We start from the raw sequence: 60,948 nt of genomic DNA, 5'->3' as shown, positions 1-60,948 counted from the left end.
TACTAATAATATAATGGAAGAGTTTCTAATGTACCTAAAATATTGGTATTTCTGTTATTTTAACCGTTGATCTAAATTATAAAAAATATATATAATATATATTAATTAAAATTAACAGTTAAAACAATTAGAATACCAATATTCTAGATACACTTGACATTTTTCCAATATAATATATGTATTGAAAGACGTATTAGTAGGTGAGTGAATGAGCGAGCATGTTCCTTGTAATTATAAAAAGGCATGGATTGGTTACCATATCATATCCCTTCCATAACACTCTCAAATCTCAACCAAACATTTTACTTCTTCTTCTTTCTTAACAAGTTACACATTCAAATCTCATCTTCATATTAATATTATTATTATTAAAAGATGCCTGCCATTGCCATTGCCGCTGTCGACGCCGCCTCACCGGTTTCCGGCCAAACGGTGTGTGTCACCGGAGCCGGCGGGTTCATAGCCTCTTGGCTTGTTAAGCTTCTCTTGGAGAAAGGCTACACTGTCAAAGGAACACTCAGAAACCCAGGCATGCATGCATAATAATAATAATATTCGTTATAGGTGGAAATTCAGATGCAATCGACTTCACGTGAGGTTGATTCTTGAGAATTGTTAGTTGAAAATTTAGTCAAATCAGTCAAATCATCTAACGGCTCTTAGATATTAACTTCACGTGAAGTCAACTCCACCTGAGTTTTCACCTTATAATTAATTAATAATCATTATATATGTGTATGGTCTAGAGTTTTCATATTTTCATTACTACTTATAGAAGATTTATTAACTTTTGATAAAATTAATGTATTTATAAAAAGAGTGCTACATTATTATTACTATATTGTTATTCAATAATAATAACATGTTATTGCATATGAATGAAAACTTAATTAAGTAGTAATAATATATGATTTGTTTAGATGATCCAAAGAATGAGCATCTGAGAGAGTTGGAAGGAGCAAAGGAAAGGTTAACTCTGCACAAAGTTGATCTGCTTGATTTTGAATCTGTTAAGTCTGTTTTTCATGGCTGCCATGGAATCTTCCACACAGCTTCTCCAGTCACTGACAACCCTGTAAGCTTTCTTTAATTTCTTACAACCTTCAACAAAAATTTCCAAAATCAATCTCACTTTCATCACCAATTATTTTGTTAGCATTATTAACCTAATTAACCTGGCCTAATCTCTTGTTAATGTTTTTTGTTAATATTTTTTTGTTATAGAATAAAATATATTATTAAATTATTAGACTAAAAAAATTGAACTGATAACTAAATAGCGACTAAAAATAATAAATTTTTATAACTTCTAACATTTTTATTGTTAAATATATAATTATTCATAATTTTTTTAATTTTTAATTATTTAAAAATTTAAACCGAAAGATATATCTAACTATCGAGTTTAAAGTTTAAAATTTATATAAACATAATTAAAAATTAAAATAAAAATTAAATAATAATATTTATTTTTAATTGGGTAAAAATTCGAATACACGCCGTTATAGTTAATTTTATGCGAAAATAATAATTAAAAATTATTAAATAATAATTTAAACAAACATATTAAATTATTTAACCATTTTTACCTATTAAATTCGGATGACATTAACTACACTCCTGAGTTTCTAGATTTGAAAAGAATATTTTTTAATTAAAAAAATACAATTAATTAATTGGTGGGAAAAGTGCATGCATGATGAATAATTTGGATGCTACTTAACACAATGGTGGGTACTCCCATGAAGATATTATAATTGTCTTCATGTGATGATTTTTCTTTTTGACCCTTAGATGATGGAGTGTAGGGTTAGATTTTGATATGTTATAAAAGTGTTGTTTTTATTTGAAGTGTGGCCAAATCAATAAATCACACTTTTATACAAAGCATCTTCATAAAAAGATGTTTTTTGCATCTTCATTTGAGTAGCTCCCTAACACAATTCCCTTTGTTTTCTTCTTCTCTTTTATCATGCAATTGCCACGTCCCACGTTCTTTCTTATATTTAATAAACCACATTTTGATAAAGGAAAAGTACAGGGAGCTAATGGTCTAAGCGTACAATGTATATAATGGAGGTTTATGAAGTATTAGAGATATGAGTATTAGTGTTACATTGTCCTGTCAGGTTATGCTTTTGGGATGAATGGGTTCATGACATGGTATTAGAGTTTTAGATCCGAAAGGTCAAGAGTTCGATCCTTGGTATTCTGAATAGTGTGGGTGATGTTCATTTTATTCATGGACCAAAGGTTTAGCTCATTGTACACATTGTACACTTAGGCCATTGACTCCCTAACACTACTCTTTCATAAATCATTAACACCATTACTTTAATTATACCAATGTTTATACGTATGGTCCATTATTTCATATATATGTGCATATCGGAAACTTATCCTTTCATTATTATAAAACTGAACTTGACCCGAATCATCATACTTTAAGTAAAAAAGTATAATTTATTCTTAAAAAAAAAATCTCATCACTACTTGAATATATATTTGAGGTAATTATATGTGAATGTGAATAAGAAGATATGAAATAAATAATAATTATATTCCACAATATATAATTTAATACAGGAAGAGATGGTGGAACCAGCAGTGAATGGAACAAGGAATGTGATAATGGCAGCTGCAGAAGCAAAAGTGAGGCGCGTGATTTTCACTTCCTCCATTGGAACAGTTTATATGGACCCCAAAACCAGCAGGGATCAAATTGTTGATGAATCATCTTGGAGTGATTTGGAGTATTGCAAGAACACTAAGGTTTAATTCATTTTCTTTCATTATTTTATTTTAATTACTAAATTAGTAATTACTATATATATATACTACTTATCACTACCTCTATTATCTAATATTATTCAATTATTTTATTAATAATTAAAACATTCAAAATAAAATAAACAATAATTAAGAATATAAAATAATATAATTTTAAACTAATTTTTTTATTATTTTTTAAACATTTTTTTATTCTCTGATTCTCGATAAAATAATCAATAGTTTAGTGGTTAATTTACTAGTCTATTTAATTAAATAAGTATTAAGAGTTTGAATTCCGTCTTATGTATGCAGCAACTTATTCACCAACGAATCAATGACAAACTCTTAAATGAAACTTCGATACTCGACAAATTAACATCACATAGGGCTTGTTTGGATGAGTTTTTAAAAAAATATATTTTTTCGAGTTATCTTTTTTAAAAGATCTTATTTAAAAGTAAAAGTGATTTTATGTTTGAATATCTCATGTAAAAAGATCTTTTTATCTATCAATTATGTTTGGGTATAACAATATAAAAGTACTTTTTTGTTCATTTATTACATGAAAAACATCTTTTTTTAAAAAAAATATATAAATTACAGCTTCTCAAAAAATATATATTTTTTTTAATTTTTCTAGTACTTTTACTTTTACTATTAGAAATTTATCAAACACTCTAAAAAATAAAAAAGATCTTTTTTTATCAAGATAATGACGTCCAAACAAGCACATAGTGTGATTGAAATAATGAAATTATTATTAATAACAATCATTGATGAGAATGTAATTAATAAATGAAATTGCACATTCAAAAAGACAATTGACACATGGTTTTTATTATCAATGATTCTTAGTAATAACTAATGATGAATTAATAATAATTATTGTAGAATTGGTATTGCTATGGGAAGACAGTGGCTGAACAAACAGCATGGGAAATATCAAAAGAGAAAGGAGTTGAACTAATTGTGGTGAACCCAGTTTTGGTGCTAGGTCCATTGCTACAATCAACCATAAATGCAAGCACAATTCACATCCTAAAATACCTAACAGGATCAGCAAAGACATTTGTCAATGCTGCTCAAGCTTATGTCCATGTTAAGGATGTTGCATTGGCACACCTTCTTGTGTATGAGACACCTACTGCCAATGGTAGATACATTTGTGCTGAGAGTTCCTTACACCGTGGAGAAGTTGTTGCAATTTTAGCCAAGTATTTTCCTGAGTACCCTATTCCTACCAAGTAAGTCTAATCCTCATCATAATTTTTTTTTTTGTTTTTTATTATGATAAATTATGCACAAATCCTAATTAGGTAGTAGTGGTTGATAATTTAATTTCCCCTGAAAATAAATGTTGTTTGAGATTTTGTTTGACAAATGCAATTTGTTTCCCATTTTTAAGGGACATCATGACCAAATTAGGTGCGAGTTTCTTCCCATTTTTAATTACAGAAATATTTGGTAAAAAAAATTAATTTATTTTATTTAATATTTATTAATTATTATTAAAATTAATAAATATTAAATAAGATAAATTTAGACTAATTTTTTTCTAGCATTAACGAGTTGCTAGTAATGTAAAGGGTGAAAATTCAGGTGAAGTCGACTTCACGTGAAGTTGATATCTCAAGAGAGCCGTTAGATGAAAATTTAGTCAAATCAGTTAAATCATTTAACGGCTCTCAGAAAATCGACTGCACCTGAATTTCCACCAATATAAAGTACAGTTATTAATAATGAATCTATGTCATTATTCACCGGCTTTATTATTAAAGGCATTACTAGTTACTACTAGTATTTTGAATGTAAAATCTTTTTATTTTAAAAAAAAATAATTTTTTAAAATAATTAGTAGGATTTAATTTAATTTATTATTACCTCTCTTAATATTTATATTATTTTTAAAATGGAAGAGAGAGTGCTTTTTTTGTAACTGTTAAAGCTGAATTAGTTGTAGAAATAATATTAGAGCGCAGTTTTGTTTGAATGTTTCCTAATTAGAAGTAATTCGGTGGTTAAGGATTTTGAGCATTTAATTCACACTGTAAATATAGCAATGGTTTTCTCAAGTTGTAGGTGTAACAACTTTGACTTTGCATTGTGAAGAGTCAAGTCAAATTGAAATCCAAACATATGAACCATACATGGAGCTTACTTGTCTTTACCAAATCTAATGTCCTTGTCACTTGCTTGTTACATTTTGACATTGATAGTGTCTCCTGCCATTGACCTACCACTTTTATTTTATTTTATTTTATTATTTAAAAAAAAAAGAAAAAAGAAGTTAACCTACCTTTTTCTCATATATATATATATATATATATATATATATAAAAGCCTATACATGGTTAATTTTTTTGGATATTGAATAAAAATGGGTGTAATTTTTTAATATTAGAAGTTATGGTGTTTTACAAAATTTTGGGGCTATAGAATTTGTAGAGTGCGAATTATCAGATCAATTTTTTTTAATTTATAAAGACAATACACAGACTACATATTGTATTATTTTAATATTTAATTACAATACACAGTCTGTGTATTGTAAATATACAGTGTCTACGTATTGTATTGTCAGTACAATACGTATTTTGCGTATTGTGCTTGCACAGAATAGCACTTCTAAAATACGGTAAAACTCTATTTTTTGTAATATTGATGTAAAACTCTCTTCACTCTTCCATATTAAAATAAAAAATCCCCTATATATACCTAATCGTCTATAATAATTTTTTTTATATTTATGATTCCTTGAGTAAAACATGGTTTTAAGTTACTTGCATTGAATTTCTTATTAATGAATATTTATTTATTTATTATCATATATTGATAGATAAGTAATAAGGATACAAATCTTCTGACTTTTTTATATTTTTTTTTCCATTCCCTCAATTATTGCATCATTCTTGCTTGTTCTAAAAGACTTTTATTTTAAAAAAATCATAGAATATTGGAATAAAATGGAAGAGGTAATTTCAATCTCAAAGACAATTTTAAAATTACAAAAGCAACCACGGGACTTAATTAATATTTATAATAAAGTATTGTGTAGTTACATGCTTATCTTACTTAAAAAAATAATAAAATAAATTTTATATAGTTGATAGTGTAATTTTGTGGAATAAAAAATTAACAAAATAGTTTTAATTATATGTGCAGATGTTCAGATGAGAAGAACCCAAGAGTAAAACCCTACATATTTTCAAATCAAAGGCTCAAAGATTTGGGAATGAAATTCACCCCAGTGAACTTGTGTCTCTATGAAACTGTCAAGAATCTTCAGGACAATGGCCACCTTCCTCTTCCTCCAAATCACTTTTAATTAAGGTCTATATATATATATGATCCATGTCAAATATAATCAAGTATATTATATAGCTTTAAGCTATAATTATATCTAATTTCATGTAAGATTATATAATTAAGCTAAGGTAAATAATATATAGTTCATAATGTTACTTAATTTGAGTCTATATATAGACCCATGTATTTTTTTTTTCTATTGTTATTCTTTACCATTAAGATATGTATGTCATTCTTTCTCATTTTTATTATTTTAATTTCTTGCAAAGTAAAAGTATTATTGATTAATATAATCCCTATATTATTATAATATTGTTGATAAATATTTGTTTTTATAATTTTAATTTAATAGTTATTAATTAGCTACTCCTCTTGATGAGGCATCAAAATATAAAGTAGTAAACTATTATAAGAATTAAAGTTTCATAAAACTAAGAAAAAAAAAAGCTTATAAAAAATGAAGCATAAATTCAGAATTGTAAGAGACGTTACTTCATAGTAATTATTGTTGCCTTGTCTAAAAGACTATAATAATATTAATGGATTTTAGTTGGTAGAACTGAAAATGACAGGAATAATATGGGAAAAATAAAAATAAAATTTATTTTAGTAGTATTTATATAACAAGAGGGCAAGTACTTTCTGATTTCCTTGAACGTGTATAAAGTATAAAGTGCTCTCAGGTCAATCCAACATTCCCCCTTTAATAAAATTAAATAATAAATTATTAAATAAAAAAGAAAACTATTTTTTTGAAACAAAGATTTAACATCCATTCTCCTTGAATCTTTTGTTTTCACATTACATAACTTGAAGCTTTAAAACTCTTTAATAGTAAAATTGGATACATACATATACAGCTCCACATGCTATACACCTTTTTATTTAATCAAAATTATGATTTAATACACTACTACTCGCTGGTACGGCACATGGGACAAATTAAGAAGTGTCGTGTAATTAAGAAGAGGACATGCATTAACCTCCTCGCTCGTTTTATTAATTGAAAATTAAAATTTTTATTTTTTTAAAAAAATATATCAAACTTTTTAATAGATTTTAATTCAAATCAAATTCAATAACAAATCAAGTTTGATATTTGAAAAAAAAGAATTTATAGTAGATTTGAAGTCAGCCAACTAACTACATTATTATAGACTTGACTTATTAAAAATCAGATAAAATTTGGTCTGACTTAATCTGTTTTTATTTTTTTATAGAATAATTATATTAAATATATACTAAAATTAATTATTAAAATTAGTTATTAGTATATGATACATATTCAAATGCAAAATAAATTAAATTATATACAAATATATAATCATTAATTTTATAGCTAATTTTTTTATATGCACTTAATATTGTTACTCATAAATCTTTTTCCATTCTATGTTAATCACTATATTAAATACTAGCTACACTAACCTACTTTAATTATTATACGAACCTAACATATATTAACATAAACTAATTAAAAGAGGAAGGAAGAGAAAGTTATTTGAAATGGATGGAGAATGAAGGAAGTGAAAAAAAAAAAGAGTAAAATGTGTTTTTTTTATGGTATCTTTTAATTCGATAGATTAATAATTAATTTATCGTGGATTTAAACTCCATTTAAAAATTTATCGCACGTACTAATAAGCTAATTATTAGATCAGTCTAAATTGATTAAAAAAATGAAATGTATTTTCTTTTTTTTTTTTAGATGGATTATCACACATGTTGCAGCAATAATTAAGAGATTTTTTTGATCGGTTGTAATCCTTAGAACTCAAATATGAGACTTTTAGGTGGAAAAAGAAAAACTATGCCATTTAAGATATTAAAAGTATGGATTATGTTACATGTATACCAAAATTAGCCATTAGTATAAAATACATACGAGAATATAAATATATATTGAAAATAAATTAAACCATACATGTATTTATATAAATACATTAGTAGGTGATTTTAGTAGCTGATTTTAATGTACAAATAACATTTTTTTAGAATTGTCAGGTGGCCGTGATTTTGTCCAGGCCCAGTGTACCTTCTCCAAGAAAAACATACATGTATATGTGCATCTATATGCATAAAAAGTCTTAATTCAGTGGTGTATGTTTTGCAACAAGTATATCTGGACCTAGGTTCCTAATAATGTTGGCTTTATTTTTTAGAAAAATAAAGATTTTCTTAATTTTTTTTTTCAGATTCGTCCAAGTGTCCAACCACCCAATGTTTGCATGCATGTTACAACATCAGCTACTCATGCAGCTGAAGTTTCGCTCAGCTCGTAAATCATGTGCCTCTTAATACGCTGCATCCGGATTCGAATCTTGGTTGAAAAGAAAGAAGCATAATATCTGTAAAATCTTTATTAAAATAGATGTTTACCCTTGTAGACAAATTCAAATATCTGCTGGACTGACAATTCTCTCAGGCAATTGCATGCTTACTATGTCTTCTCTTGGAAGATGAGAAAGTGACTCATTGCAATCCTCTGCTGCTGCTGCTGATGTTAGTGCCAAAAACGGTGTGGCCTTTCTGTTCTTCCGCACCACCAGATATGCAATTCCGGCTAAGTACACTGCCACGCCCGAGAATCCTAGTATTCCCACAAACACTTTTCCAACCATTTTCATCTTTGCATGAAGAAGCAGCTTGATGAAGCTAGATATTAAGTAGTATATGTTTATGGTCATGATCAACGACCCGATCATCCAAGTAACAGACGCGATCTACCATAAAAAAGGTAAAAAATCAGGTAAAGTCGACTTCACGTGAAGTTGATATCTGAGAACCGTCAGATGAAAATTTAGTCAAATCATCTAACAGCTCTTAAAAAGTAAACATTCAATTTAATCTCTGAGCTTTTAAACATGTTATAGTTCAAAGAATTTACCATCAAAGAGTTAACATGTTCTCCCATCTTGGTTTTGCTGCTAGTGAACTTGAGAAGTGGAATCAAAGCGAATGGAAGCGCAAATGATAATATCATCTGAATAGCAGAGAATCAAGAACACATTTTGTTCAATTATCATAATTTTTCTAAGCAAAAGCATTAAGATGGCCTTACAGATGCAATAATTATGAGCTCTCCGGCACCGGAAGAGCCACCAATCAGTGCTACAACCAAACTTGGAGTAATGGCTAAGCAACGAGTTAACATGTTCCTAATCCATGGCTTCAGTCTCAAATCTAGAAAACCCTGAAATAAGAATATGATATTATATATGTCATGGTGAAAACTCAGGTGCAGTTAGCTTCACGTGAAGTTCATAGCTGAGAGTCGTTAAATGATTTGACATATTTGACTAAATTATCATCTAACAGCTTTCAGCTATTAACTTCACATGAAAGTAACATGTTCCTAATCCATGGCTTCAGTCTCAAATCTAGAAAACCCTGAAATAATATATAGAATCTGATATTATATATGTCATGGTGAAAACTCAGCTGCAGTTAACTTTACGCGAAGTTAATAGCTGAGAGTAGTTAAATGATTTGATCAATTTGACTAAATTATCATCTAACAGCCCTCGACTAAATGTATATATACCTGCATGACATATTGCCCTGCATATGTTCCTGTAATGGTAGAACTTTGACCAGATGCTAGCAAAGCAATTGCAAAGAGTTTTGAACTCCATTTCCCCAACACATTCTGAATATATATAAATCATCCTCAAACCTTAATAGTTTCAGAAAATAAGAGTTCTTATAAAGGGAAAGTGTTATGGTGTTACATACTCTAAGTAGAAATGAGGCTTTGTTCAAATCCAAATCCTCACAGCTCTTCTGATCATCTGCACTCAAATTTGAAGAATTGCAAACTGCACCACTTACAGAAATAACAGAGATATTTATGAGGAAGGCCACCATAAGAGCAAATCCGCTTTCTATCATGTAAAATCTGCAAGCTTCCTATCAAACAATGAAATGGAAAAATCATAACCATGAAGATTTCTTGTGACAAAAGCAGAATCCATTCTAGAATGCTAAATGCTTACCTTGATTCCACGAACGGATCGAGGTATTTTCCTCGAAAGTACTAATGCAGAGTGGAGGAAGAGATTGTGTCTGAAGAAGCAAATGCATAAGGGAACATATCATCAACAGAAGCTTCTAGAAGACACAAGAAAAGAACTCACGGCATAACCAAGGCGCCGAGGAGCGAAATTGCAAGGCCGGTAGCACCATTTCCTTTAAGCTGTGGAACAAACATACCCTTCACAACTTCTTTTGCATCAGGCTTTGCATATCCAAGCTCAGCCATAAAGCAAGCACAGATGGTAAATACCAGAAAAGCAATTAAGAATTCGAGTTTTCTAATCTGTTAAAGCAACATAACATAGAAAAATCAATCAATTTGTTTATATATAAATAGTAACCATATGAAACAAAAGAAAATGTGTAGTGCATAACAAAAACTACCCCATATTGTTGTAATGCTAAGAGAATCAATGTACTTAGCCCTGTAAGAAGAACACCAATCCAAACAGGTATACTGAAGAGCATGTTCAATGCAAAAGCTGTCCCAATTACTGCATAGAAAATCATACAAAACTCTTTCATGTTTTTGTTTAACAAGGTTGATTAGTTTTTCATCATGGCAATTTTCACCTTCTGGAATATCACAGGCCACAACAGAAATTTCGGCAATAATCCAAAGGATCGTGTTGGGTACTCGCGGATATTCAGTTCTACAATGCTCTGCTAAGTGCTTTCCTAGAAGCACCAAAGAAAACAGATATGAAATTCAGCACCCATGTATCTGTTAAATCAAAATTATTCAGTTAAGAAAAAGGAAAATTGTTAATCAAATTGAGTACCAGTTACAACTCCAAGATTTGCTGCCATTGATTGAATCACAAGAGCAGCACATGATGCCAACAATACAATCCAAAGTAACTGAAAACAAAAGATGTGACCAAAAAGAATTGTAATATATAATATGAGCATAGGTATATGCTAAAACATGTTTTAATATAAAAAGTCCTTAAGATATTGCTTGGTTTTTGTCTTTCTAAAGGTACAAAAAATTGAACAAAAAATCATCACTAAAATATGTCTATTGTAGAAATTCAGAAATTATCTTAAATTTTGTTCTAAAATTATAAAACAAGTAACTGGTTAACATTTTATAGCAGTTTACTTGCATCTTGGAAAATGATATATTATTTTTTTTTTCCCTAACTAAAGTACTGCATTTAAATACAAAAATGCATACCTCATATTTATATTGTGCTCCAGATTGAAGATCCGTCTCAACTGCAAGTTATTGTGAACATTGAAAGAAAAATCATTATATAAATCATAAGCATATAAATAACTTTGCACATAGCTCCTTTATTTTTTATTTCAATAACTGATCTTACAGTTTCCTGGGTCTATGTATGCAATAGAAACAAGAAATCCAGGCCCCATATATGCAAATAAATTCTTCCAACTCCTCCTCTGCAAAACAACAACAACAACAATAATAATTAATAATATTATTAATGATAATAACAATAATAATATGAAGAAGAAGAAGAAAAGCTAAGGGAAACTCACATCAGGAACTTCAATTTGGTGAACATCAATGGAGTCTATTAAGGGTGCATTTGTGAAGCTGTGGTTACCAGTGCTTGACATAAACTGTGGATGCTCTGGAGCCATGTCCTTCTCTTTCTAAGAATCTATATATTCCCTGAAATGAGAAGAAGAAAAAGAAGATTGAGAGGGACATACAGAAGGAAGAGTGTGAAGTGAAGTTGCAGATATGTACCAATGAGAAGAGACGCTTAGAACTTAGAAGAGGTGAAGGAACTTAGCTTGCTCTCACTCTCTCTTATTATGTATTATATAAGCTTTGACTTGATGTGAAACTAGAACAAAATAAAACTTTTTTTTATATTCTTTTTATATATTTTTTATATTTAAATATAAAAATATTAGGAGATTATCCTAATTTATTATTTTTTATTACTATTTAGTCTTATAATCCTTTAGTATTTTTTAAGTATATATCTCATATGATAATTAATTTAATAGTTATTTTTTATGCATACATAACATAATTATTTTTTTAAGAGATAAGATTTTTTAGTAATAAGAATTTTTTTTTAACCACTATAATATTTTACCCCTCGATTTAAGGCGGGATTCAAACTTTCGACATTTATTTAAGTAGATGAGTGAAGTGACTCGAATAATCTAAGTTTAACAATTATAATATTTGATATACAAATTTAGGTAAAGTATATTTTTTTATTCTTGAAATTTGTTAAAAGTTTTAAAAATATTCTTAAATTTTATTTTGTTTCAATTTTGTTCTAAAAGTTTTCGATTTATATCAAATATATCTTTGATGGCTGATGTTTTAAAAAATTAGGATCAATTTAGCAATAATTTCACAAGAACAGCTTTCAATATAAATAAATCATATATAGTTATCATGGATTATTATTGAATTGGTTCTAAATTTTTTAAAAATTTAATTATCAGTGATATATTTAATACAAATAAAAAATTTAGAGACAAAACTAAAAAAAATTAAAATTATTTTTTTAATTTTTAACAAATTTTACGAACAAAAAATTATACTTTAACCTATAAATTTTTTATTTTATTTTTTAAATGGAGTCGGATCTCATTCTTAAAGAATTTTTCGGTATTTAAAGCCCTAGGTCCATAAACTTGCAAGTAAAAAATTGTCTAAAATTAATTTTCTTTAAATAAACAAGACGTCATTTAAAATTTTAAATCTTCTTTCATATTAAAAAAATTTGACAACTACATTTTTTTTGTGCTAGCTTAGTAATAGGATTAATATTGAACTAACTTAATTAGAGAATTATACTATAAATAAAAATATGATGTAATAATATGAGATACATATGATATAATTAAAAATTCTATTTTCTTTTTTTTACTCTAATTCTAAAATTTTTTTTAATTTTTTTTAATTCTCTTTAATTCTTAATATAAATTCGTATCACTTAGTGACTTCGAATTTAATTCATTTTGGATAAAAGTCTATGTAATTACTAATTACTATAGAAATGAATCCGAAGTCAGAACTTATTTATTCTTTTTACTCAATCCATATAAAACAAGTCGATTGAATTATTGATTAAAATTCTTGCAATATGTTGCAAATCTGTATACAAATTCAATGATATCTAGATTTAATACCAAAATCACCCCAATTAGGCAATTACAATTTCCAAGGTTGACATATTCACACATTTACTCGTTTTCTTGCTATGTTGCACCCCTTAGAGAATCAATAAGATGAAGTGTTTAGTTCTGATTGGATATTTTACTGCAAAATGATGCAATTTACAATTTTTTTTTCTTGAAATCAAAGGCACACGTGGCTATGGGACCTCTTCAGATTTTCAGATTTTTATTTATTTTTATTTTACTTTTCTCTAGAAAAAGCGTGAGCTTTATTCTATTGAGTAATAAGTACATATATATGAACAATTTTTATATCAAACAACTATTTTATTATATTAGCCAATGAATTATAACTTAAATGATATAATATTCTTATATTTACTTAAAAAATTACAAAGTTGAGTCTTTTTATTTTTTATAAAAAAAATAAACATTCCATTATATTATGCTCTAAAATCACATAAAGAGTAATTTATATAAGTCATATTTTAGATGTATCTATTACACTTTTTAATTTTATTATAGAGGTTAGAATGAGATAAGATCCCGTTATAGAGATTAAGTGTGCTTTACCTACATGTAGTGTCAGCAGAAGAGAAATCGGACGATGCAAGTGAAAGGGGCTTTATTGGAGGGTCTGATTTGCTGCCTACAACACGGACCATCAGAGTTGTTCACCGCAGCCACGTGTCGCAGGCGCCTTGCTTCCCAGGATGATGCCCCCTTAACCAACATACCCTCTTTACTCCATCCACATCTACTTCCGAGTCCCTCTCAAAGCTTCATTTTCATCTCCACTCAGCAGCAGCCATTCTCCCCTCTTTTTCATCCTTCAACAAATTTTGCTACTTCTGCTTCATCCAAAACAAATTAAAATGCCAAAGAAAAAAATATAGAGATGTTGATCGCCTTAAATTTCATATTGTAAATTATCTCAGTTATGATAATTATGTAAGTGTATTTATTAATTACTTTTTATATTTCAAAATCATTATTATTGTTGTTAGAAATTTAATTATAATTATTGTTGGAGATAGTTCACCTTAAGAACATATATAGCAGCCACAATAATAATAATAATAATAATAATAATAATAATAATAATATTATTATTATTATTATTATTAAAAATTTAATTATAATTGTTGCCAGTAGTTTTAACTTAGGAATATACATCATCATCATCATCATCATCATCATCATCATCATCATCATCATCATCATCATCATCATATATTTTAGAAATATAAATATTATTACGAGTAATATGATAGATTAATAAAAAATATATGTTTAGAATTTTTTGTAATAATTTTAGAAATTATAATTAATTATTTAACTTTTATAATTATTTTTAGAAATTATAACTTTATAAATTATAGTAATTTTTTGTAACAGTAAATAAAGTAAATGGGTGCCAAATTTTCTGAAATAATGTTGATGATTTTAATTAATAATTAGGTTTTGTAAAATACAATACAATGCGTTTGTTTATTGTTCATAGTTAGCTTTCAGATAATTAATTAAATTTAGAAGTTAAAATATTATTACTTAATAAATTGAATTTAGTAAAATTGTTTGTTTTAATTAGATTTAGTAAAATTATGTATGATAGTTGTGTGATTTGAATTAATATTTGTTGTTGAGTTAATGGTGTAAAATGATTAATAATGATAGTTAATTAATTAGTAGGTTAAGATGGTAATGACTAAATTTGGTAATTAACAAAAAATTTAGCATGATTTTAATAAATTAGTTGCTCTAGTTAGAAAATTATGATGTTTTAGTAGTAAATTAGTAATTGTTAATAATTTGACTAGTATTTTATGTTTTTGTAGAGTTTACGGATGTTGACGTGGGATCACCATGTCCCCTCGGATCGGTATGATGATAGGGTGGAGGAGCATTTACGATTTACTGGTTTTTATCATGCGTCCCAAATTGGAATAGTCTAATGTCAGAAAGCACTGGTAAATGTTTTAGTCGAAAGGTGGCATCCAAACACACATACCTTTCACATTCCGGTTGGTGAATGTGCTGTGATGCTGGAAGATATGGCCTTAATTCTTGGTCTTCCGACGGACGGTCTTCTGGTCACAGAGATGACTATAAGTAGTTTTGAAGCCTTAGAGGCAGAGTGTCTGCACCAATTTGGGGTTGCACCGAGAAAGTCAGACTGTAGAGGAAGCTGCATAAAACTGACATGGCTTCGTGATCTGAAAGAACGTTTACAGTTGACTGATGAAAATATTATACAAAGGTATGTGAAGTGCCACGTTATGTTGTTGATCGGTACGATCTTGTTTGGAGACAAGTCTGGGGCATTTGTGCACTGAAAGTTTCTGCCTTTGCTTCGTGATTTTGGCAGTATTGGACAGTACAGTTGGGGATCGGCATGCCTAGCACATCTGTACATGGCATTATGCAGGGCATTTCGTTTTGACTATAAGGAGATCGATGGTCCACTAACACTCCTGCTCGTTTGGGCTTGGATCCGCCTGCCATATCTAGCACCGGTTTCGAGGGAACCCCGCAATTTTCTGGTTGCAAACAGGTAACATTATCTTATATTGACTCTGTATCTTCATATTTAGAATCCAATTGTATTAAGGAAATAAGTCATATTAGGTGGCGTAACTGGGAGCGTGGAGACCGACGCTTTAGGTATCTTACACTTGCTCACTTTAGGAAGGCATTCGATGATCTTCAGGAAGGCCAGGTATATTTTCATTACAGAAGTATTTGGTTCGGGTTTAATGTTATTGTTATTTGGATTGTAATCATCAGGCTCGTTAATTTTCACCAGTTTGTGTGGGTTGCTTATGCCGTAGATCGCGTGGATCTAGACATAATTCCTGCAGACATCTACATGCACTCGATTGTGTGGAGTGCTACGGTGCCATTGGTGGCTTTTGAATGCATTGAGTGGCATGCAACCGATCGATATATGCGACAGTTCGGTTTTGTTCAGGGAGTTCCTCATCAGGAACAAAATCTTGATAAGGCACACGGTGAAGTCCTGACTGGTTCTAAGAATCTTAACTGGGCCACAGCCATGAGTCATTCATTTTGGGTGATGCAATGGACAAATAGGTATAATCACGCTCTTACTGAGCTTCTCATGCCTCCACAGCATCCCTTAGATATTTACATGCACTGGTACCGTACAAAATATGGCAACCACTTGAACTTGTCGGATCTTGTGAATCAAGGGAATGATGAGGGTGATCAGGTTATAGATGATGTGGTTCAAGAGAATGAAAAGAATGAAGACCAGGATCCACATTCACCGCCACCTCCACCTCTACCTCCACCTCCACAAGAACAACCTCAGTCCTCAAGTCAATATGTACCTCAAATGCAGTTTACCTCATCATACCCAATACATCAGCAGTATTGGAGTGTGCCACAGTATGACTCAAGAGATGGAGGTTCTTTTAGCCAGTTGCTTAGGTTCATGGCTGCAGATGCAGGCCAATCATAATATGGCCATCAGCCTGATATCATGGCGGGTAGGTATTCTTTGGACGTGAAGCACCCGTGCCGCACTTCCTCGGGTGCTTCGGGAGGGTTGGTTTCTGGCGACTATAGTAGGAGTGACGGTGATCGAGGAGTTCTTAATAGTCAAAATCCTCACTGTGTTTCAATGAGTCTAATTGAGGAAAATACCAGGACACTTGAGCAAGAGACTGATGAGTATCTAGTAGATAAAATAGATGAGACGACAAAGAGGAAGAAGATGAGGACATGGACGAGGATGAAGAATCCCGTAATGATGCATCTGATGATGGTGATGACACATGTCCTATCATTGCTTTACTTGTTTGGTCAATTGATTATATTATATTCATATGTGGTGTCTCATATATACTTGTTTGGTAAATTAATGTTATTATATTCATATGTGGTATCTATGTTGGTTTGATGGTATTATAATCTTGTTTGCTCAGTTGATGTAATTATATTCATGTTAGGATGATCTGTCTAATTAAATTGTATATAGGTGAGGCACATACTCCAGATGAAACAGGTAAAGGCTACAATTTCAGGGTTGATCCGCCCCGTCGTACCGCTAATCGATTTACTCCTTCTGTGTTTAAAAAGGCCGCCAAGAAATGCAAGAATTTTGTGAAAGATGTAAAGTGGTCCATGAGAAAGTAGATGTTGTGTTGTTAACATTTTCTGTTAATCAATCAACTTTTCTATGTATCAATTAACTGTTCTATGTAAACTTACTATGTATGACATAGAGTACTTGGAGAAGTTATAATGTTTCAAATGTGGTTAATTTATTGGACATAATCTAAAGTTGCATATATCATAGAGTAGATTGATATAAGTTACAATGTTTCAAATAGCATAATAATATATAATTCTACTGAGCATTATTTTCGGCAGCTGCACCAGCTGACCGAGGGCATCTCCTACGGCTGTGTTCCTCAACCCCACATTGCCTACATCGCCGTGGAGAACGCAACATTTGCGTGTCCATCTCGTTCAAGAAGCGCGTCATCTTGGGGCGACCTTTGGTCACGCGTCTTAGGTACGGATTCGGTACGAATCGTGGCCCATTGTAAGCAGGCCATGTAGTAGGATTTTCCAGTTGCTTAAACCGAGCTCGGTAAACCCGTCGAACTTGGTCCATCTTATACACATCATGCACATACACTTGCCAGTCCAGTCGTTAACTTGCACAACATGCAAACACATGTCGACACGGAATTCGGTCCACCTGAAACTTGCCACAGTCACATCGATGCCGACGGAGGTCGACGGCATACTCCAGTCCACTTTGCATCTCACGCAGTTCAAATACCTCATTCTGCCTATCAAAGTAATTAACCTAGATGTTTCCTGATGCAAGTTAGTTTGCATGCAATTTCTAGGTCACAAGCTCCGAAAATACATGGCCAGCATTAATCCGAGCCTCTGCCTTGGCTCTTTTTCGGGTAAACAGCTCGTTAAGCCTGTAGAATGTTGCTTTGACAAGTGCAGTGATTGGGAGGTTGCATGCACCCTTCAGCACAGGGTTTATGCATTCGACTAGGTTTGTCGTCATGTGACCCCATCGATAACCACCATCAAATGCCAATGCATACTGTTCGCAGGGGATTTGGTTTAACCAGTTAGTGTAAGCCTCGCCCCATTCTCGTAAACGCTGGTAACGCACTTCGTACTCGTGCACCGTCCTCGAATATCCTGCACGTACAATAACAAAAAACAAACAAAAAAGGGATGACAAACACTTAATGAAGCAAACTCTGTTAATAACAAACTTCGAATTACTCAATGTCACCTATATTGACGACAAGTTTTTGCAGGTACGGTGCCTTGAATTTTCTCAGAAAGTTTGACTCAATATGCCTGATGTAAAACATGTGGAAAGCTATAAGAGGCAACCAAGCTCCGTTACTGCGAGCCACAGCTGCATTGATGGATTCGTGTCGGTCGGATATCAGTTCCACACCATTCCGAGTCACAACATGTTGTCGCAGGTTACTAAGAAAAAAGTGTCACGCATCAGAAGTCTCTCTCTCCACAATAGCAAGTGCAATTGGGACGATATTATTGTTGCCATCCTGTAAAACTGCCACTACCAGAAGACCCTTATATTTTCCGTACAAGTGAGTCCCATCCACCTGCACAACTGGCTTACATCGCTTCGTACGATGCTTCCCAACCTCCAAATATTTTTTCTACTGCCTTTTACTTAGCCAACCATGTTTTCTGATAACTGACACTGTAGTTGAACTTCGATTGTACTTCTGCAATAACTGATTTTACCTTTAACGAGGGGTCATCCTTAACCAACGGCTTTATTGCTTTTGCAATTGTATTCAAATCCAACTTCAAATGATCCTGAGAAATGATGGCTCTGGTACAAGTGTGACTACCATTATACCTCCTTATAACCCAACAATACTTCCTGCTGATCATGCTAACCCTGATAAGCCAATCACACCCTGATCCATACTGTGTACACTTCGCATAAAATGTCAACGGCTCTGACTCATACACCCAGTAGTCTACACTTCTTCGGATGGTATACTCTTTCATCGCCTTAATAACAGCTTCCCTGAAATTGAATTCCATCCCGACGGCAAATTCACCATCTGCGACAATAGAAATTTCTGCCGCGACAACAACCATACAAAAAAAATTTAATACACGAATATTTAATAACTGAAATTAAAGGTAAATCAATACTCACTGCATCAATTATGATATAAATAAACTTTACATCAAGTTTTATCTTAGTCTAAACAAAATAAAAAAATAAACACATAATTACCTAAATATTTAACTAAATACTAATTTATATTTAACTAAACCAATAACTAACTAAAAAAACTATTATCTTAAACTTACCTAAATAAATACAATAAATAAATTCGAATTGAGTATATTTTCACATGTCACCTAACTATTACGTCCATCGATCAACATAAATTATTACAAAATTCTAATCCTTTTTATAAATATAGGCAATTATGTACCTACACTCATATATTCTGGAAACTCCAGAACATGCATGGCTTCCAAATCCAACACTCGCATGAAAGATGGCTCCTCAAACGGAACTTCGTTCGCGAGTGCATTTGCCACGTCTGTCACATTTGGAGCCACAGTGCCGTTACCTTGATCTTCATCTCCGTCTAGACCAACAATTTCGTAATTGCTTTCGAACTCTTCTTTACAGTCAATATTGTAATCTTCTCGTACAATATTCCGGTCGGCTTCAGATTGTTCGAATTCAATGTACAACTCGATGAATGAGATTTGAGCACGACTTTTAATATACATTGAAAACATATCTTGCATACTCGCTTCGTTCGTTACATATTTGGTTTCAAATTGGACGAATCCACCAAACACCGGTATGGATATCTGTATAAAATACATGATATTTTTCTTGACATCTCAAAATCTATCTTCTCGCAGATCACACTTTTGACCTCTTCAAATGAAATTGTGAAGGGAATAACAACATCTAACGGATTTTCACAAATAAATTTCACTCCTTCAAATGTTTGTAATAAAATCTGACCAAAGTAATATACTTTTAAAAGAACTCTATCATCTATTTCTCTCACTCACCTAAATAAAAATAGAAACTTCACTACTAAAATTTTTTACTTCATATCAAAGAAGAGAGAACACGAGTAGAAGAAAGGAGAGAAGAAGCCGAGAAAGAAGAAGAACACGGAATCTGAAATCTTTTTTACGAGTTACACACTTTTATATATATATATATATATATATATATATATATATATATATATATATATATATGTACACATAAATCGGACTCAACGATTACTTTCAGCTCATTCAAAAATAAATTATAATAATAAAGTCGGATCATGTGATTTGATATACGAATTTCTAAAAAAATTAAATATATACACAACACGGACGATCCGATTTACTTTGTCGAAGATTCAAAATTTTTTTACTTCCAAATCGGACCCTCCGATTTGATCATCAACTTTTCTATACAAAAAAATTCGCATAGTCCAAATTTTTCACACTGCAACTCAGCAAAAATTGTCCCACATATTGATCCAACACTTTCAAAACCCATAACCAAGTACAACACAAATGTAATTTCTATCACAAAAAAATGAGCTATATCTATTGTATCATAAATTATCTTGCAATTTGGTTGTTTAGAAACAAATTCAAGAATTAGAGTTGGAATTTTTTTTTAAATGTTGATGTAGAAAATAATATTTCTATATATATTTAAATTATTGATTAATAGTTGACAATCTATATTTTTGGGGAGGGGGTGTTTAATCAAATTTGTATTCTTGTTCTACATTTCATGGGCGTCCATTTTCTTACTCGACTCATATAATTATTTGCTTCCTATGATATACGAACATACATTAACATTGATATAAGACACAATAATAATACAAGCATAATATAATATGAAATACGCGAACATACAAATTTAAAATTTTTATAAGACACGAAGTGATAATATATATATATATATAGTTTAGATAAATTATAAGACATTTTAATATTTTATAATATTAAAATCTAAATTAATTTTTTTATTTTTTAAATTATATAACATATTTAAAATATTTTTTATTTTAATAATTAATAATATATTATTTATAAATTTATTTTAAAAATATATATTAAAAAAATAATAAATATACAAATATATAATAATATTTAAGTATATTAATTCTTTTATTAAAATATAATTAAACATAAAAAAATATACGTATTAAATAAATATCGTATTTAAAATATATTTAACACACGCACCACAAATAAAAGAAGGGTCGTTACTTGATAGTTTACTTCAAATAATATAGTAAGCAGGCTGCCCCAACCCAAGTCGTTGACTTTTACTTAATTAGCATTATCATGTTCCTATATTATTATATATCTATCTACCCACCCACCAGAGATAATCCATTTGTATGTGTACCTCTAAGAAGTTCCAATTACCTCATGTATACATAGGCAATATCATACCACAATATATAACATATAGTTAAGATGTCATTGTTTTACATAATTAGTATATTAAACTATTAAAGTCTATCTCATAGTGCTTTATTTTGTTTTATATTGGTGTATCTCATATATATCAGTATGCTAGAATATAGGAATAATACAAATAATATTAATTTTCATGGAATTGTAAGAGTGAGAGTCATAAAAAAATGCTGACATGATAGTACTATAGTACTATCTATTGGTGACCATATATAACGTGTAAAAGGATGTTTTAATTATTCTCCTAATTTCTGTAATTTTATAAATTTTTTAATTAAATTTTTATAATTTTATTTAGTTGAGTCTTTATATTATTTTTAGTTTTATAATTAAATTTTTGTTAGTATAAAAATATTAAAATTAATAAAATAATTATTTATAAATTAAAAATATTTATAATTAAAAATTTAATTAAATTTTTTATCATATATTTTTTAAAAATAATATTCTATTAATTTTAATTTTTTTATCTAAAAACCTAATTATAAAATTATAAGTAGTGTAGAGTTTTAATTAAAAAAATACAGAAACTTAATTGCAAATTTAAAATTACAATAAGATTAAGAAAGTAATTAAATCTAAAAAGAATTATTCTAATGCAACAAAATTAATGTACTAAATAAAGCCCTCTCATCATTAACATATGGAATTTTGCGTTTACTATATATAGTGTTTATTATGTTAATTATTTAATGACTAGTAATACTATGAACTTAGTACAACTATTTTTCAGAAAATTTTATCAAATTAATTTTAGGAAAATATTATAAAGATTTATCCTATTTTATATGATTTATAATCGTTTGTTCGTTCAATATCATTCATTGAATCTCTCCATCCTTTTCACTCAATATCAGCTAAATTGTTGTTTTCTTTCTATTTGTAAAGAGAAAAAAAGTTATAAATGTTTCAACTATTAATAAATATTAAATAAAATAAATTTTAATTTTTTTCATTTTTTAATATTAGGAAACAATTGTAAGCACAATCATTTTTTTTGGTTAATTAAATAGTTTATTTTTAAGACAAAAAAGAGTTAGTTTTTTATTATTCTGCAAAAAAAAATTATTTGTTATTTAAAAAAGTTTTTTTTTTTAGTTTAAAATTTGGGATAACAAATTGTTATATATGAGACAGACTGTGTAAATGTCTTTATTATTATCAATATATAATTTATAGAATTGTTTTGATTTTATTTATTCTTTGGTGTTAAAAATTTAAGATATATCATATCTTAAAAATGACGTGCTAATTTTCGATTAATCTTGATAAACTCTCTTCGAATGAAATTTTCGTTGCCTTAGAAGAGTTTAAAAATAATATTCTACAAAACTGTCTTTTTTCTTTTTTAATTGTTGTTTATTTTCTTTCCATTAAAAAAAAGTTAATTCTTTGAAGACAAATTGCATAAAGCATCTTTAGTCCATGCTAGTTTTGGATTTGGTGAACAACCACGAAATTGAAAGAGAATAGTCGGGAAAAAAATTTAAAAGTATTTGTCATTAGTGGTTATCGGATGCTACAATTACATGCCTAATTATTATTTTAATTCATGACATCTCCTAATTACTACACAATGACTAATAGATTTTGAACGATGTTACATGATTAATAAACTCTTCTATCATTTTAATTAATATATATTTGACTTATTTTAAATATTAAATTTTAAATTTTAATAATAAAAAATAAGATGTAAATATTAATTTTTTAATATTTTTTATAAACTATATATCAAAATTCATCGCAACTATCATATACATATCATTTATGACAGCTAATGGTAATGAATTTTGATACAAAGATTTAATTCGAGGAAAATAGTCCTATTATTCACGAGACAAATTATAGAAGATAAATTTTAGAAATATAAATTGAGATTAAAATATATAAAAACTAATATAAAAATTATTGAAAATGATCGATTAGTAATTAATTGTCTTTTGAAAATTAGTTATTTTTAGAGACTAATTTTAATTGTTGCTAAAATTTTAGTCGCTAAATTAAAAGATAGAAATTAAATTTAGTTATCAACGTTATTCTAGATCTAGAAAAAAATTATTGATTACTAAATTAATAGTTACTAATGATTAACTTTTTTTATTTTAAAAAATCTATAACAATTGTTAAATTAATGGTTATTAATGACTAATTTTTTTAATCACTAAAATTGATTGCTGTTTTGATAATTTTTCATAATAAATATTCTTAAAAGGTAATAATTAAATTTTTACAATGAGAAGTATCAAAATACTTTTGATAAATACTCACACTCATGTTTTCAAGTGTACTGCTTTATCGGTATTTTAATAATTTTTAATCGTTGATCTTAATTATATATTATATATATTTTTTATAATTAAAATCAACGATTAAAAATTAGTAAAACAAAATTTTTTTATTATTTGATACCAACGAATGTCCCTTTTGTTAAAGATCGAAAAAGATAGTTTGATTTCATTTAAGACAAGCTAGCTACGTATAGAGAAGTTTATTAACACAAGAACGTACGATTAAATTATTTAATGATCGAAAATTAAACAATTATTTTTTTTTATGACGGTCGCTATACGGTAAATTTATTGCATTGCAATATGCAAATTGTGTACATAATTGGAAGCTAGGTTGGATGAATGTCCTAAGGTTGAGAATAAAATTAAATTAAAAGTAATCTTATGTTCCCATCTCCACCATTGTTTACTTTACTGTTGAGTTTATGATGAACGCAAAACAAAAATAAATTACACAAATATTTTTAATACCAAAAATAGCCTTAGACCTATATATCATGCAAAAAGAAAAATGCTAAGATGATAATTAAAGCATTAGCAATGTCGATCGTCCTCCTAAGATGCCTAACTTTATTCCAGAATCTCTTGATGGGGATGTGCTGAATTTTAACTCACCGCAATAAATAAATAATATATATATATATATATATATTATATATGGTGGTCTTTGATGATTATTCAGAGCATATTACCGAAAAATTCGATTGATTTAAAATCATGGCAAGAAAGACAAATAATCTTAAGCTTTTTATTTTAAGTGTTGTGGTTTTAATAATGTTTTTTAATAATATGAAAATTTGGTGTATTTATTTGTGCGGATACCACAAATTTAATGGTCAGTTTTTTTTTGTAAATATGCAAATGTAAGAGGTCAATTTTTTATTTTAAAATTTTTTAAATACACAAAGCTGACCTTTAAATTTGTATTTGAGTGTTAAAATTTTTTTGAAACATGTTACTCGGATCTCCCAATTTGCTTTGCAATAAAAAAAAAGTATTTCACCATAAATTGAATCTTTTCGATTTATGCAGTATAAAATCTAAGAGTCTAATTTTTATTTAAAATAAAAAAATAAAATTTATATAAAAAAATCACAACAATTAATTATGATACTAGATTACATACCATTTTTTTATTTCTAAAAAAAAATTAGCCATAATCTTAGAACTTTTTATTTTTAATATTAGAATGGTAGTGGTATTTTTTTAAAATGCTGACATTTTATACTCAAATGTGGAATTATTTAATTAGAGAAGTAAAAATTGAACCGTTCGATTTGTGAGAAGTATACAAATCGGACCGTCTGATTTGTGTAAAAAAATTAAAAAATTTAAAGTATAAAAATCAAACCCTTCAATTTATGTACTTTTCACAGTTTTAAAAAATACTAAAAATTACAATATTAAACTATATCACTACCCCTACTTCTATAACAAAAAAAATTAACCATAATCTTACTCTTGAATTAGATTTTGATTCGGACTTATCACTTCAAATTTGAACTCAATCCGAACAGCTTCTTCCTATTTTTATTATTTCAAAAATAAGTAAAAGCAGGTTCGCACGTGCACCCGATGCAACTTGCAACTTGGTACGAAAGTACCACAGTGGAACCCTTTTTGTCTTAGGTTGTCTGGATTTGATTTGAAGCTTTGTTGTATATGGTTAAGGTACGACTACAAAGAATTTAAATATTCTAAAATAAAAAACACATTATCATAAAATAAAACATTAATCATGATCAAATTTGTAATTTTTAATATACATATAAGTTAATGTATTTTAGTTTATTTTTTATTAAAATTTAATTACTTTTCTTGAAATGATCTTTTCTTACTTTAATTATTTTTTATCCATTTTACTAACATAAGTAACGTTGTTACCCAATTTTACTTTTTTTTTTTATTCGCTTCTGTACTAAGAATGAACTTGGATTATACTATTGTTATTTATTATAATAATCGTGATCCATATACAGTCACAGAAAAAAAAATATGATCTGTATATAAATATATAATAGTGTTAGAGAATAGCCCATGAGTTAAAGGGTGGCCCAGAAAAATCGCTAAACCCTGGTGGCTGAAGAAGAGGATCTAGGGGCCTCTCTGCTGTTTGCTGAGTGTGAGTATTGGGCTTCGGCCCAGAAAAGACCAAAAACAAGGAGAAATTTTGTATTCTCTTCTATCTCCACTATTCATATCTGGATAAGAAAAAAAAAACTAACCCGGCCATTGTCCAAAAAAAAAAGGATACTTTGCCCTTTCACTATTTTATATTAATAATACGATCCCCTTATTAAAAAGTCCGTTAAATAATAATTAAAATTAATTTGTGGAGAGTTTTATTTATAATTTATGAGATTTTTAAACTTTTACAAACTATTTATTTTTGAAAATTTTTTTTATCGGTGATGGTTAAGTAGAGAAAAACTATTATTGAAAATGATGTCGCAGAAAAAAAAGGTAATTGCAATAAACCTTTTAAAGAGAAAAATAACATCAAATAAGAAATAAAATAAAATAACATTAATGTTGATGATATTTGTATTGGTGATGATGACATTAGAAGAGATAACCATGATGATAAAGTATGGTTACACAATAAAAATAATAGAGGTAGATATAATAATGATGAAAATGAAAAAAGGTAGTAATAATAGTGGTCATAGTTAATTATATTGTTGAAAAGAACTTTGTGAAAATTTTATTATAAATAAAACTTTCATAAAACTAATTTTCGTTACTATTTAAAGGATTTTTTAACAGAAAAATCATATATATATCATATGTCAACTACCAAAGATATATAACTTAAATGAGTTTAAAGACTCGCTAAAAAATAAAAACTCATCCTTCCAACCTCATTATTATCTCGTGTAAATTTAATATCTTGAGATATAATCTATTTAAATATTATTATTAAACCACTCTAAAAATATTCTTTTTTAGAATAATATAGATATTTGCTGGTTCAGAACTTATTACTATTTTAATTTTTTTATTTTTTATTTAACAATAATTTTTGTTAATATATATTCACCACTTTTTCATGAAATTAAATCAGCCGTAAATTATATGGAACTCCGGTTTTCTTTTTTTTTTTCTTTCCGTTTTCTTTTCAAACTATATATACTAATGTCGTGGTATAATGTCATGAAAGAACATGAATCATCTCGATATTCAAACAAAATTGGGCGGAATAAAAATGATTTGTCCAACTTAAAAAGATGTTACACTTTTTAAAGAAAAAAGGGTTTAACTCTTGATTTTGATCGCAAATTCTGACTAACACATATGCTATTATTGACAACTACTTTTGTCGTTATAATTTATATTTGATAATGGCATGCAAATAAATAACTGACAAATAACGTTGGGGAAAGACATTAAGATATGATTTATATAGCGATTATGTGGAGGGACACCTTAGCTTAAAATTACAATAATGTGACGATGATATCATAACACTAATATATAACACGTACATGAATATCCCAGAAGCATGCTATTTTATTATTATGGCTATATGTGGCAATTTCTTGTTATTAAAAAATGGACACCTTGCACCCTATCATTATCATTTATCACTATACATAAGATCTTAGAGGATAAAAAAAAATCCTCTTTAATTTCAACAATCATGTCAACATCTTAGACTGGATAATAATGCATATATGCCAGTATAAGAGAAGAAAAATCAGCTTCAATAATGTTTGAAAATATCATCTTTCAATTATTTACTTAAATTTTTATTTTAATTTTTGTGTGTGATGATGCAACAATAATTGTTTTTCTAGTAAAAGTGTACCTTTAGCGTGAACAAATAAACAAAAGTTTCTGGTGTTAAAAATACATGTAAGTTCTAGAGCTAATTTGTTATTAATTCTAGTATAAGCGAGAAATTATATGATAGGTTAATAACGAGTACATTATAAATTTTTATAGTATTTATTGTAAAAAAATTTAATTTAATAATTGTTATTAAAATTTTAGTTATATTCGTTACAAAATAAATAATTACAATATATAAATATAAAATGAATTGATTGATTTAAAAATAGGACAATCTAATAATATTGAAAGTCATTTAATTTAAAAACGTAATTTAAAAAATAAATCCTTCACATACTTACATAATTATAAATTTATAATATGATAAATATTTCCCAAAAAATTATTCTAATGCTTGACTTCTAAACATTGAATTATTTATTTAAATAGTTTAATTTTTATATAACCTAATATAATAAAGTATGTTTAAATCTTATTATTATTATTATTATTATTATTATTATTATTATTATTATTATTATTATTCGAATAGGATAGATTCGAACTTCCCATCAATAATTTGAATCAGTATGATTCGAACTATTCACACTGTAAATAAACTCCGTCACTAATTTGAACAGGATTGATTCGAATTAATATACTTTTTAGTTCGAATAGGTTTGATTCAAATTATATAGAGACATGCTTTTAGTTGATTCATGTTTCATTTTTTTGTTTGACTTAATCACGTAAATTTTGATATAAAATGGCTTAATACTGCCATTTATCCTTATTATGATTCATATTATAATTATTTATTTTTAATTTTAATTAAAGATACTATTATAAATTATAAAAACTTATAATAATAATAATAATAACAATAATAATAATAATAATAATAATAATAATAATATTTTATTTAACATATGCACTTATCTCTAACATATGATACGTCTGAATTTCAAATACAACTTTGATTATTATATATATATTTAATAAAGAAATGATGAGAAGCTAAGAGTGTATACGATTAATAGATTATCAAGTTAATTGCCACTAGAATCGTAGCAAAAGGGGACATTATATTATATCATTTTACTACTAGTCTTAATTAGTTATAGTGACGTAACATAAGAACTCATGAGTTATGAGCATGGATTTGGATTGAAGAAAAACAATGAGATGGACATTATTAATGTTGCTTCCCACACATGCCGCAATCCTAGCTGTGGTTTCAACTTAAGTTTTTATTAGCTTACTTCTTATTATATATTAAAATTTTCTTAAGAAGTGAGATTATTAGCAATTTAAAAAATTCATATTGATAAGAGAGTTTAAAAATTTAATGCATTTTCAATATATTTATTATATAAAAAAAACTTAAAATGTTCACATATTTTTTTTAGAATCGGATAAGGTTCCTTTTCGAAATTTTGTTCCTATGTAAAATTCATAATTGAAATGAAAGTAGTATTTTCGAATTTTAGAGTTATAATTTGGTTAAAGAGTTCTTTCTCAACACATAAAAGGAGACTTATATAGACATTTATTTTTGTTGTATATTCACTATATTTTTTAATTCGCCAAATCAAATTAATTAATAAATTATTACATATAAAAAATAAAATTCAATTTTTCAATAATTGTTTAAATGAACAATGAATTAACTACTTTACTAACTCAAATTAATTACTTGTATAAACATTTAGTAGTCAAGTTATATCACATAAATTGTTGTTATTACCGTTTAATGATTGAAACCTTTTATGTCATTAAAGTCATAGGTTGCAAGTGCCAAGTTATATATAGATTGAATTAGAGATAAATACACAATTAAGGTGATGATTTAGAACTCATCATGAATAATAAATCAGTTTTTATCTTGAATAATTTTAACAAGTGTAGCCAATTTTTGTTAGTTGAGTAATTGGTTCATCTTAATTAAAATACTATATTATTTATTTAAATATAGTCAGTGAAATGTTAAAATATTATCTATAAATAACTATTGCATGAAACTTTCAATTCTAATTAACTTTGTGATTTAAATATAATACTAAATTATTATTTTTTAAATGTTTACTTAAGTCCAAATTTACCCTCAAGTTAAAAAAAAAACACTCGTTATCATTGTTTTTTCTTTTATCATTATTTTGACTTTCTCATTGCAAAAAGTCTAGTTTTCCAATAAGAGAGGAGAATACACAAGCCAACATCATTGGATTATTAATTACTCTGATATGCCTTATTTTCATAATCATCAATTAAGTAATCTCTTTATGAGTTCTATGGACACATTGATGATCCAAGTGGCTACTTCTTTTGCCTTTAGATTTGATCATCACCACTATAATCTGATTTAATTTCCCACCTACTATAATTATTTGTCCCACATAATTACCCGATTTCTTAATATAGTCATTTCAAAGACTTAGTGGGATAAAATTCCTTCATATTTATTTTATCATATAATTGTTCATGTTATGGCCAAAATATTTAAAGCAATGGCTCTAAATAGAGTAATTAACTTGGCCCAACTAGATCCAACAGGATTTGTTTTGGTCATGAAAATTCAGTAAATGATGATCAAATAATCACTTTTTATAAATATTCCATTAAATCGAGTATTTTTTAATTTCAATTTTTATAAACCTACTTAAATCTTTAATTTGTTGATTTATACATTAAAATTTCTTGTAAATATTTTTAACTATCGTTTTTTAAATTGACTTAAGAAATAAATTTTTATTTTTTTCGGTGTTTTTATTATCATTCACACCAAGATAGATATCTACCCAACATGAGTTAACTTCTTATACAATAAAAAAAAATTACTCATTATGTATAGAAAAAAGATTTAGTAAGTGATTATCAGATAATCACCATGTTTTGTAAATATTCTATTAAATTCAAATATTTTTTAATTTTAATTTTCATAAATCTATTTAAATCTTTGTTGATTTAAATATCAAAATCTCTTGTAAGTACTCTGTCGTTTTCAGAATTAACACGAAGCCATCTGGATATTTCAATACTAGTATTGTGATTAAGGTTATTTATTTTAATATTAGTGTTAAAATCTATTAATATTATAGTTAGATGATAGACTTTGTGAATTAAATTTTTTTATTGTGTCAAATTAAGATACTATTGTAGTATTACTGATAAATTTTATGATTTTTTATATTAGTTATTTTCAGAAGTTGATACTTAATTCTTCATAAAATGTTAGTGAAAATATGTATTTCAAATTTTAATTTTAAATTTTTAATTATTTTATATTTATGAGAGACCAATTTTATCGGTTCAACCAACAATTTATCGATTGAACTAATAAATTAGTAAACTAATAATTTGACTAATTCGATTACCGATTCGATTCTCACAACTATAGTTTAATTACTTTACCATTCATTTCAAGTACACTTTAAAATAGTAATATTAAAATATTATGGTATATTAATTGATTGATTTACATGACGAATTGAGGTAGTGGTTCAACTTTAGAAACAATAATAATCACAACAATTATATCAGTTTGATGAGCCAGCAATTAACCATCAATGTATCTTATTGGCGTGAGGGATTGCCATAGCTAGAATTTTGTCCTTTTCTTTTCTTTATCCCTTTTTTTTTATTTTCAATTTTTCAAAAAAATAAAATAAAAATCATTAGCATATATTCATGCCTTTCACAAGGATAATACCCTTATATGCTTTGTTTTTGACAGAAACCTAACAGGCTAAGTAAGTTTTCCATTTATGTTCAGTTTTTCAATTAAAACAAAGAAAGACCATAATTATTAGTGTTTAATATTCATATTAGTTGAAAATTACTGCTGCAATAATTGCAATTAGTTTTCATATATTGATTGTCACATGCATAGTGATAGATGAGTTAGGTATGTAGGTATATATAGGTGGGGCTGTGAAAAAGATGTGATAAATTAAATTCACATATGCTTATGCAAGTTGCATGGCAAGGTGGGTTTGAAAACATAAAAAATTGTTTATTAATAATGCACATTTTTTAATATGCACCATAGATTTTATTTTATTTTATTTTATTTTTTAGAAATAAAGAAATAAAACTTTAAATATCATCTATAATTTTTTATAACATTTATTAAGAAAGATTATTTTCCACGTCAGTTAGTTGTTCAATTCCATGGAACTTCTTTTATTATAAATCTAAATTATGAAAAAAAAGAGGTATTAATTCCTAAAACTCTAAATATATATTGTGCATGCTTAAAAAAATAATTTTATTTTAAATTAACTATTAACATACATTCTGAATTATTATATTATGGAGACCACTTTCATAAAGATATTAAAAATGTTTTTTTTAAAGTGTTTATATGTGTCATGATATTATTAGACATATTTATTAAACTGGTTAATAATTTATTTTTTAATAAATTAGAACAAAATTGGTTTATTATAGCAACAATAATAAACCTAATTGTCCGCACTATAATTATTAAACCCGATTTAATTCGATCGATTTATACAATCTAAACTGAATCATGTTTAAATTTTTTGATAAAAAGACAAATATATTCCTAATTTTTTTAAAATAAAAAAATGATCCAGTGAGTTATATAAATTAGTCGGTTCGATCGGATTTGATAACAATTAGGTTTATCGTTATTGTTATAAAAAAAAATCAGTTTTATTTTAATTTATTAAAAAATTCAAAATAACTGATTCATTAATATGTCCAATAATAATGCGACATATAAGTGTCTTTACAAAAAGACATTTTACGCGTCTTTATTGAACATCCTCCTTATATTATATATTGATCCAATTTTGGCACTATTAAATTTTGATAGCCAGCAATCAAATTCCTTTAATTTTATTTTTCCCTATTTTGTTGTTATATATACTCAATTTCCTGAATTATAGGGATTTTTTTAGAGCCTCATGTGACAAAGGTGAGTATGATCCTAGTCAGCTGATGGAACCTTTGAAATTCAATAAGGCCCCATTGGCCATTGATGCAACCCCCCTCTTTAGTCCTTATTTATGGATAAAATTGACATTTAATAATGTCTCCTCCACTCACAGTACACACACCAATGCCGACTTTGCACTTTTGATTTTATCTGCTAAATATGTATTAAAAAACATGGTGGAATAATAATAGAGGGGGAAAATTAAATTAAAGCTAAGAAGTAAAAATACAGTTAATCTATGTTGGGGAAAAAAATTGCCGTTTGTTTCGCCTTAGAATTAAATTGCACACCTGGGGTACAGAATTGTAAGAAGAACACAACAGAAATTGGTACTAAAAAATAATAAAATAAACCAATGATGATGTTAGAGAAAATCAATGTCTTGGCTGTCTTGCAATTTACTCTCTACTTGATATTTTGGTCCACTATCCGGGCCTCAGTTATTTATTTTATTAGAATTAGTAGTTATTTTAAGATAAAAAAGTGCATTGGCCTTATTCAAGATAAATATACAAAGTCATATCATATCATTCATGACATTGAATGATTTCATCTTTTTCCTACTTGCTATTTTTTTTTCCCTATAGAGGACATGGATACCATACCTATAAATATATATGATATGTTACAAAATATAAAAGTACCAAATCCTAAAGGAAAAAGTTAAAATATATATTAGTATGAATTATTATGCTTCACTGATGCACTCATGTTCATATCCTCCATTCAAATATATAAATAATTTATGGAACCAAAAGTCTTAATTCACTTCTTCCATTTGTTGACAAAAAGACAATTATGAAAAAAATTATCAGTTAAAATAATATCCATATGGTGACACACCACCACATAAAATAATCTAATTGAGCACCAACCAACCAACATAAAAGTAATTTGATTGAATAACCAAATTTATGAAATTTAATCCTAGCCTTCCAATTACATATAGAGTCAACTGATCTATTTGACAATTTGCTTTTCACTACCCTCCAAATGATCACTTCTACTTGCTTCATGTGTCCCAACCTAAAGACTAAAGTAATAATAATCAAAATGCAAAAACCCTTATTTGCCCATCGTGTACGAATCATCTATATCCATATTGTTGTAGAGGATAAGAAGCAGATTCAAATATTTCTTGAAATTCAATTTTGATGAGCTGTAAATATTCTTCTATATGTTTAAACTATCTTGTCACATGTAGTCTTTTGCTTATAAAATTACCTTTTACCTTCTATTAGATTTTTTAGATGTTTAAGGAAGTAACATTGAATTCCACAATTTACAAATTATAAGGTTACATATTCTTTGCATCATCTTCAACTATTGTTAGCTACTAAACCTTATTATATAGATATTGTAGATCATGGAATCCATTTTCTACACCAAATTAAATCAGAAATTTGAAATTTCGGAACAATAAAACACTAAATGAAGAATAAAGCTATATGTTGGAGATGACTTTTCAGTATTAACTTCAAACATCATCAGAAACTAAACTCAAATTTTTTACACAAATGAAATGAAATCCTGTAACTAAAATCAAAATACAGCATTATTTCTTTCCTAGCATCTTCCTTTTCTTTTACTTATTATGCAAATCAAACTATATTATTATATAGCTGCATCAAACAGTAAAAAGGAAGAACAACATAGGCAAAATAATCCCAATGGCATGACTAGTATTATTAGTTGTTACCATCTCCCTGCCAACTCCAAACAATGTCATTCAATGAAGGCCTAACTTCTTCCTCACAGAATTTGATATACTCCAAGGTATCCCCAGAAGACTTCGAGAACTCCACCACGGCCACCTCCGGCGCCACCTCGAACACTTCCACCGTCATGGCCAGCCTCCCTTTCCTCCCTTCCCTCTCCCCTTCCATCCTCACAACAAACTCCTTCTTCTTCTTCCCGGCCACTCTGAAATTCAATTTCTTCGCCATAGCCTCTAGCTTCCCCACCACTGCTTGAGCCGAAAGCTTTGATATAAACACTGAAGGTGACCTCTTCCTTGTCTCAAACAAACTCCTCAGATCAAAACCATGCGACAGCGAGGAAATTATCTCGAAAGCATTGTAAAACGGCCGTGCAGGCTTAGCAGAACTACTCTGCTTCAAATCATCCTTGTTAAACTCTTGATTGTTATTACTATCACCATCATCCTCATCGAAGTCATCCACATTGTCCCCAATGGCAGACTCCTTAAAGGAGAATGCAATCGGACGCATGAAGCCGACTTGGAACCAAGGATCCTTCATGATATCTGCAATTGAGAACCTCTTTTCAGGATCAGCTACAAGTAGGTTTGAGATCAAGTTCTTTGCTCCTTCCGGAACCCAATCAGGGAATTCATACTGAGCCTTGAAGGCTTTTCTGTAGATTCTCATCACGTTTTCGCCTTGGAAGGGTAGATAGCCACAAACCAGAGCATAAAGAATCACTCCACAAGACCATATATCTGCTTTGGATCCATCATACCCTTTCTTCTTCAACACTTCTGGTGCCACATATGCAGGTGTTCCACACGGTGTTATCAGCATACCATCTGCACCATGTTTTGCACAACAATTAGCATCAAGTAATTCCACTAACAAATTCTAAACAGTTGAGTTCATGCATTTTGTTATGTTGATTTTTCGCGTGGATACCAAAATTGGAAGACTCATCCAACAAATATGGTATACTACAAAACCATACTAAAACTATGACCTAATTTTATAATCAATAAGAGAAATTATGCCCTAATTATAGTCAATTTTGTGATTCAATCATAGCCTAATATAGCCAAACCAGTAGCAACAAATTAAGACTTTCAATAATTGAAAAAAAAATATTAAAAAAGTGTGACGAACCTGCACGGCGTTGTTCCGGCAAAGCAGAGAGGCCAAAATCGGAGACCTTAAGCTCTTCATTCTCATCAAGCAGCAGATTCTCCGGCTTGAGATCTCTGTGAGTGACCCCGCGGCTATGGCAGAAATCAACGGCCGAGATCAACTGCTGAAAATACTTTCTAGCTACATCTTCCTTGAGCTTCCCTTTCTCCACTTTCTTGAACAATTCGCCTCCCTTAACATACTCCATAACCAAGAATATCTTCCCCTTCGTGGCCATGACTTCCTTCAGCTCCACTATGTTCGGATGCCTCACCAGCCTCATAACCGAAACCTCTCTCTTAATCTGCTCTATCAGCCTCTCCTTCTTCAGCTTATCCTTCTTTATCACCTTAATCGCCACACTTTCGTTCGTCGCTAGGTTCCTGCCGTAGTATACCTTGGCAAAATTCCCCTGACCTAACACGCGTCCCATCTCGTACTTGTTGAATATCACCGTCCTAGCGCTGTTCGACAACTTGATCTCCATCTCGTTTTTCAGATCCATGGGAGGAAGATTCCAGAGAGAGAAAAGGAAAAGAAAGAAAGTTAGTTAAGATTAGTGGTTGTGAAGGCTAATTGTATGGCCAAGAGAGGAGGGAGAATGTGGAGTGGTGAAGATTGGAGAGGTTCATTCCTTTGAGGAATATAGTGTCCGAGGGACACACAACGTTTCGGAGAAAGGATTCAGAAGGGTTGAAGATCTTCATGGTGCATAGGTGATACACCAGATTGGAACTCCGGTGTGTATCTACGTGCAAGAGAGGAAGAAGGAAAGAAGAGAAAAAATAAGGGTGTGGTTTTTCCGTTTTTGGGTTAGGTTGAGTGAAAGTTGAAGAAGTTTGTGTTGTGATGGAATTTATTAATGGAGTGAGGGGGAATATATTGAGATTGGGATTGCGCTTTGTGTGTTTCTCTAGAACGGTTTGGAGGACGCGGTTTTGATTTCAGAGTGGATTTGGAATTTGGAAGAAAAAGGTAAGGACCTGTGGTTGCTGATAAACGCTGACTAGACTCTACCCAGGATATTCTATAAAAATTAAAAAAGTATTATTAATTTATTATTTTACTAGTATGATTCGTAGGCTTTTTATTTAAAATGTGCTTCTAAGGATATTAGTTTTTTTTTTTTTTTTAATGATCAAAGAAGTCTAAGATCTGAAAAAATTGGAAAACACCAGCTATTCAACCTAATTAATGTTTTGAATATATTTTAAATAATTTAATTTTGATGCACTCTCAATTTAAAATTCATTTATACGCACATCTAAATATATAATCTTATATTAATAAAAATAATTATTTTTTACATTAATTACATTACATAAATATTTATTTAAAAAATAGTTATAATTACATGAGTTTATTAAATTAAACTCAAATTTTAAAAAACAAAATAAAATTTAAACACACGTATATATAAATATATAATAATTAATTTGATAATTAATTTTTTATATACATATAATATCTTTTAAAATAATATTAGTTAAAATTTATTTTTTTGATATATTTGATTTGTCATTAAAATTTAAAATTTGGATCTATTTAATATTAAGAATATTTAAAATTTATTTTCTTATTGCAAATTTGTTTTATTGTTTTCTTAATTATAATTATAATAATCTTAAAGATATTTGTTGAGAAAAAAAGTGCTAATATTTAAATTACAAAAATACATCATATTTATTGAGTCTCTAGTATTATATATTTAATTATTGTATGCTGTTTAAAAGGTTTTAATCATTTAAGTTTTTGTTTATGAAATATATATTTAATTAATTATATTGTTAATATATTAGTGATGTTTCTTCACAAAAAGGGAAACTATTAAGAGGTGGACCAATTATTATGAAAACAAAAGTAGGTGGGAGAAAAATCAGAAATATCTAGAAAAGCCAAAAATGAGAAAATATAGTTGAACAAGATTTGAAACAGGTGGAGATGACGTGGAACAAAAGCCACTTATCATCATTGTTTGTTTGGTTTTGGAGTGCGGCTATCTTATTTGTACTACCATTGTTCTTGCCGTCTAGGTTATGGTATACCTTTTGCAATTGCATTCCTATTTTTTTTTTCTTTCACACCTAGTCATTATGCTTATTATTATATTAATATTATATAATCAATAAATATTATTATTTTTTATTAATATTTAACTAATAATTATTTATATTTATATTTATAAAAATTTTTACACAAAAATATATAATTTTTATTAAAATTTATACAGATAAATCATTAAAATTTGTATTTATATTTTTTAAAATTATATATATAAATTAATAAAATTTATTTTTTCAAAATAATTTAGTGTTTGTACTAGTCAAATAATAATAACAAAAATACCAAAAATTAGTAATTTTAAAAAAAATTTCTATTTATTTATTATTATATAAGCTTGAATTATTAGTATTTTCCAACTTCTTCTTATTATTTTTATTTGTGTAAAGAATTTATTTAACTTGAGATTTGTTATTTGGATTCAATATATATATTGCCATATTTAATTGTACATTATATACATTTTCATGTTAAAAATAATTTTAGAATTTATTATTTAAATTTAAAAAGTAACTGATAAAATTGTGAAAGAATAAAAAAAAAAGAATGCAAACTTTTATTGATTGTTGATTGATTGAATTGAATTGAATTAAAGAATGTTGTAAATTATGAGGGTAAAACTAAATATATATAGAGTAAGTCAACAAAAAAATATATATATAGAGTATTGTCCTATGAAAGATAAAAACAAATAAAGATAAGATAAAGAAAAGATAATAAAAACTAAAATTATAATTTAATTTATGTATTCTGTTGGGTTGAATTTGTAGACCACGAATTTATTGTTGTCATAGACTAAGTTGGAGGAGTAGTTTAATACTAAATCATTTGTATATAATTAATACATCAAAATTTAATTCTTATTTTTTATTGAATTCGATTGACTCAAAATAAAATTTCAACTAAATATTTTGAAGTAGATATTATTTTTATACATTGATTATGTTAGAAAATTCATACTATCAACCTATTATTAATATTTAAGAAAATAATAAATTATTTTTTAACATGTCTTTCATCATGGATAATTTTTAAGAAAATATATTCTGTTATCTATATCATATATAGAAACTGGAGGTAGTGGTGATTTAGTACACAAACTTTTATTGAATTAATAATACATTAATTATAACTGAAGATCTTGTAGATAAAAAGTTGATTTAACTAAAGTATGACTATGGGTAATATTCAAAATGTGTATTATGAGCAAATACTCTTTTTATTCTTTAATTTTTAGGCACAAGTTAAAGTTCTAAAAGCTAAATCGGTAATTAAAATAGCAAAACTAAAAATTTAAATATTTACAAAATTAATTGAGATTTAACTAAAATTAAATTATATATAATAAAATAATATATTTATATATAAACTATATAATTATTTTAAAAAAACTATTTTAAATTAATTAATTATTAAAAAATTAAATAAATTTGACTAATTTTTTAGTTTTTTTGTCTATTGTGGGTTTGGTTCTTACAAAAATAACATAGGTTAATAAAACTTTATTAAAATGTGGCCACATAAGTAACAAGACATATATACATGATTAACTAATTCTCAAAAGTAACAAATAAATGATTAAAAATTAAAATAGTTCACTTCACAATAATGATTAATAACCAATGAATTATTGTTTAAATAACATAATCTCTCTATATTCAACTAAGAGATCGCAAATTCGAATCTTCTTATCTCGACAAAAAAAAATGATTAGAGGAGGTAGGGGCTCTGAACAATGTCCCATGCTATCCAAAATGAATAAAAGTAAGGGGAAGTGGGACTGGTGCTGACGTGCTCTTGAGTCGATTACAGCTAATAAGACTTATGAAACCTCCAAAATTAATAATAAAAACAATAAAAAAGAATCCATTCATGGTTGTGGCTCAGTTTTGGAAGAGAATCTTATTAGCCTACTTGATGCTCAATTCCATTGACAATGCCCACATTAACATTGGTGCATAATTGCATATAGTGACCGCTAGTTTAGATTTCCCTTTAATATATTAATTAATTCAATTTTTAGTATATAATATATGTATGAGTGGTAGATAATAGATATAGGAATTTGTATTGAATCCTCTAAAGTTTGAATTTCACTTTAGAGAATGAAATGTGGTTTTTTATTATTAAATAATTTTTATTTCATATTTATTATTGATCTTACCTATAAAATCAATAATAAAAAATCACACTTTACTCTTTAAAATGAAATTCAAACTTTAGAAGATCTAAATCCTAGATATAGGTCTGGTTTGAATGAGTGTTGAGGATTGAAAATTGGAATTAATCTATCACTTATGATCTGTTTCAGCCTCTCACTTATTATGGCTCCATGTTTTCATGCTTTTAAATCTTAACTTCCCGAAATTGAATAGCCATTATATAGACAGATTCAAAAAATATGATAATTTTTATAATTTTATAATTATATTTTATTATTATAAAATATAATTAATTTTTTAGTTATTTAACTAATAAATTAAAATACTTATATAGTAATTTAAATAATAATATATAGCTTAGAATTAAATTTTTTTAAATTTGATATATATTTTAAAAAGATTGAATAATTCTTTCATTATTAATATAATTAAATATTTTATTATATATATATATATATTATTAAATAATTATTTAAAATTTATGTCTTATAAGATTACGAAATTGACTCTTTATAATATTTATAATTATTTTTTTTAATTAATGTCATTATTACTAACAAAATTAGAACTAACTTCAAAAGAAAAAAATATTAATAGATATCTGTATATTTAAATCTTATTTTTTATTTGAACTGTTTTTTTTTCTTAGTTAATATACTATATTTCAAAATTTAAATTACTAATGAATCTTATTATTCAATAATATTTAATTATGTAATAAAAAAATATATATTAATATAATTACAAAATAAAATGTAAAATAATTGAATGAATTAAAAATATAAAAAAATAAAAATAAAATTTTAATTAAATCAAAAGAAATTAAAGAATAAAATTAAAGAGTCTTACTAAAAAACAAAGTCAATAACAAACAATAAGAAAAGAGAATTAGAATATTAGAAAACATAAAAAAAATTATGCTTTCAGTGTCATTTATTGAATTTATCTCAATAATGTGTAAGCATATATCCGGTTTGTCTCAATCAAACGCATGCATGTCGTTGAGGGTTGAGAGCTTGAGGCTTTCTGATGGGAACTTCCATTTAATAATTACAGTAACCAACTGTTACAAAATATCATATTATCGCATTTATTACAATTCTAATACATATTTTTATTCTATCGCTACAACAAAAACTATTTTTATAGCAAATTATTAAGTGGTAATAACAACACTGTTTATTCTAGTTTAATTTAATTTTTTCAATTATTATTATTATTATTATTATTATTATTATTATTATAAGTTACAAGATTTATCATCGTTGAGAAGGTTTTTATTTGTATTTTTTATAATTGTCACTAAATTTTTTTATAATAAAATATAAAATAATTAATGTCTAATTACTGTAAATATATGGTTAGGAGCTATTTTTATATACTGTCGCTAAAAACAAAACAAAATACAACTAAAAGTAATTTTTTTATAGTCAACTTAATCGATACTTGTTGGAAATATATATATATATATATATATATATATATATTAATAGCAGTTGGTCTTATAAAATGTAATTCACACCAAATATATGTTGCATATATGAGAATGTGATCACACTTATTAAAATGATTGAAATAAAAGAAAATTGGATATTGAATAACTTTTTCAACCTTTGTAGTGTAACACCCTACCACATTAAGTTTTACGCTTAAGTCGTAAAACAGAGGTGGTGTGGTATTACGACCTCTAAAATAAAATGAGTACACATAATAGCAGAAGAATTATAATATGCTAGGAGCCTTGAAGAATAGAGGAAATAAAAAAATCGCGAATATAAAAGCGCAACGCTCGAGAAATGAGTTAACTTGCGTGCAAAGAAAGCTACAGCTATCAAGTGTCAAGTAACCCAAAACAGGAATAGAGAGTCAAAGATACAAAATAACGAGCTCCTGACTCAGCCTGCGAAGTCAAGACTGGCCGGAGAATATACACACATATATACATATATATACATATCCAAAACTCAAATGTACATAAACAAAATCCTGCCTCTCCATACACCTTTAGGAGGATCAAAAAGAATAAGTTATGTGGAGAGAAAGCTAAGTACATATATATACATCATAGGATAACAAAATAACCCAGTAACCACTCCGCTTCAAGAGTCCAGACGCCTAACGAGATGCCTCTCGACCTACATCTGAAAAATAATAACATAGTATGGAATGAGAACCGGAGGTTCTCAGTATGGTAAAGGTGCCACACACATAATATATAAGGTCCTGGGAATGCCAGAGGCAATCCTAGAACGCCGACACTCAGATTATAGAGCTTAAAGTATTAAATAGAAGCCATAAAAGGTGGTTTACTAAGGATATTTAAACCTAACTTAACTTAACCTTAAATCTAAATCCCATTCTGCCATTCCTCCTTACCTCCAACTCCATCATGCATTTTCACAGACAAGTAAACAAACAAAGGCAAGCACAAGAAGGTTACAAGTACTGCAGATAACAAATATACATTTAACATGGCAAGTACATTTAGGCACACCCAGTTAATACACAAGCAAGTAATTCAAGTAATATGCATATGATGCATGCCTGTCCTATGGCTGATAAGGCTCATCTGTCGGTTATCCAGCCAACCCGACAAGTCTGAATTGTACTTAGACTATCCCCCGACGTGCATCCCCAAGAGTCTATGCATAGTTTTTCTCAAATAATCAATAATACTCAATGGGGGTAACATTCCCGGGAATTCATATAGTGCCCGGTCACACACTTACGTCGTAGGGTCAACAGAGTATCGAGTTTTCAACCTGGTACACGTGGTGGCAAGCCACGGCACTTAATCCAGGGAATCTCGTATCTCAGATTATTCAAATTCATAAGCCATATAAATAATTCAATTATAATTCATCAACTTCAACATCATTCTCAATCGCATTTCATTCATCATCATACATCAATCATATTCAATCCTTATCCTTCATTATCACACCTCCCATTCCGTCCATCAATAGTTCCAATTCAAAACATAACTCATTACTTTCTAAATGAATCAAACTTAAAACATGCTCATTTTCTTAATAACTCTAAATCAAACCATATAACCTTTGAATCTAAATCTTTTTAAATAATCATATAAACAAAATCTCTAATTTTTATAAAATTTCGGCAGCATCTCCTCTAAAACTCGGACTTTGCCACCCTTTTCGGGTCCAAACCTGCTTTCTTTTCAATTCAACATACCCTTCCTCATTATCATAACAATCTCCACAAAAAAAATCTACCTCAGATCAACAATTAAACTCATACAATATTCAAATCCAACAACCAAAATTCAACTAAGAGTCATAGTTCACAAATCCTAGGCTTTTAACACACAATACCTCAAATCAATAATTCACCGAATCATTAATTAATCAACAAGCACCAAACCAACCATGTTCATCAACAATAACATTCAACTATAATTCTCTCCAAATTAACATAACAACATTCAACATCCAAAATTAATAACCAATTATATTCATCGACAAATTACTAAACATTAAACATACACCTGCATTCCAACTTATCCTATGGTCATCTAGCCTAAGTTTTCACAGAACATTATATATTAAATGCAAGAAACATAAACCATACCTTGGCCGATTTTCACGTAACGACCAAAGTTATTTATTCAAAACCAAGACAGCCCCTCAAAACTCAACTAATCCGCTTCCTCCAAGTTCCAGTATTCACAATTTCAAGCTCCAATTATTGATTCACAACCTAATACACATTCATAACACATATATATCCAATTTAATACTCAAAGCTCAAATTCAATGAAATTAAAATAGAATTATCATATCCTCACCCTACCCAAGCTTCACATAAGCAAGAGTGAACGTTTTTCTCAAGCTAATTGGATCCTAAAACATCAAAAATTAAAGAAATTCAATACCTCCACTCAAATTCTCAAAAATTGGGGAAGAAGAGGCTGAGAATAAAAAAACAAGTTACCTATGAAATTGTTCCGGTAGAAACGTAGAGCTCGATGCGGTGGTCGCGTGGCCACAAACGGTGCGGCGATCGGAGCTCGGACGGAGGAGATACGGCGTTCGGAGTTCACCGTAAGGGTTACGGGATTCCTTTCTCTCCTTTCCCCTGCAACTTCAACGTTGCTGAAATGGGGAAGATGAGGACGTGGGTCCTTTTTAAAAGCTGGTCCGGTTGGGCCCACGGTCTGGTTTGGGCCCGGTTTAACCGGTTCGGCCCGTTCGGTCCAATTTTGGACCGTTTTCTTTAAAATTGGTGTCAAAATTCTCGTTTCGATGAGCTCTATCCTAATTTGATATAATATTCATATTTCTAATCCTCCTTATTAAAAATTAATTTATTGACTAATTATCTACTAATTAATCGGGGTTTACATGTAGCATCTCCTACTTATGAACAATTGAATAATTATCTTATATTTAATTATATTAGATGTACATCAAAATTAATTATTTAAATTAATTATCAATACAGAATATGTATATATAGATTAAAGATAAATTAAATTATATATAAATATATAATAATTAATTTTATAATTATTTTTAGTATAAATAATATTTTTTATTTTATATTTTTATATATATTTAACAAAAAATATTATATATTCAACAAAAAAGGTGGGCTTTTAATTCCAACAATAATGTGACTTAGAACAAAGTAGATACATAGTTTAATGATATTGCAACAGCGAACTTTTTCCAAATCGATGTGCATTATTTGATCATGGTTTTGTAGATAAATTATTAAATATATATAGAATTGCAAATTGATGGTTTGCAAAGCGTCACAACCATAAAATAACGCGGAGAAAATATCTCATAACACCTTATTTCAAATAGCTTTATTTGTCGCATTGTTAGCCTTTTTTTTTTCTAGAATTTTTATTGTTTAATTGATTGTTTTCTCACATGTTGATTAATTAATCCAGCCACAATTGAACTTAACTATTTTATTATGAAATTAGTTAAGATAATTAAGAATATGGCGAGGTCGTTTGGTTGCAATAAAACATGTACTTTGGAAGACTATACCATAGCTTTACATGTTTAGATTAACATGAAGAATTGTAATTATGATTTTACATGACAAAAACGTTTGAAGTTAAAAGATATATATTATATGACAAAAATTACTTATCTATATAACTATAATACTATACATATCTATATTTTTTCCCTTTTTTTTAATATAGATATGATTATTATCAGCATCCAAATTCTGTTAATTATTAGAACTTCATCTTAACTTGATTCAGTTTGATGGATGCAAATCCTATAAAAGAAATGAAAAATTAAGAGTCTCCCTAAGATAATTTAATCTATTGCATACACTTAAATACGTAAAATATCTAGTTATTGGTATAAATTAAATAAGGTTCTACAATAATTACTTGAAGTATTATTTATAGTAGTCATCACATTTTTATGCATTTGTTTGGGTCCTATTTTTGAAAAAAAATATTTTTTAAATAATATTCTTTTAAAAAATTATTTACAAAAATAAAAATAATTTTATTTAAATATCTCATATAAAATTAATTTTTTATTTATCAATTATATTTAGGTAAAATAAGATAAAAGTATTTTTTTTATTTATTATATAAAAAATATATTTTTAAAAAAAATATAAATTATAATTTTTAAAAAAAATAATTTTTTAATCTTTTATTTTTACTATTAAAAATCTATCAAATATATTAAAAAATAAAAAATTTATTAAAATAAATTATTTTTTATCGATTTAATAACGTTCAAACAAGTCCTATATCTTAAACAATCAAACTTAGTTAATTATAAAATCAAATACCAACATTTTTATAGAGGTTGATCTCTCGTCTATAAATATAAAACCTTATTCGAAAAATTGAATAAACTTGCATATATATACTTTCATATAATAAAAACAAGAATAGGTGCCTCACACACATCACACCGCAACCAATAGAAATAAAAAAGTTAGTGATCACATCTTTCACAATGAAAACTAAATTTCACTTTCATGAATTAACAAATAATAAGTGAAACAATAAGTGGGGAAGAAAAATATAAAAACAACGAGCACCTGATTTTTGACAAATTTGATTCACTTAATTTAATCTAAATTAGCTTGAAATCAATTTATGAATAAAATAAGTTCTATAGAAAAGCATAAACTTGCATAAGAGATGGACCACAAAAATAAAATAAAATAGTGGCATTTTTGTAGATAAAATAGTATCTTTCAAAGGTGTGATGAATACACACTCATTATATATAATTAATAGTTTCTGAATTATTCCAATATATCCAGGCGAAGCAACTATATATGATTTGTCCCACGTCTTTAATTATTATTTTTGTAAATAATATATGATTGTCATGATTACATGTTTCTTTATATATACCTCTCCCTATCTTTTATCTCTATTTCTATCTCTATCTTATATATTAGAGTTGAGCAACGTAGCAATAAGTTAATATGATAACTGAATAAATTAATCTATATAAACAATTATTGATAATTTGATTTAGCATAATAGTAAGCTAATATCCAATTCATCCACTGCATCCAAGTTATCAATTTCATCCAAAAGAAATTAAACTCTTATATTATTAACTTATAAAATATTAGATATTTAAAATATGATTTATTTATAGACAATACATATATATTAATATATAATAATAAAATTAAGTTATTTTATATTAAATTATTTATATAACGATAATTTTATTTATTATAATAAATACTGAATTAATTATTATATTATTATTTTTTATTTAAAATTAGTTAAGATTAAAAACAAAGATATTATTTTATTTAAATTTTAAAATTTAATAAGTGTCATACTCAAATATAAATAGTAACGTTAAGATTTTGATTTTTAACACATTAAAATTATTTTTGTAATTCTTTTTTATAGGAATTACGATTTAATCCTATTAAAAATCCACAAAATTTTAATTAAAAAAATCAAATAATTAAATTCTTTCAATTATACTCACGAATTTAGGTATGTTTTCGCACTCTTGTTCTCTTAATAATTTAACATGAATAAATCTTAAAGTTAAAAAATCTTAAAATTTTCAACAAAATAAAATTAAAAATCAAACTTTTTTTTTTAATTCATATTCAACTAATTTTTTCTTTTTCTCTTTCTTTCTCTTCTCCTCTCTTTTGTTGGATGGAAAAAAAATATATTTATAATTTAAAATTTGTAAAACATTTCATTCACATATCCCTCGATGATGATATAATATATACCAAGCTAGAGGAACATGAAATCTTATTATTTTAAATAGGAAGAATACTATTATTTCTTCATTCAAATTTTTAAAATTTCAGCTTAACTAAAATTGTGTTAGCCAATAATCGCAAGATAATCTATAGATATCAATTTCATCTATTTCAAAGAAAAATATATGAGGAAATAATTAAAGAACAATCATGAACTTACATGCTAATTACAGTCGCATATAAATATTATATATTCTTCTTCTAATCTATGTTTGTTTTTTTTTTTTCTATATTTACATGGATAATTTTTTGTCAGACCAGTGTATATTATATTAAAAAATATTTGAAAATACTAAAAAATTTTGAACATTTTCATTTTTTTGATATTTTTTAAAAATAACATGCACATTTAACGTTTTACTCCTTTAAGTATTAACTATTAAAAAAAATTATCCTCCAAACTCATTACTCATACACATTATATACATGCATTAGTTTAAGAAGCGGCACAAAGTAATAATAATTTATATTTTCTTCAGATTTTTTTTTGGGCAGATATTTTCTTCAAATTATTGAGGCGGCCTAAGACGGCCAAACTATAGCTCAATATTTTTTAATATTTTTTCTCTTTGTTCTTTTAATATTCATTTCATTGCCTTTTACACACAGTTTCTTTATTTTTATAGATACTCTAAACTTGTTTGGACGTTATTCTTGAAATTTTTTTAAAAATTTGTTTATAAAAATAAAAATAATTTTATATTTAAATATTTTATATAATTTTATTTATTTATTATATAAAATATTTTTTTTAAAAAATAAAAAAATATAAATTATAATTTTTAAAAAAAATATTTTTTTATACTTTTATTTTTATTATTTAAAATTTATCAGATACACTAAAAAATAAAAAAATGTAATTTAATTAATTTAATTGTGCCTAAACCAGCACTCTATATATAATTTAATTGATTTGTGATTATTTTTATCATTATTGAATTATACTTACGAAAAACTAGCTTCATCCCAAAAACCAAAATCAAAGTATAAGCCCAATAAACAGAATCAGAATGTTAAAGGTATCCAATAAAAGGCCCAACCTATAAGCCCAAACTTACCTCCGTCAATCGAAGGTGCCAAAAAAAAAAAGGCACGGCAAAAAATAATAAAGGGTCATACTATAGTACAGATTTTTTTGTACAGATATTCTTTTTTTATTCACAAAGAAAACAACACAGGTAATATGAGTGTTTACAAATTTGCATGATGACTTAAGAAAGAGAAAATAGAATTATTGTTAGAAGAGATAATACACTACCCACTTTAATAGTTTAATTACGGAATGTTGTTTTTATCAAGAAAAAGAAAAAAAGAAATATGAAACAACATGAAACTTATTTTTAAAGATGAGTATGGGTGTATAAAAGGAAAAAAATGAGACATTTTTTTCAGATATTAAATACACTTTGTCTTTCATATGTTTTTTTAACTCTTTTAATGTTAAATTTTTTTTATTGTATTTAAAAAATAAGATTCATTATTAGAATATTATTTATTGTATTTTTAGAATAAAGTAATTGCACACATAAATTTAATATATCTTTTAGAAAAATAATTAAAATATTATTAAATTAGTTTGAACAACTTAAAAAAATAATTGACAAAAATAACATTAATTTAATATTAATTGAATTTGTTTTTTTTAACTAGCAGATCAACATGCAGTAATAATAATATTTCAAATTAATTTTTAATAATTTTGTTTCAAATAAATTAATACTTAAAAAATAAATATTAACATAATAGTTAATTAGATGAATCAGTTTCAAATAATTTAAAAGGACAAATTAATTTTTTTATCCTCAAATTTTAAAATTATTATAATTTAAAATTTTTAATTTATCAAGATTTTCAAACCAAAATAAATTGATTCAATTCAAATAGCAATTACTAGAATCAAGTTTTTCAAACCAAAATAAATTGATTCAATTCAAATAGCAATTACTAAAATCAGAATGGATAAAAAAATCAAATAATAAGAATTTATGTTATATTAATTAAATTTTTTTATCCATTTTTATTCTAGTAATTATTATTTAGATTGGATCAATTTATTTTAGTTTGAAAAACTTGATAAATTAAAAATTTTAAATTACAATAATTTTAAAATTTTAAATTTAGATAAGATGTAATTTAAATTGCAAAAACTTTAAAATTTAAAACTTGGATGAAAAAATTAAGAATTAATCTTCATATACAAGCCTTTTTTACTATACAAATCTTACAAGTTCATATACTCATTTACCCCTAAAACGCGCCTCTTATGGCACGTTTAGTCCACGCGCCTCCTTATTAAAAATTAATTTGGAGTATTATTATTACTATATGTTCATTTGTTAGTTAAAATAAAATAAATCTAGTTAATATTAAATTAATGTTATTTTTGTCAATTATTTTTTTAAGTTGTTTAAACTAATTTAACAATGCTTAATTATTTTTTAAAAAGATATATTAAATTTATGTGTATAATTACTTTATTCTAAAAATACAATAAATAATTTTTTAATAATAAATTTTATTTTTTAAATACAATAATAAAAAGAAATTTTAATATTAAAAGAGTTAAGAAAACATATGAAAGGCAAAGTGTATTTAATATTTGGAGAGAATGTCTGACTCTTTCTCTTTTATATACACATACTCATTCTCAAAAATGAATTTTATGTTATTTCATATTTTTTTCCTTTTTTTGATAAAAATAATATTCTGTAATTAAACTATTAAAGTGTATTAAGTATTAACTATAATTCTACTTTCTCTTTCCTACGTTATCTTGCAGATTTGTAAAGGTTAAATTACACAGTTAGTCCCCACACTTTCAGTGAAATTGCAAGTTGGTCCTTACAGTTTAAAAGTTTGTAATTGGGTCCCTGAAGTAAATTAAAATTTGTAATTGGGTCCCTACCGTTCAAATTCCGTTTGATTTAACGGAATATTCTACAGCATATTCGCCCTTGAGCATGTGAGTTGCACATGTAGAAGCTTGACTGAGAAAATACTCGTTATTTCTTACTTCCAAATTTTTGTAATGACCAAAAACCCCACTGAGACCCTTCATTATCGTTACGCTTCATCTCCAGTAGAATTTCTCTCTGCTCAGGCTTCCCTTCCATTGTTGGAGTTGATCGTCGAGTGTGTGGTTCGGACTGTGTGGAGTTGCTTTATGGTTGACATTATTGGCAGCTGAAGAGTGAAGTGTGCAAGAGAGCAACACTAAATCAGGTAAGGGTTCATAACCCCCAGTCCCTTCACAGGTGTGAGTTGAATGTTATGGTTTGATTTGGTTCTTTTTTTTTTCAGTGGATGCTAGAGTATCTAATGTAGTTAGGGTTTCTCTGATGAATCTATTTTTTTATTTTTGTTGGTAGTGATGGGAGATTCTGTGTTTACTCTCGATCTCTACCATGGTGGTCAGATGGTTAGCAGGAAAGGAGGGAAAGAATACCTTGGTGGGATGGTAGTGGAAGGGTTGCAGTTTGAGTTAGATGAGTGGTCGTTACAAGAAATTGTTGCAGCGCTGAAAGAAGTTGGATACACAGGCAATGCTAAAATCTGGTGGAACGAACCTGGAGTTTCATTGAAGGATGGTCTTAGGGAGTTGAAGTCTGATGGAGATGCAATGAGAATGGGTAAGTATGTAGTGGAACAAGAGATTAAACACTGCCATGTGTATGCAGTTAGTGGGTGTAGACAAGGAAATGGGGTTGAGATAACCTCAACTGATGAAGACTATATACCCTCTGATGGTGAGTACAGTGCTAATGATTTAGTTGAAGTAGAAGTGGTAAGTCAATCAGAGTCTTCAAGTGAAGATAACAGATTTGATGACAGTGCGGACGATGGTGATCACGAGGATCATTTTGGCTTTAATGTTGAAAAAGAAAACCAACAAGGTCAGCATCCAAATGCCTTCGGAGGTAACAGTGGCTCATTAGGAACAGATGCTAATAATGTTGATGTGGGAGTTGGTGTTGAAAATAACACAGGAGGGGTGACTGAAGATGGAGCAGAAATTGATGTTGGTGATATTTCTTCGGGTTATGATACAGAGTCATTGGACAGCTATGATGGAGATTCTGATGAGCCCGTAAGAAGAAAGAGGTATCCTAGATATAATGAAGCTGACATGAGTGTTGATTATGAGTTTCGGCTGGGGACTGAGTTTAAATCTATTGCTGAGTTTAAGGAGGCTATCAAGGAACATGCATTGTTGAATGGACGGGACATTAGATATGTCAAGAACGATCAGGTTAGATGCAGAGTCAAATGCAAGGGTTTAGGCGGAGAGTGTCCATGGATGGCATTTGCAAGTAAAGTAGGAAAATCTGGATGTGTTAGGCTGAAGACATTGAACAGTAAGCACACTTGTGGGAGGAACTACAGTGGCCGTCTTGCGTCCAGCAATTGGATTGCTAAAAAAATTACTAATAACATAAGTAGAGGAGAAGATATGAAGCTGGGGACTGTAATTCAAACTATTCAAGAAAAATACATGGCAAATATATCTGTGTGGAAAGCTTACTGGGCAAGAAGAAAGGCAAGGGAAGTGGTGCATGGGAAGGCAGTGCAGCAATATGGGAGGATCAGAGACTATTGTGCAGAGGTCTTAAGAGCAAACCCAGGATCGACATTGAAGCTGAAGTTGGAAAGACCCTCTCCAACAATCCTACCAAGGTTTGTACGAATGTACATGTGTCTTGATGCTGTGAAGAAAGGATTCCTGGCTGCTTGTAGGCCTATTATTGGACTTGATGGTTGCCATCTGAAGGGTGATCATGGACAACAATTGTTGGTTGCTGTGGGTAGAGATCCCAATGATAACTATTTTCCCCTAGCAGTTGCAGCAGTAGAGGCAGAGACTAAGGATTCATGGGCCTGGTTCTTGGACTTGCTACTTCATGACATTGGAGAGTTGACAAATAAGAAATGGGTTTTATGTCAGACCAGCAAAAGGCAAGATATTAATTGTAGTTTTCTATGAACTCGGTTTTATAAATTTCTGTGAATTTTAATTTTACTTCAGCTGACCATTGACCACTTGGCAGGGGCTGCTTCAAGTATTTCATGAAATGCTTCCGGGAGTGGAGCATCGGTTTTGCCTCCGACATCTCTATGCCAACTGTAAGAAGGCTTTTGGTGGGGGAACAGTTTTAAGGGACTTGATACTTTCTACTGCTAAGGCAACTTATGCGGAGGAGTGGAATAGAAAGATGGATCGTTTGAAAGAGGTAAATAAAGAGTGTTATGACAAGTTGGCAGCCCTGGATCCTAAGGTATGGACTAAATCTCACTTCACTCCATATGCCAAGAGTGATATGCTGATGAACAACATATCTGAGGCTTTTAATGGACGAATTCTGGAAGCTCGTGACAAGCCCATTTTAACCATGTTTGAATGGATTAGATGTTATTGGATGGAGAGGTTTGCTGAGAAGAAGAAAAAGGGAGCTAAGTTCATGGAAAAAATACTGCCTAAGCCTAGAAAGAGGTTAGACATCATATGTAGAAGGTCCATGGAATGGCAACCTAGGTGGGCTGGGGATTTAAAGTATGAGGTTTCACATAAAAATAGGATGATTCAAGAGAGGTTTGTGGTGGATTTACTGGCCGGTTCATGTAGTTGTAGGTTCTGGGGGTTGGCTGGCATGCCTTGTATGCATGCTTGTTCTGCAATATTCATGAAAGGAGACAACCCTGAGGACTACTGCAGTAACTATTACACACCAGCAGCATATATGGCATGCTATGGGACAACACTCAATCCAATTAATGGTGAAAATATGTGGCCAAAGGTCGAACTTGAGACAATTAGACCTCCAATCTTCAGAGTCAAGCCTGGAAGACCTAGGAGAGTAAGAATTAGAGAGCACGATGAGGATAGATCACAAACAAAACTAAGAAGGAGTGGAACATCAGTTACCTGCAGCAACTGTGGCCAATATGGACACAATAGGAGACATTGTCCCAATCCAGACATAACAGGTATCTGCCTTTATTTCTTGGCTTCCTCATAGTTTGGTAGTCTTGTACTCTATCACTCATCATGTGTGTTCTTCTCTTCAGGAAATAACCCTGGATCTGAAACTGCTGCTCCTCAGGGTAGTGCCCCTGCTCCTCATGGTAGTGCCCCTGCTCCTGCTACTGTTGCAACCTCCACCACTAGATATGCTAGTGTTAGCCAAAGAGGAAGGGGAAGGGGACGTGGTAGAGGAGGATCCAGGCCTGGAAAATCTAGATCTGCTACTCCTTCTGCACTACCAGTGACTGCTCTGGCTCCACCACTGCCTCCACTAGTGAATGCACTAGATCCACCACTACCTCCACCAGTGACTGCACCAGCTCCACCACTGCCTCCACCAGACCCAACAACTTTCACAGCTCCACCAGTGCCTCTTCCAACAGATCCACCACAACCTGCACCAGCTCCAACAAGGTCCACAGCTCCACCACTGCCTAAGACAAAAATTTTAGGTGTGCGGCGCAGTGGGAGACTTAAGATAGGTGTGAGGAAGGCAAAATCTGGACCAACTGAAACCGTAGACCTCACAGAAGATTAGTTTTTTTAAGTAATTAGGACTTGGTGGTATTAGTTTTTTGGCTGTGACTGTGAACTTTATTGTATCCTATGTCCATGTACTGTCAGTGGATTATGAACCACTTTTGTTTTGTTTTGTTGCTTTTGTTATATTGGGCATGTGGCTAGCTGTTTTGGAGGGACCACATTGACTATTAATTAATATGAATGTTAACTACTTTACTCTATATTATGTCTACTAGAGCTTTCTACTATGGGACCAAATGAATGCAAATAATTTTTCAGATTCACTTGTCATTGATAAAAAATAGATGATTACATTCAACACTAAACACTATTCAAATGCACTGCAAGCACAGTTTTTCTCCTATCTCATCAAACTTAGTTAAACCAATACACTGCAAATATTACAACCAACACACTGCAGATACACTTTTCCTCCTATCTCATCAAACTTAGTTAAACCAATACACTGCAAATATTACAACCAACACATAACTCAATATCATCTTCTGCAATTGTTTCTGCTTCTTCATGTCACTCTCTACTCTGCCATTTTGTTGTTGTAGCAATGTAAAATCAGAACGCAATCTTCCTAGACTTGCTTCCATGCGTCCTATCTCTATATGTAATCTATCTATCTTTCTTTCTTGTGCCTTTAGTAGTGCAGCATTCATAGATTCATCCAACCTTATAAAATCTCCACCATGCTTTGAGCATCCCTCCGTTTGAGATCTGTGTTGGGTGCATTGAGATTGAGCCCCAGCCATGTCTTCTTCATCAATCCATTCAAAAAACTTGCATCTTCTAGTGGGACAGGATATAAATCTTCTATTTGGGTTCATCACAGTACTGGAGGTTCGGAGTTTCAGCAGATCTCCACAAAAGCAGTGAGTCCTTCTCCCCTTTCCCATCACCTCTTCCTCTCTATCAATCCACTCAAAAAAATTACACTTTGGTAATTTACAACAAGCAACAAATCTCCTACCTGGGCTGTTCATTGACGACAACGAGAGCACCACCATCTCTTCCCCACAGAAGCATCGATGTCTTCTCTTGTTCATACTCCTAGATGTTGAGCTTCCTTCGGACAACTGGGTTGACTCCATCACAGCTCGAAGAAACCCTTCTTCACCCCTAACAAAGGGATACAGATACTGGAGGAACGCTGTGAGAGATCGTCATCTTCTCTTTCACTCTGACTCTTAAGAACGTTATGATAGATAAGGGCATTCTGGTAAAATAACAACATTTAACGTCTCTATTCACGCTAAACGTTAGTGGGGGCCCAATTACAAATTTTAATTTACTTCAGGGACCCAATTACAAACTTTTAAACTGTAGAGACCAATTTGCAATTTCACTGAAAGTGTAGGGACTAACTGTGTAATTTAACCATTTGTAAATACACACATTATTTTATTTATGAATAAAAAAAGAATATCTATACAAATAAAATCTGTACCTTATAATTCTCCAATAATAAATAAGAAATTAAGAACCCTAATTTGAGATTTGCTGTGCATCATTGACTAAACCTTGGCATGCTTCTCCTCTGCATTTTTTAAATCAGATTGACAGTTAAAGAGAGATATGGCTACTGTTGGAGATAAAAGTGGTAGGGACGAGATTGATGATAAACTGAATAACACGGTGGAAGTAGTAACTTCTTCCGATGAAGATCCAGATTCAGGTTCAGGTTTAGATTTAGATTCCGATTACGAGATTGATGATGAACTGAATAACACGGTGAAAGTAGTAACTTATTCTGATGAAGATTCAGATTCAGATTCAGATTCAGGTTTAGATCATCCGATTGGCGGAAATGCTCACATTAACATAGATGAAAGATATGAGAAACTTTTGAGCAATTATGCTAAACAAGCCTTGCAAGTATACAATGACCAAAAAGTATTGTCTATGATGATGGTTTTTGCTTTATTGATTTTTAATTTATGTTTATAATCTCATTCACTAATTATTATTGTTATTACCATGTAGAATGCGAGTTATGAGCTTGATCACCTTGTCAAGGTTAGTATCCATGGTGTTTATAAGGAAGAGAGCCAATTATAAACCTACCAAGTAGTAAAAATCATGAAAATAAACCCAACAAGAAGCCCAATAAAAAGCCCAACATATAAGCCCAATAAACAACACTTCCCTCCGTGAATTCACGTTGAAGGCACCAGTAAAAAATAATAAAAACCCTAACCCCAATTCAATAGTATCAGAATCGTCGACTTCTTTGACTCTTTGTTCATATCATACGTTCCGGTGATTGTCGTAAGTACTCCGCCTTCTCTTCTCCGATTCACACGATTGATTTTGTGCATCATTGAATTGAAACTCCGTGTGCTTCTATCTTGTTTTGTTGTTATTTATTGATTGATTCTGAAATTGACAGTTAGAGAGAGATATGGCTTCTGTTGGAGCTAAAAGAGGTAGGGATGATGTGGATCGTAATCCGAAGAAAACGGTGAAAGGAACTTCTGCTGTACACCGTCCGACTAGTAAGGCTTCTGTCGGAGCTAAAAGAGATAAAAGACTCACTGATGAACAAGTTAATGAGTATTATAGACAGTCATTCAGCAGTCAGGTTCTTTTCAATTCACCACACGCTTTTTTTTTATATAATCTCATAATTTAACTCATTAGGGTTTTTTAAATATAATCTCATTGTTCCTGACTATGGAGGTAGAATGCCGAAGGAATTGGACCCTATGCGCTGTTTAATAAGCATCGTCAGAAACTTGTGAAGGATATGATTCAGCGATGCTTGCAATTCTACAATGACCAAAAAGTTGTGTCTATGATGGTTTTTGCTTTATTGTGTTTTATTTATGTCTATAATCTCATTCACTAATGATTATTTTTATTGTTGTTATTACTATCTAGAAGGTGCATATTGAGCCTCGTAAGATTGTCAAGGTTAATGTCCAATGTGTTGCCGGTGCTCCCCATGTTGCCGGCCTAATGTATTACATTACTTTTATTGCACACATTCGTCTCTGTGGTGCAGTGACATTTCGTGGCAAAATATTGAAAAAAGTTATCTCCCGATGTCGTTGCTTGGATGGTATCCGCAAAGGCCATCATTGAGGAAAATAAGGCCTCCACCTGGATTTTGCCCTACCCATAGCCAGAGGGATCTCTTCTTGCAACATGGATGCTTTGTTGACGGTAGATTTAAGTAATGTAACTAATTCTTGGTATGAATATGAAATGTGGGAAGAATTTTCATTTTCTTTGAGTAACTAGTGTGAGAAAATGAAAGGTAGTAAATGTATCACAATTTGTATTATTTTTAAGAGTAAAATATATTTTATGTCCTTAAAGTTTGACAAAAATTTCAAAAATACTCCCCAAATTTTATTTTGTTTCAATTTTGTCTCAAAATTTTTCGATTTGTATCAAATATACCCTTGATAGCTAACTTTTCAAAAAATTTAAGACAAATTCAACAATAATTTTATAAGAATAAACCTCAACACAAGCAAATCAAGCATAATTTTCATGCATTATTGTTAGCTTGGGCTTAAATTTTTTTAAAAATTTAACCGTCGGGAGTATATTTGATGCAAATAAAAAATTTTTGGGACAAAATTAAAACAAAATATAACTTAGAGGTATTTTAAAACTTCTGCTAAATTTCAGGAACAAAAAATATACTTTACCCTATTATTAATTTTGCAAAAAGTTGTATATAACTATATTATTCTTCCATACTTATTGTATGAGAAAGTATAAGAGAACATCACTCGTACTAAACAACCTAAATAATAAGTTTAAAAAGAAATTTAAATTAATTTTAAAAATCAAATTTTTACTTAATTAGGAATAATCATATTTTTTAATTTGAACAATTAGGATTAGGTAACGTAATCTCCACTAAACACAGCCTCACACCATATCCCACGCTTTCTCATCGCACCGTGACACAACGTCCCAGTCACTTTCGCCGACCACCGCCATCCTGCCTCCACAGTGCGTCGTCGCCACTGAAAGGAGCTCTTATGCGAGGAGCAATTTTGTTCACTGTTGAGTGATGCAAGGTGTGCATCCAATCGCCAATCACATGTTGATGACGTGACAGGGGAGGAGAAGGGGAGTCGTGTGGTGAAAGTAGAGTAATGGGAAAAGTGAAAGTGAACGGTGTAATTGCAAATAAAAATGAGTAATTAGGTTGAGATGTTTTTTATGTTTAGTTGGCCTAGAGCAAAGAAGGCTATTGTTCACGTTGATTGCATCTCACTTTGTTTATCTAGCGAATTGCTAGTAAACAACGCGAACAATAGATTAAAAAAGAAGGCTAAATTAATTTTAAATTTAGAATCTTAATTAATTATTATCAGGTTTTCAAATTTGAAAACTTAGGATTAACACCCCTTAACATATTCACACTACATTCGGTTCCTCCCACCTTTGCCACGTAGCCTACACAACTCCCTGCAGGTCAACTTACATATCTCACAGTCGTCGGCAGAGGCAGCCATCACCAGTGATGGTTGTCTTTCTGAGAGCTGCCACTGTCCCGCAGAACCCACTCAACCACAGTTGATTCACAATCCCGTTCTCCCGCTTTCATTGTCGTTCACAATCTCAGGACCACCGCCATCGCTGTTGTTCACGTCCCCAAGACTGCCATCGCTGCTGTTGGCTCATGATCAAAAAGCGCGTTGCCACAGCTGCTATAACAATAAAATTAACATTGTTGAATGTGATTGAATAGGACCGAAAATGAATTCATCAATTAGTGAAGATGGTTCAAATGCCCCAACTTCTGACATTACTTACCATTTTACTCAATCAGAGGGCAACTGTGAGAATTTGAGCATTGATAAGGGTCAACTTCTTAACAAGGTATGCAGTGAAAATTTTATACCTTTGCAAATATTTATTTTTGATGCAAATGGAATGTTTAATTTATGAATATTTATTTTTCATGACCAATGTCTTCTTGGTGGTGCTGCTGCTGTTGCTCGGTCAATGGCATCGGTGGAAGGTGACGGTGCAACTTCGAGTAGGAGTGCGACAACTATCTTCTGCTAGGATAGTTAGCACAGCAACGACAACAGTGAGGTTGGCAGGTGAGGGAAGGAACGACAGTGCTGAAGCTGGCTGATGAGAGAAGGAACAATGGCGCAAACCCTTGGGGAGTTGGAGTGCAGAGGTAAAAAAATTAAAAAGTGGATGATTAAAGTGTAAAAAGTGAAAATAGGATTTTGGGGTGAACTTTTTTTTCACCTTCTGTAGGCAGGGAGTGTAGCTCATTGTTCATGTTCACTATTTCTGTTGTCTACCTAACCGAGTTGTTTTTAACATTAATTTAAATTCTCTTTTTTAACCTGTTGTTTACATTGTTCAATATGAGTGATGTCCTTTTATACTTTCTCATGCTCATTTTGTGAAATGTTTTGAATTTTCTTGTTCTTTACTTTCGCAAAACATATATTTACAAATGCTACAGCTTTTTGTAATATTTAAACAAAACAAATGAGCCTAAATTTGTTCAAAAGTCCATTTCTTGAAAAAAATTAGTACGTTAAAGTTATTAATTATAAACATGGTTTAAAAAATAGAACTAATGAACTATCAGTGGTAAATTTGCTCTTAAAAAGCATATGGTAAGAATAAAAAATCACATAGTTAAAATAAAATATAATCCTACTTAAGCGATAGTCACAGTCTTTTGAAAAGTGGTAATATATCCCAATTTTCAGATCTTTCTCATAGCTAACTTACAATTAAACTCTTTCTTCCTTGATTGTATATGGCTTGCGACTTATGTTATTAGAGTCACTGTCTACCCAATTCGATTATCATTTTAGTAACACGTTTAACCACCGAAATTGTGGTTCAAACGAGTGCAGTAGGTCTCTCACGGATGTTAAAAGAATAATATAAAACAAAGAGTAATAGAGAAAAATACTCAAATAGAATTTAGCTATAAGTCTACACCCTGATTTGCTTTAATGAAAGTTAGAAGAAGCTTATACTGTCGTAGAGTAATAAAAAGTGTTTTTTTTTTAATTCAAAAAGTCCATGCAAAAGGTAATTTTTCTTTCTACCATTAGTTTTTATTGTTACCTTTTATTTTCATAACTTTTAAAACAGGCCATATAATTGGCAGTATAAAAGTGTTAGGGACATTAAATTGAACAAAAATAATATAATAATCGATTCTTGATTGATAGTCCAAGATGTTAGTCATATAAAATCATGGCTATCTTGAATAAAAACACTAATACACTATCAAATCTTTATGCTGATTAAAATGACAAATTGAGCCATAATTGCTATTGTTAGTTTAAAAGATTTTACTAAAAAAATTTTCCTATGATCCACTAAATTTTTAACACACACACACAAACTAGGTTTGCTTTCATGAAAGTAAAAGATAAAATAAAAAATCTTCGATGTAGTATTTTGCTTTGAGTTAATAACCTCTCAAGTGTGAGCTATTGATTTTTCTCTTTCTAGTTCTTTAAACTACCAGACCCCCTCTTTCTAGCTCGTTAAAATACCAGACTAATTAACCATTGGCTCTGATACCACTTGTTAGGTTCTGATACCAATTGTTGGACCACCATGAAGAGTTCTCGATTACCAGAGAAACTCAGGAGAGGAATGCAACAGAACCAACAAACATAGACTATAAGGAGGAAAAAACTTACAGGATGGCCGAATCTCCAAAGAACAGAAAAATGTGCTAAAAAAAGAAGGTTAGGGCAAACAATCAAAAAGAAAGTTAAAATGATAAAGAAGAAGAAACAATGCTACACTGCGTATACATAACAGGAACTGGAAATGAGCCAGAAGAAAAAAGATTACAAAGAAGAAATAAAGGAGCTAAATAACGAACCGTGGGATAAGGAAGGTTAAATGGGTGAGGGAAGAAGGAGCTATGAAACCAAGGACAGAGCAAGAATAGTGATAAAGTGAAAAGGAGGTTAATGGATGCAGGTGTGAGGGATAGTAAAAAAGAAACTCTAAAATGGACCTACCTATAAACCTACACTACCAGGTTTGCTCGGGTGAAAGATAGTAGAAAATAAAATACTCAACTTGATTAGAAATAAATTTTCAGAACTTTTCACTTGAATCTAATGGTATTCTTGAGTTCAAAATGTTCAAAAGAGGCAACGAGTCCTATGTATATATCCATGAAGGAAATATCAAAATTTAGAGTTGAAAAGGAGGAATCCACTGAGGATCAAAAGTCAAACAACAATGATTGTGAGCCTAAACCTAAATATTTTAA

General features: G+C 29.1%; 3 protein-coding genes and 1 long non-coding RNA gene across 6 annotated transcripts; 1 reads left to right on the top strand and 3 right to left on the bottom strand.

The window, feature by feature from the left end:
- Positions 1-253: 253 nt before the first annotated feature.
- Positions 254-6,329, top strand: LOC112709743 (cinnamoyl-CoA reductase 2). The gene is made up of 5 exons (XM_025761651.3): positions 254-529; positions 921-1,075; positions 2,587-2,772; positions 3,664-4,016; positions 5,935-6,329. Exons 1-5 carry the CDS (start codon positions 376-378, stop codon positions 6,095-6,097), a joined length of 1,011 nt encoding a protein of 336 aa, XP_025617436.1. The 5' UTR covers positions 254-375; the 3' UTR covers positions 6,098-6,329.
- Positions 6,330-8,403: 2,074 nt separating this feature from the next.
- On the bottom strand, positions 8,404-11,922 carry LOC112709742 (metal transporter Nramp1). Of its 2 annotated transcripts, none has more exons than XR_011865216.1 (14): positions 11,834-11,922; positions 11,620-11,755; positions 11,442-11,520; positions 11,294-11,334; positions 10,896-10,974; positions 10,687-10,791; positions 10,498-10,607; positions 10,215-10,396; positions 10,074-10,143; positions 9,814-9,987; positions 9,623-9,727; positions 9,140-9,468; positions 8,966-9,061; positions 8,404-8,801 (listed from the first exon to the last, which is right to left on the bottom strand). XR_011865216.1 is itself a non-coding variant. In XM_025761649.3 (14 exons), the coding sequence occupies exons 2-14, from the start codon at positions 11,722-11,724 to the stop codon at positions 8,472-8,474; spliced, it is 1,608 nt and encodes a 535-aa protein (XP_025617434.1). In that variant the 5' UTR covers positions 11,725-11,755; positions 11,834-11,922; the 3' UTR covers positions 8,404-8,471. The 2 variants fall into 2 exon arrangements, 1 of the variants encoding a protein (XP_025617434.1); XM_025761649.3 differs by having other exon boundaries at positions 9,140-9,271.
- A 22,291-nt stretch (positions 11,923-34,213) lies between these two features.
- LOC112709741 (CBL-interacting serine/threonine-protein kinase 5) lies at positions 34,214-36,834 on the bottom strand. Its single transcript, XM_025761648.2, has 2 exons — positions 35,637-36,834; positions 34,214-35,329 (listed from the first exon to the last, which is right to left on the bottom strand). The coding sequence occupies exons 1-2, from the start codon at positions 36,160-36,162 to the stop codon at positions 34,470-34,472; spliced, it is 1,386 nt and encodes a 461-aa protein (XP_025617433.1). The 5' UTR covers positions 36,163-36,834; the 3' UTR covers positions 34,214-34,469.
- Positions 36,835-41,739: 4,905 nt separating this feature from the next.
- LOC140175420 (uncharacterized) lies at positions 41,740-44,005 on the bottom strand. Of its 2 annotated transcripts, none has more exons than XR_011866168.1 (4): positions 43,835-44,005; positions 43,689-43,743; positions 43,472-43,600; positions 41,740-42,021 (listed from the first exon to the last, which is right to left on the bottom strand). It is a non-coding gene; the product is annotated as an uncharacterized lncRNA (long non-coding RNA). The 2 variants fall into 2 exon arrangements; XR_011866167.1 differs by having other exon boundaries at positions 43,694-43,743; positions 43,835-44,003.
- Between the last annotated feature and the right edge of the window lie 16,943 nt (positions 44,006-60,948).

This window comes from Arachis hypogaea, chromosome 9 (assembly GCF_003086295.3).
Source record: "Arachis hypogaea cultivar Tifrunner chromosome 9, arahy.Tifrunner.gnm2.J5K5, whole genome shotgun sequence".
In the NCBI taxonomy this organism is placed as follows: Eukaryota; Viridiplantae; Streptophyta; class Magnoliopsida; order Fabales; family Fabaceae; genus Arachis; species Arachis hypogaea.
Note: the sequence above shows the minus strand (reverse complement) of the source record. Positions and strands in the feature narration are given on the sequence as shown.

Excerpts from the sequence above, each read along its gene's own strand:
- LOC112709742 (XM_025761649.3), bottom strand. The coding sequence starts at position 11,724 with ATGGCTCCAGAGCATCCACAGTTTATGTCAAGCACTGGTAACCACAGC. Across the intron at positions 10,792-10,895 it reads AAATCTTGGAGTTGTAACTG|GAAAGCACTTAGCAGAGCAT; the intron begins GTACTCAATTTG and ends TGGTGCTTCTAG. Across the intron at positions 8,802-8,965 it reads AACATGTTAACTCTTTGATG|ATCGCGTCTGTTACTTGGAT; the intron begins GTAAATTCTTTG and ends TTTTTATGGTAG.
- LOC112709741 (XM_025761648.2), bottom strand. The coding sequence starts at position 36,162 with ATGGATCTGAAAAACGAGATGGAGATCAAGTTGTCGAACAGCGCTAGG. Across the intron at positions 35,330-35,636 it reads GCCGGAACAACGCCGTGCAG|ATGGTATGCTGATAACACCG; the intron begins GTTCGTCACACT and ends AACATGGTGCAG.
- LOC112709743 (XM_025761651.3), top strand. The coding sequence starts at position 376 with ATGCCTGCCATTGCCATTGCCGCTGTCGACGCCGCCTCACCGGTTTCC. Across the intron at positions 530-920 it reads AGGAACACTCAGAAACCCAG|ATGATCCAAAGAATGAGCAT; the intron begins GCATGCATGCAT and ends TGATTTGTTTAG. Across the intron at positions 2,773-3,663 it reads AGTATTGCAAGAACACTAAG|AATTGGTATTGCTATGGGAA; the intron begins GTTTAATTCATT and ends TAATTATTGTAG.